The sequence below is a fragment of the Neovison vison genome, chromosome 6 (assembly GCF_020171115.1).
Source record: "Neovison vison isolate M4711 chromosome 6, ASM_NN_V1, whole genome shotgun sequence".
NCBI classification, from domain to species: domain Eukaryota; kingdom Metazoa; phylum Chordata; class Mammalia; order Carnivora; family Mustelidae; genus Neogale; species Neogale vison.
In genome coordinates this window covers 212,627,529-212,689,820 of record NC_058096.1, presented here as the reverse complement: position 1 = coordinate 212,689,820, position 62,292 = coordinate 212,627,529, and the positions used below count along the sequence as shown (strand labels likewise).

General features: G+C 51.2%; 2 protein-coding genes across 6 annotated transcripts; one reads left to right on the top strand and one right to left on the bottom strand.

Annotated features, from left to right (window-relative positions):
- Window positions 1-5,005: 5,005 nt before the first annotated feature.
- On the bottom strand, window positions 5,006-17,607 carry LSM4 (LSM4 homolog, U6 small nuclear RNA and mRNA degradation associated). 2 transcript variants are annotated; one of them, XM_044253901.1, is made up of 5 exons: window positions 17,485-17,607; window positions 12,933-12,974; window positions 10,621-10,719; window positions 7,495-7,678; window positions 5,006-5,664 (listed from the first exon to the last, which is right to left on the bottom strand). In XM_044253901.1, the coding sequence occupies exons 1-5, from the start codon at window positions 17,485-17,487 to the stop codon at window positions 5,573-5,575; spliced, it is 420 nt and encodes a 139-aa protein (XP_044109836.1). In that variant the 5' UTR covers window positions 17,488-17,607; the 3' UTR covers window positions 5,006-5,572. The 2 variants fall into 2 exon arrangements, with proteins under 2 accessions (XP_044109836.1, XP_044109837.1); XM_044253902.1 differs by lacking the exon at window positions 17,485-17,607 and adding an exon at window positions 17,161-17,181.
- An 11,022-nt stretch (window positions 17,608-28,629) lies between these two features.
- On the top strand, window positions 28,630-59,383 carry PGPEP1 (pyroglutamyl-peptidase I). 4 transcript variants are annotated; one of them, XR_006385165.1, is made up of 6 exons: window positions 28,630-28,909; window positions 32,003-32,055; window positions 47,161-47,277; window positions 50,945-51,177; window positions 54,797-56,610; window positions 57,166-59,383. XR_006385165.1 is itself a non-coding variant. In XM_044253897.1 (5 exons), the coding sequence occupies exons 1-5, from the start codon at window positions 28,858-28,860 to the stop codon at window positions 54,987-54,989; spliced, it is 648 nt and encodes a 215-aa protein (XP_044109832.1). In that variant the 5' UTR covers window positions 28,630-28,857; the 3' UTR covers window positions 54,990-59,383. The 4 variants fall into 4 exon arrangements, 3 of the variants coding, with proteins under 3 accessions (XP_044109832.1, XP_044109833.1, XP_044109835.1); XM_044253897.1 differs by having other exon boundaries at window positions 54,797-59,383; XM_044253898.1 differs by lacking the exon at window positions 28,630-28,909 and adding an exon at window positions 29,713-29,767 and having other exon boundaries at window positions 54,797-59,383.
- Window positions 59,384-62,292: the final 2,909 nt, after the last annotated feature.

Below are 62,292 nucleotides of genomic sequence, written 5' to 3'. Positions count from 1 at the left end.
TCAAGCCCCATGTTGGGCTCCCTACTCAGTGGGAAGCCTGCTTCTCTCTCTCTCACTCCTCCTGCTTGTGTTACCTCTCTTGCTGTCTCTCTCTCTGTGTCAAATAAATAAAATCTTTTAAAAATAAAAATAAATAAAATGGTGAATTTTGTGTCAGTGGATCTTACCACAATAATAATTTTATAAAAAGCACGTTGCAGGGGCGCCTGGTTGGCTCAGTGGGTTAAGCCTCTGCCTTCAGCTCAGGTCATGTTCTCGGGGTCCTGGGATCAAGCCCCACATCAGACTCTCTGCTCAGCAGGGAGCCTGCTTCACACCCCCCCGCCCCTGCCTGCCTCTCTGCCTGCTTGTGATCCCTCTCGCTATCAAATAAATAAATAAAATCTTAAAAAAAAAATAAAGCACAGTGGGTACAACCTGAGGACAATCTGAATAAAATGTGCTCTTTAGTCAAAAACGATCAGCTTACTGCGTCTTCAAGAAGCTAGCATGCACCTGCCCCTGGGCATTTGCACCTGCTGCTCCATCGAGCTGAGGCTTCAGGTAACTGAAAAGCTGGATCAGACCCTGGGTGGGCTGAGCTGAAGTCTGATTCCATTTGCTCACCCCACTCCGCCCCCTCCAATTGCAGGAAAGGTCAAGGTGTTTGGTGCTTAGAGATGATGTTGAGGACATTTGAGTGCCTTGGAGGGTCAGTCTGCACTCCCTCAGGGAGGGAAAAAGCCCTACAAGATAGTGGGGTTTGGCAGCAAGTGGGCAGGAGAGGCAATGGATTCTGTCCAGCTGGGGGCCATGTTCTGTTTCCAGCTGCCTCATGAACACAAACAGCAAGAAGGATTTTTTAAAAAAATTTTAAGGAAAATTGCTGAGTAATGAAGATCTCGCTGGACAGCATCACTGTGCCCCAGGAACTGAGTCTTCTGGGGTTTTTTGGAAAAGACAGCCTCTCCAGAAGGTTCTGGGGGAAATTGTATCTGAGTCTCTCCATGGTGACAGGGAGGGTGCGGAGGGAGGAGGGAGGCCACCTCACCATTCATCCACACGCACTTGGGCATTTGGGGACAGCCCCGAGCCCTGCTTGCCAGGGACACTGAACAGGCTAGAGGAACACAGGGTGGAAGGCCCTAGGGGTGCTTACAGGGACAGTTTTCAAAGGAACAGAGAAGGGAATGAGGGAGGGGAAGACGCAGGAGGACGCGCCGAGTATTTTTAGGCGCTGAATGCAGCCCTAAAATATTTCCACGGCCACTCCCGAGGGTGAGCAGGGTGACTATTTCGGTGCCTGGTTCCAGTGGAGGCGCGGCAGGCAAGGGTGAGTCACTGCTGGGTGGCTGGACCCAGACTGGCAGGGGGCTCTTAGGGCAGCACCAGGGGCCTTCAAGGGGACCACTCACCAGCTGGGGCAAGGCATCCAGGGCTGGCCTCTGGGGCATGGAGGATAGTGGCCCAGCCACTGACCACAGGGCAGGCCATGCCTGTGGCACCGTCGCCCAGAGCCTCCCAGACAATGAGCCAGTGGCTCGGGCTGAGCTCAAGAGGGATAGAGATTGGAGAGATTCCCCGGAGAGTTTTCGGCCCCTCTACAGGTGATCAACGAAGAATGAAGCAGTGCTCTTAAGGGTGTGCAAGTATGTATGAAGCACTTGCTGTATACCCAGCCTCCCCCACCCCAAGTAATCCTCCCAACAACTCCTGTGAAGTGGAGGCTGCTACTGCCCCCTCTGAGCAGCAAGAAAACTGAGGCACAATGGGGTAAAACTTGCCAGGCACTTTGTGTGTCTAGAACCTTGTCCCTCAACAGGGGAATAAACTTTCAAACCAGTGACGACCTCACCTGCCCCCACCCCACATGACTCCTGACTCCTGATTCTACACCTGACACAACTGAACCCAGAGAAGGTAAATGGATCCTCCAAGTTCAACGAGGCAACAGAGGAAGGAGCTCTGAGGAGGCCTCTGAAGCTGTGTGACCCTGGGCAGGTGGCTCACCCACTCTGTGCCCGAGTGTAGGAGCTGCCAGGCACACATGAGGCTGTTGTTTGGATCATGTTGGGTCTGATGACTCCTGACCTCATCTCTGCCTGACCTGAGCAGGCCACAGAAGCTCGGGGGCTTTTCACTTGCTGTTCCCTCCACCTGTTTCCTGCTCTCTTCCCACCGACCATGACTTCTTGACCTTGGGAGTTGGTCTGAACATGCCCCGCTCGGCAAGGCCTCCCCTTCCACTCTGGAAAGCTCCCATCCGTAGCATCCTGGGCTTCCTGCCTAGGCCCTCAAGGCACCCCTGCCTCTTCTTTCACCACCTCTTTGACCTCTACCCTGGGCTGAGCCCCCAGCCCCACCTCCTCCTGATCTTGCAGCTTAATCTGTTCCAGAACCTTCTGTGCTTCCCATCTTGCTCAGGGCCTGCACCTGCCCCATTTCCTACCCGCCTCCCAACCTTTGTTCCTGTCACCACTCTGTGTAGGGCCTTGGCACTTGCACAGGCTGTTCCCTTCAACTGAAATGCTCTTCTCCTAGATGGCTGCTTCCCTTGCCTTCCTCAAGCCCTTTCCTCAAATGTCAGTCACCCTCTGGCCTGCCCTGACCCCCCTCTTTCTCCCACCCTTGCTTTCTTTTTCTCCACATTGATGCACTGGGCTTGTTTGTTGCTAGCTCACCTTGTGGAAGGTAAGGGCCACTGGGCTGGGGCTCTTTGCCTAATTCATGCTGAGTCTCCAGTCCCTGGAATTGGGTTGCAGCCCCGGGGCCTCCGCCTCGAGGCCAGCCCTCTGCTCCACTGAGGTGCGGGGCTTCTCCCATAGAGGTGGTCTGAGTGAACATCAAGCCATCTCCTATACCCCTCCCTGGCCAAGTGGCCCTTTGTCCTGAGGGACAGCAGAGGACACCAGGTCATGCACTGAGCCACTGAAGATACCCATGTTGCTGATACCGGGAGAGGCTGGGCCCGGAGGTCCAGATGGATGGGTGGGGAGGACACCTGCCATCATGCCCACGTGGACGCAGTGGGTACAGGGCTTCCCGGCAGAGCTGCTCCGGGAGCAGCAGGTGAGGCCCAGCAGAGGAGGAATCCGAGGACATGTGTGCAGGAAGGGATGACGCAGGATGGCAAGCCAGATGCCCTCCCACTGCCACCAAGTGGGGCTGCTGCTCTTGCTTGCCAGCTGCATCCGGGTCTCCAAAAAGGGCTCTCGGTCTCAGGTCAGGCAAGAGTGGGCCGGGGCTGTCCGGGCTGGCCCCACAGAGCTTGGGCCCCAGGCTAAGTCACATCTCTGCTCAGAAGGGAACTGGAGCAAACTCCGGTGGTAGGAGGTCTCTGGTTGCTGGTTCCAGGGAACCACCTACGTTTAAGCGGTCCTGCAGCCCCGAGTCATGCACCAGTCAGCTGATGAGGGCTCAGACCCCAGTCCACAACCATCAGAAGGGTGGAAAGATCGAGGCCCAGTGTCTAGGAATTAGACGGGTGATTTTGGTTTCTTTTCTTCTGAGGGGGCTGGGGCTCGTTTCTCGAAACCAACCAGGAAGAAGACTGAAAAACGGGGTTGTCCCGACAGCTGGCTCAGAGGGACAGAACCTTCCGGAAGCCCACTGCACCTGGGAGCCAGGAGCCAGCGAGGTGGTTCACGTCACCGGCGGACGAGGGGGCTGGGCCGCCAGCCCGGGCTGCCTGGCTGAAAGGTCAGGGCCGGCTGGCGTGTCTGGCGACACACGCGGAAAGCCGCGATTACGCATACAGGCTCACGCAGGCTCCGGGGACCGGAGCTGAGCCCCAGCGCAGAGTGGTGGCGAGGGAGGGATGGAGGGCGCCGCGGGGGCCCAAGGCCCCGCCCGCGAAAGGCGGGAGGACGCGGGGCGATCTCCCAGCACAGCGGAGCCGGGAGGAAAACCCGAACCGCCCGAAGCAGGAAGGGGCGGGGCCTCCCCAGGGCTGGCCGTTCGCCGCCGCCGGGCTGGACACCTGACCCTGGCTTTTATCAGAGCCTCGTCAGACCAGGGCCCCAGAGGCTTTTACCCGCCGTTGAGTCCAGGGCCTTGGGGGAGGGGCGCTGAGGACCCGGGTAGCCCCCTCCCCGCCACCGCCACCGCCGCCGCCGGTCCCTTCCTTCTAGCTCCCGCCCCTCCTGTCGCCCCCAGGTCCTCAACCCATACCCGCCCGCAGCCCGCATCTCTGAGAGGGGATTTCTCCAGGCCTGGGGCTTCTCAGACGCTCCCAGGTCCCAGGGGCAGAGCGCATTCTTGAGGCGGGCTGAGTCTTAACTGTGGGTATCTGTAAGACCGCCCGGCTAGCGCTTGGCAGCTCCAACAATGGAGTTCTTGGGCAACACCTTTTATTCTGATCACCCCTCAGAACAGGTCTCAACACAGTGACAATTAGAATCCGCTCCCATGGGAACCAGCTGGCACCCCATCTCACCTCCCCACACCCGGCCATCCTGCAGTGCCCCTCACTTATAATAAAAGAGGAAAGGCAGCCTGTGGACAATGTCACAGAAACATTTTGCAAAAGTGCTGGCTCAACATCCCTCGCAAATCATCACGGTGTGGACAGGCGGTGACCCAACTCCGAGAGGAGGCGGCAAGAGCCTTCCCAGCACATTCCTTGAGGCAGCTGCTTGTCACAGCTTCTCAGTGAACTCTGGTGTGAATGCTGCTTACAAAGCAGGGATGGCAGGCAGGACATTGGTCACAAGGAGGGGCTGCATGGGTATTGCACTGGCTCCTGCCTGGGCCTTCTCTCCCCCGCCCCCCAACCACTCTCTCTACAAAGGGGCAGGGATTACAGGCAAACCTAGTGCAGGAGGGCCACTCCCACTGTCCAGACAAAAGCCTCATAGTTCTTAAAAGGACATCAAGGGACACGGAACCAGTGTCCTGTTGAAATACTTCCCCTTGGCGAGACAGACAGCAACCCTCGAAAGGAAACTTCCCTTACTGGGCTGTGATTTCCTGAGGATACCACACTTTAGATGTGCCTAGTGACTCAAAAGGAATTAGGAATTTGCAGTTTGTAGTTGTATGTGTTTTTATTTTTGTAACACAAACAGGGAGAGAGGAGGCAAAGGGGCAGGGCCCAGCAATGTCCCCAGAACAGCTTCTGTGGCATACGTTCATATGTGTTTGTTTTCAAAATGCAATCCTGAGGTCCGTGTTTCAGGGAACTCCCAAGGCTGTCAATCTCAGTGCAAAGAGCTTAAAATAAAAACCTCCGGTCTGCTCACCACAGGAGGATCCAACTCAAAATGCAAAACAAGCCTGCTTGGAAAGTGCCCGCCCTTAAAACAAGAGCGAGGGTTTTAAAGACACATTAAACATGGAATCTTCCAGGAATCAAGTCAGCTGCGGCTTCAGAAAAACCAAACACACCAAACATATCCAACTGCAGAACTGCTGGCTTAAAAAAAAAAGGTGGGGGATACTCTACGTAAAAAGGATCACAGAAGGACAGGCGGAGAGGGGGGCTCTTCCCCAACACCTGCTTCTTTTTGTTCTGAACACACTTGTGAACCAAAGAGTAGAAACACAGCCTTGGCGAGCAGTGTGGCAGCTCAGTCTCTGGGGAACGGAGGGCGGTTCACTGTTTGCCCGCCTGTCTGCCCGGCTTCTTTTCCGGCTGACCTCTGCCTGTGCCTGGTATCCCACCGCGGCCCCGGCCGCCAAACACACCTGTGAGACAGAGGAGGGGGTTGCAGCAGAGCTGGGTTTGGAAGCCCAGCTGAAAACGTGGGGGTGGTCCTCCAGAAAGTTCTCAGTGTCAACAAGGGACAAGACCAGCTCCGAAGGGCTATGAGGGACGCCAGGGAGGAGAGAGGTCAGCTCTAAGTCACACTAGGGCTTGGGGCAGGCTTCCTGGGACAGGGAGTGGGGCCAGTGTAGGGGACAGTCATCAGAAGGACAAAGCCAGATGGTTTCCCAGAAGAGGAGAGCACGAGGCAGAATAGGGGCAGGACTGAGCCCAGGGGGCCAGCCACAGGCCCCCAGCTCTAAGGACCCAGGTTTCCCTCTTTCTCCAGCACTGTCCACATCCACAGAGAAACAACTGGGAGATTGTGTGTGTCCAGCCGAGGAGTGGGGACAGGGGAGCTCCCTGCCTTCTAACCTCGGCCAGCCAGTGATGGAGCTGTGCTTCTAAGATACGTGGAGCCCAAGGTAGGAGCTGTGTGGGAGGCTGAGTAATCAGGGACAGAACACACCCCAGCCCAGGAGGTCCTAGGAGGACCAGGGTGGCATGGGGACACAGAAGGGCACACACAGTCGTCCTTCCACCACAAACATGATGTGGGTCCCATGAGAAGGGAGGCCCATCCCTGCCTGCCCTCGCCATCCCCGGGGCAAGCCCAGCTTTGCCAAGGGCAGCTCTGCCACACAGGGTGAGATGTCCACCTGCTGCCAAGGGCCCCATGGCCTCTCTTCAGAGTGGCCCAAGCCATCACTCCTCCCTCCCTCCCTCCCTGCTCCTCTGGGCAGCTCACTCAACAGTGGTGGCCCCCAGCATGAAGAGCCTGGCCCTTAGATATGGAAAGGGCCCTGCTCACCCCTAGTTCTTGGCAACCTCCCCACCTGCAGTGCCCTCCTGACCCCTCCCTCTGTCTCACTCCTGTCACGTGAGCCTCAGCTCAGGGCCGGCTCTTGTATCCTTCCTGGCCCTGCCTGTGAGCCCCCAGGGGGGAGCCTGGGCCTGGCACATGGAAGGCCCCTCCAGATGGAAGAGACAAAGCCGGGGCCCTCCAAGAGGAGGGGGGATGAGGGGGGAGGGAGGGTCTGCAGATGGCCTCTAGGCTCAATCCCCAGCTGACTGCACAATAAACTCAAGTTTATGCCAGATTTATAGTCTCAGTGGCACGGGGCGGGTAGGGTGAGGGGAGTTTATCAAAAAGGCATGAACTTGGCCTTGTGAAAAGGAGTGATAGCAGGGAAGGGGCTCGTGCCAGGCCCTGAGCCAGGATCCCCGCCAGCAGTCTTGGTGAGGCAGGGACCACCGGACTCTCCCTGCAGAGGGGCAACGAGCCGGGGAGGTGGCATGCCATTCTCCGAGCACCTGCCAGGAGACACAGGCAGCCATCAGGTGAGGGCTCAAGCCCCAAGTCTGCATGGGCACAGTGTCTGTCTGCTGGGCCAGAGCCAGGCCTCAGGAGCATGGAGGGCTGCTGCTGGGCACCAGGGCCCGGGGAGTGGGGGAGTCAGCACTGCCCGCCGGGACTACACGAGGCTTCCAGGGCTGGGGCTGCGGGGCCCGGGGAAGGCAGCGAGCAGCAGCATGGCTGCCCCGCACCAGAGGAGGCCTGTGAGTCATAACCCCCAGCTCTGTGGAGGGGGCTCAGAGCCAGGCCTGTGGCACCATGACGGCACCACCCAGGAATGTCAACACTGGGACGGGATGGCTGCCACGTGCTGCAGTCACCCTTCAGCGGCAAGGCCTGGGCAGGCTCTTTGGCCTAGCCTGCTGGGCAGGGGGTGGGGTAGGGGGGAGGGGGAGGAGGGGAGAGAAGGACCTACCTCGCCCAGCGCCCCCCATGCCTCGGCCCTTCTGCTGCTTCTGCTGCTGCAGGCCACCGCGGCCACGGCCCTTGGCCACCACCTCCTCCTTGACCATGTCAATGATCTCGTCGGGGATGCGCAGGTACTTGATGGTGCTGCCGCGGATATAGCACTCTGGCATCCGCCAAAACTTGTCCCCGTCCTGTGTGAGAGGGGGGGAGTCTCGGATCGGGGGTAGGGGGAGGTCCCTGCAGAGTGGGTGCCAAGAACCAGGGCGCATCTGTCCCCTCGTGCCCCCATTCCCACCTGGGTCATTGTCCTAGCCTGCCTGCGCCTGGCATCCCCCCTGCACAGTTCTCAGTCCCGGACTTGACGTGGGCATGGGGGAGGTGTCTTCCAGGGGACTCTCTTCAGACTCATGGTCCCCTGTTACCCAGGAAGGGGCAAAGAATCCCATCAGCTAGCTTCCTCATCCTCAGCCTGTCCTCCAGTGTGGGATGAGGTTTGTTACCTATAGCCCAAAGCCGAGAAAAGGCTGGGGACCTTCGCACCAGGCACTACCACAGCCCAGCCACAGCCCAGCTCCTCCACCCTCCTGCCCCCGGCCTTTGGAACCTACCTTCTGGAACCCTCTCTATGTGTCCTGACTCATTCATTCATCCAGTTATCTCCTGATGGACTCTGAGGTGGGTGTGGGACACAGGTAAGTGGGACAGAGACTATGTGTGACCAGTGAAGAGGGCGGGAGGTGGGAGGGGAGGTGAGCCCATGGCTGGCCAGGGGCAGTGACCACTGATGCCAGTTTTCAGGGGAGCTAATTAAGGCCAGAGAGATTAGGAGGCTTGCAAAGTCACAGATTCTGGAGCAATGCCAACCCTGAAGGTCCAAGGACGTCAATCACCTCCCCGCCAACCCCCACCGCCATGTACCCTGTGACCAGCACAAGGCCTTCCTCCACAGCCCCTCCTGCTGCCCTTGGGCAGGAGCCCAGGGCTTCTTCGTTCTCCAGCCCCACCCCTGGTGCCCTGAGCCAGAAGTCTTGGCAGCCCTCTCTGCTCCCCACATCCCTAGAAATCAGACCAAGACATTTCCCTGCTTAGGACCCAATCAGGGCCCCCTTGGCCCAAGGACAAAGTCCAAACTCCTCAGTGTGGCTCCCGAGGGCCCAAGATCCAGCCCCACCCTGGCTGCTCTCGCTCAGCTCTCCATGACTTGCTTTCCAGATGGAAATTTCTGGAACACATACAATGGGCGTCTTGCCCCCAGCACTTTGCACATGCTGTTCCCACTTTTCTGTGTGTGGCTAACTCTGACCCCCAATAGGTCTTGTTCCTAGCCACCCTGAAAGCCTCAGAGTCCTCAAGCATGACAGTCGTTGGCGGTGCCTGGCTCAGGCTGGTCTGGCACAGCGGAGACACTCAATAGGACAAAGGGAAAGCTCAAAGGCCAACTCTTCCCAGGAATGTGCATAAGCCCCCAACCTACACTGGAACCCCATGAGGTCTTGAGCACTCCTTTCCCAGGAAGGGCAGGCAAGGGCCCAAGTCCTCAGTGATGCAAACTTACAGCCTGACAGATACATAATGATTCCAGGCAAGCTCAGGGCTTGGCACTCCCTTAGCCGAGGACGAGCTGGGCCCAGCATACTCCCTGCAGGAACCAGAGCTTACTCTGTGTTCCATGGCAAGAGCCAAGCAACTTGAGCTAACCACTCTCCAACCAATCCTGGCTCTCCAGGGCTTTCTCAGTCCTGCATGTCTGCATCCTGCCCAGGCTGCTGCCCCGGGGACAGGCTGCTACCCCGTTTATGGGGGAGGATGCCAGACAGCCCAAGTGACACTGAACCTCACACCAGCCTCTCCTTGCAACCAGCAGGTCAGAGGGTGGACTACGCAGGAGGAGCCACATGTCCAGTCTCCACTGGCTATGGAGGTCGGCTGACCTTGCTCTGCGAACCCGTGGTTGCTTCCAGGTCCCAGAGAGGGACAAAGACCTACTGGCCCCTCGCTCAGCTACGTACTGCAGCAATGGTTGCTATAGTCACACTGGAGCTGCCCAGACCCCTGCCGCCACAAGTGCAGTAGCCAAACCAGGAGGAAGGTTCTAGTGGGAGACCTTGCATAATATACATCTCAAGATGCAGGGCACAGAGCCTCACAGGTGAGGGGAGATGGTCACACTCACCAGTCTGCCTGCTGGATATGGGCCATCCAGGAGGACAGACCAGGGGCAAGATGGGCTGCCTAGGGCTCTGCTATACTCTGGTATGGCAAGCCTCAGGGGCACCTGCCCAGGAGCTCAAGACAGCCCCATCATGGCTGGGCCCGCGTGCACTTTCCTCCCTTGTAATCTAGGGGGCTGTCCCCAAGGCAGATGGAGACTGGAATCAAGGAAGGAGGCAAGCCCCAGCCCACTCCAGCACAGGTTCACAGGGGGGCGCCCTGCCTTCGCCACGGTCGTCGTCCTCATTGCTCTGAGGGTTTGACCCTAGAGAACTGTTCCCCAGCCCTGGCCCACCAGGTGGTGTTCCTGGCCCTACACTTCCTGGTTTCAGTCTCCGGAGGTAAACAAGGCTCCTGGTTCACAGGGCCACAGGGCTGCCCTCGCCCCCTGGTGGCCTGGATATCCTACGGCCACACCACCCTGGCCAGTTGGCTGGCGATGTCCACAGCCAGGACCAAAGGCAGCACGGGCTGACAAGGAAGGTCAAGCCTATCTTGGAGGCCACCCCTACCTGTACACTAGGGATTTGTAGCCAGAAGTGCCCCCCAGGCCTAAGTCCTTCTTGTTTAGGACTGGCAGCAGCAGTGGGGCATGGGGCAGCATCCCCGTAGGTACAAAGTCCAGGGCACTAGAGGGACTTGGAACCCTGCCCTTCTGCTGGCTGCACCCCCCACCCAGTCCCTCAGGCCCTGCCCCTCCTAAGCCCCACCCATTCCATCAAGCCTCACTGTGGTAGGAAGACCTGGCTGAGCTATGCCCCTCCCCACTCCTCCCGCAAGGGCAGGGAGGGGCCTTCACTACGGAGGATGCTGAGACTGGGTTGCACTTGGCCGCCACACCACCCGCAGTCCCTATGCCAGCCTGGCCCTGCCTGACCTAGTGGGACAGAGGGGCCTCAGGCGGTGGGCACAGGGCACTTACCCTGGATGTGCAGATCACCTCTCGAAGGTTAATGTTCATCCAGTTATCACAGCTCACCAGGTGCCCATTGTATGTCTCCCCATTTTTTAGTTCCACCAACTGCAAGAGAAATGAACCCCAAGTCAGCCATGGGTCCCAAGGAAGGGCAGCCCTACCCCTAAGTCCTGGGTGACTACCACCTGGGGTTCATCCAGACACAGGACCTCGGGGGACTGTGTGGCCACAGCACATGGTGCCTAGTACTGTCCCCTCCTCCTCTACTGCCCCTTGTGGGCCATCTTATGGGCGACATGTTTGGCATCCTCTGTACATTTTGCTGGGCACTGTGGTCTTCTATGATGAAACCAGATTTTTTTGTGCAAACAAAAAAGCAAAAAAACCCACAAAAAAAAAACCTCTATAAAACTTTAAAGGAAAGAGCGAGTTTAGAGGAACAGTGGCCACTGACTCAGAACAGCCAGGGCGACATGTCTTAGTCGGTCCAGACAGGGGCCTGGGGGCAGCTGTTCTCTGACAGCACGTGTACAAGCCTTGGTGGTCTGGAAACACCTTTTCAGTCCAAGAGATACTCATCTATTCTAATGTGTTCTGGGAAAATACAAAGGTAGCCCATCATCTGAAGCTCCGCTGAGACTTAAGAAAGAATCAACTCAGGCCCCAAGAGAAATAAAGGCAAACATCCGTGCAAAAATGTGTGCACAAAGGGCGCCTGGGGGGCTCAGTTGGTTAAGCATCTGCCTTGAGCTCAGGTCATGATCCCGGGGTCCAGGGATTGAGCCCCAGGTTGGGCTCCTGGCTTAGCAGGGAGTCTGCTTCTCCCTCTGCCCCTTCTCCCACTTGTGTGCTCTTTTTCTCTCTCAAATAAACGAAAAATAAAATTAAAAAAAAAAAAATGTGTGCACAAATGTTCATGGCGACCAAAATATTTACAGACAGGAAGTAAAAACCACCCAAATGTCCATCACCAGCAGACAAGTGGAGACACAAAATGTAATATGTCCACACAGTATGTTACCACATGGCCAAGGCCATCAGGTAGGAAGCCCTGACACATGGTACAATGTAGCTGAATCTCGAAAAACATGCGGAGTTGAAGAAGCCACATAAAAAAGGCCACACACTATATGATCCCATTTACAGGCAATGTTTAGGACAAGCAAATCCATGGACAAAAAGCAGATTAGTGGTTGCCAGGGACTGGGGAAAGGGGATGGGGACTGCTACTGGGGATGGGGTTTCCTTCTGGGGTGATGGAATGTTCTGGAACTACACAGAGGTGGTGGTTTATGATGCTGTGAATGTACTAAATACCCCTGAGTTGTTTATGTTAAGAGGCTGAACTGTAAAGGCGCCTGGGTGGCTCAGTGGGTTAAAGCCTCTGCCTTCGGCTCAGGTCGTGGTCCCAGGGTCCTGGGATTGAGCCCTGGGCTCTCTGCTCCATGGGGAGCCTGCTTCCTCCTCTCTCTCTGCCTCTCTGCCTACTTGTGATCTCTGTCTGTTAAATAAATAAATAAAATATTAAAAAAAGAAAAAAAGAACTTCAGAAGAAAAAAACTGTTATCGTTAATGGCAAAAGTCATTTAGGGAATAACGTGTGTTTCGTGATCCCATTTGTGTTTTTAAAAAAGTCACAATTCGTGTCTCTTTATTTTTTTAAATTTTATTTATTTTTTAAAGAGTTTATTTATTCGACAAAGAGAGAAAGAGCGAGAGAGGAAACACAAGCAGGGGCAGAGGCAGAGGGAGAAGCAGGCTCCCTGCTGAGCAGGGAGCCTGACGCGGGGTTCGATCCCAGGACCCTGGGACCATGACCTGAGCCGAAGGCAGACGCTTAACAACAGAGGCAGCCAGGCGCCCTCTCAGATTCCTGTTTCTACACGTATGTTAAGCCTGGACGTGCAAGGCACCTGGCTGGCTCAGCTGGTGAAGCGTGCAACTCTTGATCTTGGCTCTGTGAGTTCAAGCCCCATGTTGGGCACGGAGCTACTTTAAAAAGAAAAAAAGAAAAAAAAAAAAAGCTGGAACGAGCATATATCAAAGATGGTTAATTTGCTGGCAAGAGTAATGACGAGCTTCTAGTTTCTACGCACCTCCAATGTTTGACATTTTTAATAAGTACGTATTACTTTTATAAGCAGAACTAAAAACAGGTCCTGACCCGCGTAGGAGGGAGAAGAGGACAAGCGGCTGTTTTGTGGGCAGGCAGGATGCAGGTATGGCTGGAGGCCCTTCACCCTTGGCCCAGTGTCCCAGTCCCTGCGCTGAGGCTGGTCCCCACTGAAACTCGCTGCCCTTGACAGGCATGTACTCACCATGGGATGATTCTGAGCCGTCTTCAGCAGCGACAAGGGAAGCTGTAAGGGAAAGAGGCTCGTAACTTGTCTGATCAGCACTGAGGGACGCCGGCCCCCCATGTGGGGCTGGGACTCCAATCTCGCCAATCTGTCACCTTATCGCTATGCGGGGATATACAGGGGCACATGGCCCTAACCCCCTGACAGAAAATGCATGCTCCTAACTCTGCCCAGCCCCAGGACACATACCTGCCTCCCAGTTTAGGACGTAAAGCCTGGAACACTCCCCCATGCCCAATCTCAGAGGTAGCAGTCATCTGGTCTTGGTGCTGCCCATTCTGGGCGTTTCCTTATAACTAGTGTTACCTACCTATATCCACACCCTTGACAGGAGAGGGCCTAGCCTTCCATGCTGGTCATTAGTGCCACAGCACACGGGTCCTTCTCCTGCCTGCCTTTTTTGTTCGACTGATGTCCCTGAGATGCAACCACATTAAACATGTAGCTTTTTTGGAACGCCTGGGTGGCTCAGTCGGATAAGCATCTGACTCCAGCTCAGGTGGTGATCTTGGGGTACTGGGATTGAGCCCCGTGTCAGGCTCTGTGCACAATGGGCAGTCTGCATACCCCTTGCCCCCCCCCCCTCCGCCCCAATGCACAGGCCCTCTCTCATATAAATAAATCTTTTTTTTTTTTTTTTTTTAAGATGCAGCTTTCATTTTCATCCTCATATACGGTTACTATCACACCTACTTTACAGATGGGGATACCGAGGCTGAAGAGACTGAGGAACTTGCCCAGCACTACAGAGTCAGTAAAGAGAACCCCACTGGCTGGAAGTCAGCTCATTCCAAGTCCACGCCCCAAAGGGCAGCCCCGACTGGACCAAGAGTGATTCTGCCAGGCAGTGGAGTATCAACCTTGATCCATGGTGGCTACATCTATGCTGGGTTTTCAGAGAGAATTCTTCAGAAAAGGAGAAAAAACATCCCAGGGGGGGGAAAATCTGTCATTACTACAAATGTGATGGCTTATAAAAGATGCAATTTTTAAAAATTCACCCACATAAAGTCAGCTTCCAAGATACTAAAAAATCTTCTCTTTTCATTTTGGGAACACAAATCACAGTCCATACGACACTGGGGCCTGCGTCTCGGCCTCCAGGAAGATGACTCCGGTGGCAGTGCTTAGGTCCAGGATCCAATGACAGCCCATCCAGCAAGGTCAAATGAAGGTTCTGGTCTGAGGGTCCCACAGATGAGACACTCACTGCCTGGGAGAGGATGGGAGCTTCACCACGCCTTGCCCCAGCTTTGGAATTCTCAGTCAGCCATCCCCCCCAGAAGCTCGCCATAGGTCAGTCTCAGCCTGCCCTCACACTCCCAACGCAGGGCGGCTGCTTCTCTACGTGGGGGGAACTGAAGGCCAGAAATGGCCCTCAACCCCCACAGGACAGCTGCCAAGGAAAGGCTCGAGGGGGATTCCCACATCCCACCGCCTTTCCTGAGAAGAGCTGCCTAGGGGAGGTCCAGTGGCTGCAGGAAGCCAGGCCCATGCCCACTTCCTGCACTGGCTTCCTGGTAAAAAGGAAGAAGGGAAACACGGAGAAGGGGTGGCTGCTCAAAGGACCACCAGCAAGCAGGCTGGGGCCTCCAGCCTAACCAACCTGAGGCTCTAGCCCTCTCATTTGGAATTCATCTGTGCGATGGTACCTGGGTGCCTGCGAGCAGAGAGCCATGGAAAACCAGGAGGCTTCCACTCACGCACTGGGACCATGAGCCTCAGTCACCTTTTACTGTGGCGAAGCCTCAGGCTTTCCTGAGCAAGCCTGTTTTCTTGGGTCCAAGACAGGAATGTGGACCAGGGCAATGACACACACAGGTCGTCCTTCCAGATCACCTGAGAGGGGACAGGACAAGGCCTGGAACGCGAGAATGAGGACGGGTTCAGCAGTGAGCCGCAGAGAAGTATAGCCAAGGGACCAATGGCCAAGTGGGAGGGACCTTCCCAGGGACACCACAGCAAGATCGTGAGAAAGCCCATGAAATTAAGCTGAAGCCTGTCAGCAGGGGCCCCACAGGGGTCCTCTTATGGTGTGTGCAGCTCCTGCACCTGTGCTGGCCTCTCCCTGCCCTGGAGAACCCATGGCTTCCCTGATTGTCACTGGCAGCGCCCTATTCACAAAACAGCTGAAAGGTAAGACACAGAAGTGACCAACACCTGCTCCCAACACTCCCCCCAACAGAATCACAAGGCCAAGCCAGCTCCGGGAAGTAGCCCCTTTTGTTTCTCACTAGCCACGCCCAATCCTGCCTTCTGACCTTTGTTCCTGCAGTCCCCTCGGCCTGGGGAAGGGCTGTCCTGCCCCAGGCCAGTGGCTGCTCACGTGTCACCTCTTAACTCGCTTGGCCAGGCCCTCATAATAACCTCATCTAGGGGTTGAGATTTCCACCTGGGCCACCCCCTGCTGCTTCCATTATAGGACACTGTCAGTCTCTAATTATCTTGTTTATTATGTCTCCCCGCCAGACTGGAAAACTCAAGAGGGTGTGGACTCTGTCCAGTGCCGAGCTCGGGGGCCAGGCACTCGAGAGGGACTCACTAAATATTTGCTGAACAAATACACAAGAAAATGCACACAACATCCAGGGAGGCACATGGCATGGGTGGGAAACCTGCCCCAACCCACAGATAAGAAAAGGAGAGGCTCAGGGGTGCCTAGATGGCTCAGTCAGTTGAGCATCTGCCTTCAGCCCATGATCCCAGGGCCTTGGGATTGAGCCCCAAGTGTGTGGGGCCGGTGGGGGGGGGGTCCTTGCTCAGCAGGGATCCTGCTTCTCCCTCTGCCTTTGCCTGCCTCTCCATCCTTGTGCTGGCTATCAAATCAAATTGAATCAAAAAGGAGAGGCTCAGATGGGGAGAGGTGGTTTTGGGAGGGACAGTCCTCCAAGGCTGCAACAGTCTGGAGCAACATTCACATCTTGCCATTTTCCAGATCATCACCCCCAAACTGTTGGAGACAAAGGAGAGAGGAAGGGGAAGATCCCCAAGAACTTAAAAAAACTTGGTGGGGAAGTTCTTGAAGGTGCTGAGATGGGACTGGCTAGAACACTGTTCAGAAGACAGGGCCATCTGGAGTCGGGAAAATCAAAAGCTTCAGGAAAGAGCAGCCTTTTCTCTGGGCTTTTTCAGAATGTCTGGGGTCTGGTTGTTATATCTAGACCAATCTAAGACTAGACCATGTGGCTTCCTGAGGCTCCCAATTCAAGAAGATGTTAGGGAGACCCATCTCCTCTCCATATACACCCTCAGACCCCTATTTCCGACACCATCATGACCTTGGGGAACTGGGAATGTACCATGCCTTGTCCCTTCCTGGCTATTCTTCAGGCTGACAGAGTCTGTTCTTTGCACAAGCACTGTTCTAGACTCCAGAAATGTATCAGAGATAAAATAACAGGTCCAGTCTCCAAGGAGCTTAAGGAGGAAGGAACCTTCCAGTTCCACCCATCCCCTCAGGCCAACTCCCCTCCAGCACAGAGGACCCACTCCCTCTCTCATTTCCTGCACCAGCCAGCAGAGCAGTATTTAAGACGAATCTCCACTAAGCTTCAGCTCTGAAAAACATGTTAGTGACCTTCAGAGTGACTCTGGAGCTGATGGGCCAGGCACTCTCCTGCATCTCTCCTAGGAGGCCTAGCTCTGAATTTGGGTAGTCCTGTTTCCCTTCCATACTTTTTTTTTTTTTTTCCCTTAAGTAAGCTCCAGGCCCAACGTGGGGCTTGAACTCACTACGTTGACGTCAAGAGTTCCAGGCTCTACCGACTGAGTCAGCCAGACGCAACTCCCTGTCTAAACGCTGAAGGCAGAGGCACTCTCTGACCTAAACCTAGAACTTTCAAGATTGAAGAGCAGCATGGTCCTGGAAAGGGCTCCAGTCAGGGCCTCAATTTCTCCTTCACTGAACTGGAAGGATGCAGTTAGTCCACTCCTGGCTCAAAATGCTGCCCCTTCTCCTGAAACTACATCCAGTGTGATCCAGGGAGAAGCCAAACCCCCTCTCTAGGTCTGCTTTTTCAGCCTCAGAATGAGAGGCAGAGAAGATTGTGCTAACATTCTAAAGTGCCTTGCAAGGCTTGAAATTCTCAACCTGGTTTAATTTGAGAACTCAAATCGGCCTCTTTTCAATAATATGAAGTTAGACCGCTACGGATACACTCGGAGCCACTCCCCTGTCCGAACTCACTCTGCGGCTTTCACCGGACCCTTTGGCAGGTCCCCACTCTCAAGCCTCGGTTCCCCATCTGCAAAGTGGAAAGACAGCAGCTAGGCTAACACATGATTACATGTTCGTCCAATTCTAAGTCCTCCGGAACTGACAGGCTTGATGCTCTGGGCGACCTCCATGCCCTCTCCGGCCTCAATATGCCCGTCTCATGCCGGGGGGCAGAACCGAGGCCCTGACTGCATGCTAGCTCCGCGTCGCCCCTGCCTCAGCGCCCGCCGCGAGGGTCCCCGGCGGCCACGTTCCCCGCCACCCGGAGAGACTTCGCCGCCTCCCTGCCCTCACCATGTTGTCGGCGGGGAGCGGGCTCACCGACCACTTCCGCCGCCGCCGCTCACGCGTCCGCCGGTAGCCGCCCTGCCGCGCGCCACTTAGGCTGAAATGAAGTGGCAGCGACACGAGCCAGTCAGAGCAGGGCTCGGGGGAAGAGTAACCAATCCACGCGGAGTAGGGAGGGATCAACTAGACACGACGGGCAGGGTTGGCTGTGTTCTCGCTGGAGGGATAAGAGAAAGGGCCGTAAAGTGTCGACGTGAATGCTGAAAAGCGGGGGCGGATCCAGTGGGCCTGCCCTAGAGGGCTTGTGGGTAAAGACGCATGCGCAGGTGAAAAATCTCGCAGATCTCCTGGGCTCCACGCTGTGGGCAGAGCCGGATATTGCTACAATTTGCAAAGGAAGGAATTGAGGCTCCGTGGTTATTGCGTTGTGTTTAATGCCTCCCTTAGGGCTCCTGCACTTCTGATTTTCATTATTGTAGTTGGTCCTTATCCAGGGCATGCCTTTTGGTGGGTTGAAATCCTGACTGTGCCCCTTTGAGCCTCGGTTTGCCCCTCTTTAAAATTGGTTTAATGATAGTGTCTGTCCTAGGATGTAGTGAGGATGAAATGAGTTAAGCCAGGTAAAATCATTTAGAATAGCGTCTAGCACAAACGGAGCACTTAGAACCCAGGCGTGCAATAGTTACTGAGGACCTGGTATGTGCCTGTTCCTGGAAACTGAGTAAACCAGACAAAACGGGCCCTCCTGGGACTTAGGAGCCCAGTAGGGAGATAGACGGTAAGCAAACTAAATAGGCAAATGTATTCGTTTCCCTGGGCTGCCGTAACAAATTACCACAAATTGGATGGCTTGGAACAATATAACTTGATTCATGAGTCTGAAATCAAGGTATCACCAGGGTTGGTTCCTTCTGAGGGTTCTGAGGGACAATGTGTCCCCTACATCTCTCCTAGCTTCTGGTGGCTGTCAGCAGTCCTCACAGTTCGTCGGCTCCCAGAAACATAAATCTCCGCCACTGTCTTCCCATGGTTTTGTGTGTCTCCCTATCTCAAGTCTTTGTTTCACTTTGTTATAAGGACAGTATCTCATTATGTCCATCCTAAATCCAGGATAGAATCATCTTGAGATCCTTAATTACATTTGCAAAGATTTTATTTCAAAAAAGGTCCTATTCACAGATATGGGGGTTAGAGCTTACCTATGTTATGTTAGAACATATCTTTTTAGGGGACACTACTCAACCCATTACATCAAGTAATTAACAACTGGATGACCATCAAGGGTTCCTTCTTTTGCCTTGACCTTCCAGCCCCTAAATAAGCAATGGGTGCCCTCCACCAGTGGCTATCCTCCGGGTCTCCCAAGTGTCAGCATTGGCTTGAGAGCCTTTCTTTCTTTCCCTCCCTCTTTCTTCCTCCTTCTTTTCTTTTTTTTAATATTTTATTTATTTAAGAGAGAAAAAGCAAGAGAGAGAGAGAGAGAGCGCGTGTGCACAAGCAGGGAAGGCAGAGAAGAAGACCCTCCACTGCTTAGAGAGCCTGTTGTGAGGCTCTATTCCAGGATCCTGGGATCATGACCTGAGCCAACAGCAGACGGTTAACTGACTGAGCCACCCAGGCACTCAGAGAGCCTTCCTTACCAAGACCAGGGCCAAGTTCTTCCAGCTGAAAAAAACCTGTGCTTCTTGGAGCCGGCTTGGGGAGGCCCTCATGCTCACCTTCTCAATAAAATATTCCCCTGCATCAGGCCTCAGAGACCTGAGCAGAAGAAGATGGGAACCCACAGGCCACAGCTGCCTCCCACCAGAAAGGTTTTAGGCACTGATATTTCCCCTCCAGGATCTAGTGAAGAGAGAGCGGTCTGGATGCCCAGCTCTGCTATAAATGAGCTGAGTGACTCAGGCATGTTTCTCCCTTTCCTCCTCCCTAAAAACAGGAAGAATCGTCTCTACCAACCAGGGTTACTGTGTGAATTGATCAAATGTGGAACTCACATTAAAAAAAAAAAAAGTGGAACCCACATAAAGTGCCAACCACCCAGTAGGCCTGAACAGGCCATTGTCCTTCATATCTTAGTTTGGGGTCTTTCTGCCCCCAGAAACCAACCCTGAAATGAAGACTCAAGAGTACAGAGTATTTAGACGGTGACCTCAAGAAGCCCCCACTGGAGATGGGGAAGGGGACAATCTAGATCTCCACCTGAGAAAGGGAGGGAAGAATTCCTGCAGGAAGAACCAATGAGTAGGCAACACAGTAGGCAACTGGAGACCTCATGGAGACAACATAAAAGCTGGTCAGGGCAGCTGGGGTATTTATTCAAGTTCCATCTATCATTGGCTTCGGGTTGCTCTTAGGGGTGCTGGTGAGATCTGGGATGTGTGCAGGACCCTGGTAGATGGCTAAATAGTGATGCCAGCTGGGTTAGAAGGATTGGAAGGACCAGCAAAGCTTAATTTATAAACAACAGAAATTGGGGTACAGCGAACTGTCTCAGAATCCACATGGTGGTGGAAGTAGGAAGAACATCATGTGCTGGTACACACCTTTCTGACTTTTCTTGACTTTTCTAGGTGCCTTCTTTCTCCTTTCGCTGAGCTAGCAAACTCCTATTCATCTTTGAAAACTCTGCTTGGGTGACCCCATGTGGCAGACTTCGGTCACTGCAGTTTTTGTCAGTTCTTTCAACGTAGGGCTGGCCAATCAGAGTTCTCCATCCCCCTGGCCATAGTGATTGGTTAAAGGGGGAGCCTGTGACTAACCAAGGGCAATTAGGTCTCCCTTGGGAGGGATACTGAGGTGGTAGAAGAGGGTTCTGAGGAGGTTGTTAGAACTGAGGCAGTGAAAGCCTCCGACTGATTTTCTGGATGAAGCTTTCTGTGGGGTGAGTCCAGCGTACATTACAGCTGCTTTGTGGAAAGGAGGCATGGTGTGAGCCCCCGGATCCAGCTATACCTGAAGCTGTAGGCGTGCCTTTCCATTTACATGAGCCCAGGAAGTTGTCCTTTATTATTTTGGAGTCTGGACTTTGTCCCTGGCAATTGGCATAATGTGCTCTAATGCGTAGGTGCTCTGACAACACTTCAATGACTGCCCCCAAAATCCAATAATTCCTTCTCTTATCCATCAAACCTCAGTAGCTTGCACTGATTTTCATCACTACCTGGTTTGTGCCACATTGTCATTGATTGCTTGCGCGTTTAAGCCTGCTCAAATCTGACTTGTAGAAACAGTGCTACAAGTATGAGAGTTTGCATGGGCCAGTTTGTGGCTGTCAGCCTAGTTCCTTCCCCCTCTCATTATGGACACACGACCCAGACTCAACCAGTCAGAGAGGTTCCCTGGGCCGGTTCTGAAACTGCTGGAGTAATGTGAGTCAGATACAGATACTGTCTCTTCAGAATCTTGGCCCTATTTAATCCTGTATCCAGCCGTACCTGATGTTTCATAAATCCACATCTTACCTTATCCCTTGAATAGTGCAATTTTAAAAATCCACTTTAAAATGTATTTCTGGGGGCGCCTGGGTGGCTCAATGGATTAAGCCGCTGCCTTCGGCTCAGGTCATGATCTTAGTGTCCTGGAATCGAGCCCTGCATCGGGTTCTCTGTTCAGCAGGGAGCCTGCTTCCCCTTCTCTCTCTGCCTGACTCTTTGCCTACTTGTGATCTCTCTCTCTCTCTGTGAGAGAGAGATATAAATAAATAAATAAATTTATGTGTTTATTTATGTAATCATTATTAATTGTAATTATAATTATAAATTATTAATTAATCATAAATTATTATATAACAAATACAATAAAACATATAATCATAAATATAATTATTAATTATAATGATAAATAATTAATAAATCTAATAAAATAAATTTATGAATAAATAAATAAAATCTTTTAAAAATACAATAAAATGTATTTCTGACAGCAGAAACCTCAAGAGTGAAGGTCAATGTACCTATCAAATTAACAAAAACACCCTACCCTCCACTAAAAAGGGTATGTGTGTGTGTGTAAGACCCAACATTGTCAAACTTGTGGTGAAACTGGTAGACGTATATATCTCTTTTTAAGTGGGAGAAAATATTGGCATGATCTGCCAATTACGTCTCAAAGTCCATAAAAGTGTCATGCCCTTCAACTCAATAAGCCATTTCTGAAATTTTATACTAAGGAGGTCTTGGGAATGAAGGGAAACATTCTATGCCAAGGCCTTGCAGCAATGTTGCCAATTGTAAAAGAGCAGAAAGAACAGCAGTGGACTTGTTGAGTAAGCTATGGTTTACCCACTAGACAGAATATTTTCCATTCATTAAAAATTATATGTAACCTCACCACCATCACCAAGGGTGGGCTGGGCTCAGTGACTCACTTTCAAAGAATAGGGTAGAGAAAGGGGTTAAATAGTGACTTGATAGTGGAGACTTGTGATAGTTACCACACGCACTGGGCTGAGGGGCGGGTCCCTAAAGACATGCCCACGTCCTAGCTCCAGAACCTGTGAATGGGACCTTATTTGGAGAAAGAGTCTTTTAAGATTTAAGTTAAGGATCCTGCGATGAGGTTGTCTGGGGTTTAGGCTGAAAATAAAACTAAATGACTGATGTCCTTCTAAGAGAAACACAGAGGGAGATTTGAGACACAGAGAAAACAGAGGCAAGGGGTTGCAGCCATGCAAACATAAGCTAAGGAACCTGCAGAACCTGGAAGATATAAAGAAGGTTCCTCCCTGGAGCCTCCAGAGGGAATATGGCCCTGATGACACATTGATGTTGTACTCCTGGCCTCCTGAACTCTGAGAGAATGAATTTGTGTTGTTTTAAGCCAAGTCTGTGGTCATTTGTTACAGAAGCCACAGGAAACTCATACATCACCTGCACCAAGGGATCCAGGTTACGCCACTATGATAAATTGAGAGGATGTCAGGAACCCCTCATATGGTGAGATAAAAGGGGCATCTCACCTCTGTGGTCTTCCCCAAGCACCCGCAGCCCCATTCCAATCACAACAAGAACATCAAACAGACCCAGATCGGGGGCATCCCGCAGGACACCTGGCCAAACTTCCTCAAGACTGCTAAAGTCATGGGGTTCCTAGGTAGCTCACTCAGTTAAGCAGCTGACTCTTGATCTCAGCTCAGGCTTGATCTTGGGCTTTTGAGTTCAAGCCTCCAAGCCCAGCATGGAGTCTAGTTTAAAAAAAGCAGGGGACACCTGGGTGGCTCAGTCAGTTAAGCATCTGCTTTCGGCTTAGGTCATGATCTCAGGGTCCTGGGTTTGAGCCCTGTGTTGGGCTCCCTGCTCTATTGGGAGTCTCCTCCCCCAAAAACAAAAAACAAAAAACAAAAAAAACAACTGCTAAGGTTATGAACAGCAAGGAAAGATACAAATTTCATTTTATTAAAAAAAAAAAAAAGATGCTCTATTCTGTAGGACCACATTGCTATCCATGCTAATATTCCTATTTTAGATTTTACCTTCCCTCCCAGTACTCTCTAGGTACTCCCCCGCCGCCGCCGCAATCTGTAATCCCCATTTTACAGAAGAGGAAACTGAGGCTTGGAATGGGAAAGTAGCTCATCTGAGGGCATGCATTTGAACTCAAGCCAACTGGCTCTAACCACCACACTTGCTGTCTCCCATTCTCTCCCTAAGAAAATCGCATAAACGTTTTATTTATTTATTTTTAAAAGAATTTGTTTATTTATTTATTTTAAAGATTTTATTTACTTATTTGTCAGAGAGAGAGAGAGAGAGCACAGCAGGGGGAGTGGCAGGCAGAGAGAGAAGCAGGTTCCCTGCTGAGCAAGGAGCTCAATGTGGGATGCGATCTCAGGAGCCTAGAATCATGACCTGAGCTGAAGGCAGTCCCTTAACCAACTGAGCCACTCAGGCGTCCCTTATTTATTTATTTGACAGAGAGAGAGAGACATCAAGAGAGGTAATATAAACAGGGGAATGGGACAGGGAGAAGCAGGCTCCCTGCCAAGCAGGGAGCCCAGTGCGGGGCTTGATCCCAGAGCCAAAGGCAGGTGGTTATGGACTGAGCCACTCAGGCGCCCCTTCTATTTATTTTTTAAAATATTTTATTTATTTATTCAAGAGAGAGCAAGAGAGGGCATTAGTGATGGGAGGGGGAGAGGGAGAAGCAGGTTCCCTGCTAAGCAGGGAGCCTGATATGGGGCTCAACCCCAGTACCCTGTCATTACCACCTGAGCTAAAGGCCATGTTTAACTAATTGACAGAGCCACCCAGGCACCCCTTGCATAGAATTTTTTTTTAGTTTTTTTTTTTAAAGATTTAATTTATTTATTTGACCGAGAGATTACAAGTAGGCAGAGAGAGAGGGGGAAGCAGGCTCCCTGCTGAGCAGAGAGCCCGATGAGGGCTCGATCCCAGGACCCTGAGACCATGACCTGAGCCAAAGGCAGAGGCTTAAACCACTGAGCCACCCAGGCACCCCCTTGCATAAACATTTTAAAAGAAACAATTATTTACAAATGAAATTGTTTTTATCTTCCAGCAACTCTGGGAAATTAGGTGTGGTTCCTGAGCCAATTACATTGTACCAATGTCAATTTCTTGTTTGACAAAAGTTTAGTAAGATAGACCAGTTCACTGGGGGAAGCTGAGTTAAAGGTTCATGGAAATGCTATTTTTCCATCTTTGTATTAGTCTTATTAAGCTATTTCATAATAAGAAGTTATAAAAGCTAGGTGACCAAAAGAATTGAAAGCAGGGTCTTGAAGAGATATTTGTACACCCATGTTCTTAGAAGCTCTATTCATGATGGCCAAAAGGGGGAAGCTACCCAAGTGTCCAAGAGTGGATGAGTGGGTAAGCTAAATGTGGTATATTCATGCAAGGGTTTATTATCAGCCTTAAACAGGAAGGAAATTCTGACCCATGCGAAAACGTGGATGAACCTTAACACATCCTTAAGCTGCTAACTGAAATAAGCCAGTCACAAAAAGACAAAGACTGCATGATTCTACTTACATGAGGTCCCTAAGGTAGTCAGGTAGAATGGTGGGTGCCTGGGCTGGGGGAGAGGGAATGGGGAATTACTGTTTAACGGGGACAGAGTTTTCATTTTACGAGATGAAAAGAGTTCTGAAGTTGCATGACAACGTGAATGGACTTTTCACACTACTGAATGGTACACTTAAAAATGACAAATTTTAGGGGCGCCTGGGTGGCTCAGTGGGTTAAGCCGCTGCCTTCAGCTCAGGTCATGATCTCAGGGTCCTGGGATCGAGTCCCGCGTCGGGCTCTCTGCTCGGCAGGGAGCCTGCTTCCCTCTCTCTCTCTCTGCCTGCCTCTCCATCTACTTGTGATTTCTCTCTGTCAAATAAATAAATAAAATCTTTAAAAAAAATGACAAATTTTATGTGTATTTTACCACAATTAAAGAAAAAACACCGGGGCACCTGGGTGTCTCAATCAGTTAGACATCTGACTTGATTTTTGGCTCAGGTCATGATCTCAGGGTTGTGAGATCGAGCCTGACATCAGGGTCTGTGCTGGGCATGGAATATGCTTAAGTTTCTCTTTCTCCCTTTACCCCTAAAAATAACAATATCACCAAAAGTCTATTGGCATTTTTTTTAAAAAAGATTTTATTTATTTGACAGAGAGAGCGAGAGAGCACAACCAAGGGAAGCAGCGGAAGGAGAGGGAGAAGCAGGCTCTCCATGGAGCAGGGAGCTTGACGCAGGGCTCGATCCCAGGACCCTGGGATCATGACCTGAGCTGAAGGCAGAGACTTAACCTACTGAGCCACCCAGGCTTCCCTAGTGGCATTTTTTAAAAGCAAAAGTTTCTGAATTATATTTATTTATGAGCACAGGTATACCCAAGTTTTTGAAAGTTCACGTTATGCCAGTTGCTTTTACAAAATACCTACACATTAGTATCTGTTTTCCCTAACTGGAAAACATTGGAAGGGACTTTGGCTCTAAGGAAAAGGGTGAAGGGCAGAGATAGCCTTCAGAGCTCATTCTTCAGCAAGTCCTGATAGAGCTAGCCTAGGTCCTTCTCTGAGAATTGCACTCAGCATCCCAGCATCAAGCCACCAGAACACTGAACTGTGGCTGTGAGCGTCTGCGTTTTAACTGATTTTGTGTATCTGTTAACAGGATGTGTCCTCAGGTACCAGAAAAGCCCGAGAAAGGTTATTTTGGCGGGAGGTGTCTGGGAATGTTCAAAATGTTTCCCGTATAAATGAGTGGCGATTGCTTCCTCACCATCTCTGCTTACTATAAGGGGTCACAGAAATGCTCTACTTTCAGACAGCAGCGGACACCTGTAGTGGGTGTATGTACCCCGTGCAAGAAGCGTTGGCAGGGTTCCTCTGCTGCCCCCACTCTCACACCTCCCCCATCCCGCTTCTCTCCGGGAAAGTCTTATCAAATTTCTTGCTTTTCCTTCCTGAGATATTTTCTGTCTTCCCAAACACATTTGTGTGTGTCTTTCTAACTTTACATTTGCTTTTCATTCCGTAAATGCTTCCACGCTGGCTTTCCTTTTTCTTTTTAAATATTTTGTTTGTTTGTTTGTTTGTTTGTTTGTTTTTAAAGTAAAACTAGGGACGCCTGGGTGGCTCAGTTGGTTAAGCAGCTGCCTTCGGCTCAGGTCATGATCCCGGCGTCCTGGGATCGAGTCCCACATCGGGCTCCTTGCTCGGCAGGGAGCCTGCTTCTCCCTCTGCCTCTGCCTGCCTCTCTGTCTGCCTGTGCTCGCTCTCTCCCCCTCTGTCTCTGACAAATAAATAAATAAAATCTTTAAAAAAAAAAAAAGAATTATAAAAAAAAAAAAAAAAGTAAAACTACACCAAACTTGGGGCTTGAGCTTAGGACCCCAAGATCAAGAGTTCCACACTCTACCCACTGAGCCAGCCAGGAGCCTCTCCTTCCCTTTCCTTCTGTTTCCTTTCCTTTCCTCTCCTCCCCTTTCCTTTTTCTTTTCCTTTCCTTTCTTTCTCTGTCTCTCTCTCTCTCTTTCGCTTTCTTTCCTTCCTTCCTTTCCTCTTTCTTTCTATAAAATTCACATAACATAAAACTTAACACTTAACTAATTTTCTTTTCTCTTTTTTAAAGATTTTATTTATTTATTTGACAAGGAGAGAGATCACAAGTAGGCAGAGAGAGGAGGAAGCAGACTCCCTGCCAAGCAGAGAGCCCAATGCGTGGCTTGATCCAGGACCTTGAGATCATGACGGGAGCCAAAGGCAGAGACTTACCCACTGAGCCACCCAGACGCCCCACACTGAAACCATTTTAAAGTATACAATTCATTGGCATTAAATACATCCACCGTGTTGTGCAACCGTCACCTCTATCTAGTTCTGGAACATTTTCATCACCTAAAAGCAAACACCATCCCCGTGAATGGTCACTCCCTGCCCTCCTCCCCGCCCCTGGCGACCATTAACCTCCCTTCTGTGTCTACGGACTTCCCTGTTCTGGAGGATTCATGTAAGTGGAATCTTATACCCTGTGGCCTTTTGTAACTGGCTTCCTTCACTAGGCATGATGTTTTCAAGGTTCATCCATGCGTGTATCAAAAAAACTCCCTTTGTATAACTGAGTAATATTCCATTCCTGGATAGACCAATTTTTTCCCCATTCACCTGTTGATGGACGTTTGTTTGTTTGTACTGACCTTTTTTTTTTTTTAAGATTTTATTTATTTATTTATTTATTGGACAGAGAGAGAGAGATCACAAGTAGGCAGAGAGGCAGGCAGAGAGAGAGGGAGAAGCAGGCTCCCTGCTGTGCAAAGAGCCCGATGTGGGGCTCGATCCCAGGACTCTGGGATCATGGCCTGAGCCGAAGGCAAAGGCTTAACCCACTGAGTCACCCAGGCGCCCTGGTACTGACCTTTTAACAATTAAGTATTGTCATGACCACTCACGTACAAGTATTTGTTTGAAAACCTCTTTGCAATTATTTGGGGTTTATGCCTGGGAGTGGAATTGCTGGTCATCCAGTAAGTATGTTGAACTTGAGGAACTGCCAAGCTTTTCCATGTAGCAGAAGCCCTTTATTGCACTTGTCTTTCCAATATAACCATCTTGGTTTTTTCAAGACTTATTTATTTGAGAAAGACAGAGAGTGCACATGAGTGGGGGGCTGGGCAAAGAAAGAGGAAGAGAGAGAATCCTCAAACAGATTTCCCGCTGAACACGGAGTTCTAAGTGGGGCTCGATCCCGGGCCCATGAGATCATGACCTGAACGGGCACCACTGAGCCACCCAGGCGCCCCCCTACCCCCACCTTGCTTTTTAAAAAAATTTTAAGGTGCGCTCTATCTCTTCCTGTCTCTTCATCTATCCCGCCACTGTTGCAAAGCAGATCCTGGAGTGCAGACCTCGGAAGCACCAGCCAGGATATTTTGGGGGCTGCTTGTCCTCCCTAAGGACAGGCCTATTTACTCCTGCTCCAAATCCCTGTCCCTCCCACCTGTGATCCTGGGACAAATGACTGAGCTGCTCTGGGCCTCAGTTTCCATACTTGAAAAATGGGGTCAGAACAGTCCTCCCTTGAAGGGGTTTGTGAGATTAAGAAAGAAAACCCAAGTGATGTGCTCAGACAGGGTCCGAGTGTGGTGTGGGCTGCCCGTGTATCTGAGCCTTTCTCCTATCCAGCTCAGCGGTAGTGTACGACTCAGTTTCTCCCCATCAGCACTCACTCTGGATGTTATATAGGTTTCCTCCCTTTTGTATGGTGGGATGAGGGAAAATGATGTGGCTTCCCTCCCTCCACAACCCTGGCTTCAGGAACATGTGCAGACACTTATTACATGTTGGAGTTATGAAACCTGATCCTTGCTGAGATTTTTGTTCTGTTCTCTTCTCCCACTTGGCTTGGGTCTTGCTCCCACAGCTGGTTCAGGCCGGCTCTCAGATTTTCTGAATTCTACCTGAAGCTGCCAGAGACCAAAATAGCCACTGAGTATGTGACCTCTGTTCTGTGCTCGCAGAGCAGGGCTCCAGGCCAGCCCAGTGAACTCTGCCCTGGGTATTCTGAGACCAGGGCCAGAGGCAGATGGCTCTTGAGTTGGCATCCTAGCTAATCCGGGGCCAAGGCTGCTTGGAATGAGATGTCAGTGACCCAAGTCCAGGGTCTAGTCCTGTTTTCTGATGATGTGGCCAGAACCTCAGCCTTATTTTTCTGGCCGTTTTGGAGAAATCTGATCAACGTTAGTGGGTGACTTACTGTATGCCAGGCACATATTGGGTGCACTGACATGGCTGTAATGGAGACACATCCTTGCTCTGGAAGTCCTAATCTCTATGTCAGAAGAAATGGGAAACAAACCAGAAAAGCAGTGTCTATAATGGAGTGTGATCACTGCGACAAACAGGATGAAATAAGGAAAGGAGATGATCTATTCACAGAGGATGAGAAGATGGTGGGAGATCTCAGCCAGGTCGGGTAAGTAGAACCCCTAGGAAGAGGTGAAGTTCTGCTGAACTTTGAAGGAAGAGAAGCAGCTAGATAACCTGCAGGGCATGCTCCGGGCATAAGCAACAGGAAGTGCAAAGGCCCTGGGGTGGGACCCCGCTAGGCCCTTGAAGTACTGTTGGGGCTAGAAGTGAATTGAGTGTTGGGGAGATGGAGAGAGGGGAGGCCGAGGTCTGTGGCGCCACATCAGCCTCCTTCTTTGCAACATGGGAGCCTGCAGAGGACCTCTGGCAACATCTTACTGGTGTTGGGTTTTCACTTTATTCCGTTCCCCTCTAAACCTCCGGGTCTTCATGCATGCCACTTCTCTGACTCCAGGAGGTTCTAGTCGAGCAGCCCTTAGAACCGTGCTTCAGGTTCTTCCTCTGCAAAACGAAGTGAATAACCGAGTCTTACGGGAGGTGGCAGGGGAGGGAGCCAGATAATCCCCAGGGGTGGGCGGACAGCGGCGCTCAGTGAACACGCGGAATGAAATGACGCGCTCGTCGCAGCGCCTGACTCAAGTGAGTTCAAGCGGCCACATCGTACGAAACCAACTGTCCCCGTCTTACAAGGGGGAAACAGAACTTGGGGAAGGTGCGGGTCCGGAGCCCCTGTGGCGCGTGTCAGTGTCGGGGCGCGCACGCCGCGCCTCGGGCTGCGGGGCGCGCACGCCGAGCGGCCCGGCCGGGGGCGGGGCCAGGGCCGGGGCTGGGGGCGGGCCCGGGGGCGGGGCGGCGCGGGGTCCCGGCGGCTGCGGCGGCGGACTTGCCAGTCCCGACAAGAGCGGGTCAGAGGCGGCGCCCGAGCCCGCCATGGAGCAGCCCAGGAAGGCGGTGGTGGTGACGGGTACGCTGATGGCGGCCGCGGCGACAGCGACCGCGGGCAGGGGCGGGTTGGGCGGCTCCAGAGCCGGCGGGGTTGGTAGGGCGCGGTGGCCCGGGAGGGGCAGGTGCTAGAAGTCGTCCCAGGTTTGGAAGATGTCATCGCCCAGCTCGTTCCGCGCAACACGTAGAAAGTGGAGAAGGGGCGCCCCTCTGGCCCCACTGTCAGGGGTCGGGGCAAGCAGGGGGTGTGAGGGTCCAGCCAAGTGCCCCGCGCAGAACAGGCCCCTCGGGCGTCCTTCCTTCCCCGGGTGAGGACAGTGGTTCTCTGGGCACCTGTCTGTTCCGTCTGACCAGCCCGTGGGCAGGACTGGACTTCACCCTGCCCCTCCCGAGGTCGGTTCTGTCCCCACCCACAGCCCCAGGGGACAAAGGCCGATTTGCGGGCAGGAAGTGCCCCAGTGACAAATGAACCTCCTGCCAGCCACTGCTCCCCCAGCCCTGTGCTAATGGGGGGGGGGGGCTGTTCTCCCGAGGCAAGAACAGGTGGAGGTCGGGGAACCTCGGGTGGCCAACTGCTGTCCCTGTTGTCCCCAGGACCGTGTGGGTCAAAAATCTCCACACATCCCCACCCCGCCCCGAGCTGTTTATGGGTGAGCCCGTGCCTGCTGTCACTAACTCCCCGAAACTAACTGTTCCTCCTGGGGAAGACTCCGCCTCAGGGCCACGTGAACGTCAACTTCCGTGGGCCTCTGGTGGGGGGGGTCATTTTGACCTGCTGTCTAAAGGGGTCAGAGTGGGAGATCCAGCTAAGCTTCCCACAAGTGTTTTCTGGCCTGGGGAGGGTGAGGCTGATCCTGGAATTCCCAGGAAGGTGGAAGAAGGCACTCACTTAACAGGTGTGTGTAATTGCAGGGAGATTTGCTGCCGCCACCCCCGCCCCCCAGCCCTCCTGTATCTGGTAATGTGTTCCTCTAGTGCTGGGCTCTGTAGGTAGCCACCGGACTGGGCATTTTCCTTGCATGAATTCATTACATCTGTACCATCTCCATTTTGCACAGAGGAAACCGAGGCTCACAGAGGTCACCCTGTTTGTAGGTGGTGGAGCTGGGACTCAAACTTAGTCTATACAGGAGAAGATAAGGGGTGGAGAGGTCCTGCCCCACTGTGGGGGAGGCTCTGCTGTTCCAAGGTACAGCTTCCCTCCCAAGGCCACGACACCACCTGGGACCCTCAGTACAGCTGGAGTGACCCCCAGTTCCAGGGCATCCTCTCTTGGAGATATTCCTTTCTAGGCAGGGGGACAGGGTGATTAGAAGAGAAGAGTTGGGAACTCTCGTGGGCCTGGTTTCAAATCCCAGCTCTTCTGCCTTCTCGGTCTGTGACCCTGGGCAGTGGTTTTCACCTAACTGTGCCTTAGTCCTGCTCCTGTAAAAGGGGTGCAGGAAACAGCCTTGCCTGAAAAGCACTCAGGGAGGCTGAAGGCCACAGTGCAGGCAGAACCCTTAATGCCGCCTCTGGCCACTGCCTCAGTTTGTAAGTGGGACTTGGAGTTGGAGCAAGCAGGGAAGAGGGTGGCAGGAGGTTGTCTGGACAGCCTGGCCTCGGAGACACCCGCATGTATCCCTTAAGGGCCATTCCTCACTTGGTGGTGATTCACGGAGCACAGAGGCCCTGCACAAAGACGGTGGTAAAATAATTATAGATGGGGATCAGGGATAGTGGAAAAAATCGAAAGGGGGAAAAAGGCCAGCCCTTTTGGGGGCAACAGGAGGCCACTGGCCCCTTGGACGGCACAAGGGTTGGGCAAAGGGGAAGGTAAGAAAGGACAGTTAAAAGCAGTTAAGAGGGGTGCCTGGGTGGCTCAGTGGGTTAAGCCTCTGCCTTTGGCTCAGGTCATGATCTCAGAGTCCTGAGATCAAGTCCCGCATTGGGCTCTCTGCTTGGCAGGGAGCCCACTTTTCCCTCTCTCTGCCTGCTCCTCTGCCTACTTGTGATCTCCCCCTCTCTGTCAAATAAATAAATAAAATCTTTAAAAAATAATAATAAAAGCAGTTAAGAGTGAGAAATGGGGGGGCTCTCTGAAGGGCCCTGGGTGTGCCCCAGATAGCAGGACCAGGCCTCTGACATTGGCCCTGGTGGCAGCTGCTGCCCAAGTTTCCCGTTCCTTTCCGCCTGGTGGAGGCAGCAACACAACCCTGGGCAGGCTACAAGAGGTCACTGGGTGGTGATATGTGACTTCTCCTGTTTTCTCTTCCAGGATTTGGCCCTTTCGGAGAACACACCGTGAACGCCAGCTGGATTGCAGTCCAGGTAACTTGGATCTGGAGGGTAGGAATCAGACTCAGGGCTGGGCTCCCCGTGGACATATATGGCACCAAAGAGAGGAAGGAGCCTATGAAAGAGAACGGGTCCCTTGAAGCTTCCTGCAAAACATTTAAGTCTGATATCCACACCTTTCCAGATGGTGACCAGTATAACCACATTTGTTGGCTTGCTGTGTATGAAGCACTCTGAATTTCCCTCACAACCTTTGCGTGGTTGGGTGTACTCATTCTTGTACCCATGTTCCTGATGCGGGAACCGGGGGCCCCCGGAGAGTTATCTGAGGTCATACAGTCAGGAAACTGGAGTGGCAGTGACTCAAAAGTGTCCTCTGCCCCAGCCAGGTTTTGGGGGAACCAGGCAGGGATGTTGGGGGGTTGTATTAGCCTTTTAGAGAAGGTATAGTGACCCTCACTGTTGCCTCCCAGCAGTTGTGGGAGGAGAAGGCTGTTGATTGGGGGGTAGGGGGTATCTTTCCCACTGTCCTGAGCAGGTTGTCAGCCTGTAAGCCTTCCACTTTCTTTGTCAGATGGGGCATTTGGAGAGACAGACGGGAACAATGGGGAGAGAGAAAGAGAGAACCGTTTTCTTCTTATATAAATCAGGTCTGCAGAGACCGGAGCCAAACTCATGTTAATCCTAGCCCATTAGCTGCTTGATTTAAAGCATCCCCTGCTTTTCATGCCAGAGCCCTGAATTTGGAGAAAAATCCAAGTTGAAACCTCCATGTGTCCACCCCTAGTTTTGCGCCCCCCCCCACTTTTTAATATCACCCCAAGTAGAGACCTCAAAATCTTGGCTGCTTTTCTTTTTCTATTAAAAAACATTTCACCCCACTTTGTGAGCAGGACAGAGGGACAGGGTCCCCAGGACCCTGCAGATGGGAGCGTGTCCCAGGCTCTGCTCGTTGTACCCTCTCCCTGGAGCCCCAGACAAAAAGGAAACAGCGTGTTTCTGAAGACGTTGTGTGTCTGGCTTTGTGCGAGTTTCAGACAGGAGCCTTCACGGGGCTGAGTGGACACAAAGCCGTGTGTCTGAATTCCTGGGCCCCAGACACTATGATCTGCATCTAAATAGAAGAAAAATCAATTAAACAATCTTTGGAAATCCCTCTGAGCTTTGGGATGCGGATGGTGGAGGATGGCAGCTTTTTCATTCTGCTGCTGGAGGGGAAATGCCCCTGATATTTTGGTTGCCCATCTTGCCAGACCTTGCCTCTGGAAGACTTTCCATTTTCTACCTCAAGCCTGTGAAACAATAAGAGAGGATTCTCTACCATTCCATGGATTTAAAAAAAAAAAAAAAAAAAAAAAAGACACCAACTTTCCCAAGATGTGATTGTTCCCCTTAAAACCAAAACCAAAAGCTAGAGTTGCACATATATACGCTGAGTGATTGCCTCATATAACTCCATGAAATTTCATGCATGTGCACCTCCGTGCTACCCACATCTGGATCAAGATCTAGAACATTCCTAGCCCCTTTCTCATCACAGAAGCACCCTGTGGCCCTTCTTAGCTATTTCCCCCCAGGGGTAAAAATCTCTGCTGACTTTCTCTCTTTTTTTTTTCTGCCATGTGGGTGTCACCTGTTCTAGAACTTGGCGTCAGCGGAGTTGTGCTTGGGTCTGCCGCCTTCCGCAAAGCACAGTGTGTGCAGGATCTGTCTGTGGGGTTGCTGGGAGCTGCCCTTGGTGTGTTTTAGTTGACCTGGATGAAACAGACTTGCGCATGAAAAGGCATCCAGTTGGATGGGTCCAATCTGTCCCTCAGGAAAATATGGCTTGGAGTGTTCTTGGTGGGATCCAGATGTGAGATCAGGTGGCAGTTCACGGTGATCACCTCAAGCTGAAGTTGGGAGTTTTGTTTCCCAGAGTGAGCAGCAGTTAACTTCCTGTCCCCATGGATTTTTCAGAAGCCCAAGCTGTCCCCTGTAAAAGGAATGCCTCCTCTCTCAGGGACCCACTAATTTCTCTTTTTTCTCCCCTTCCCTATCTGTCTTTTTTCTGTCTCTGTCTCTCTGAGCCTCCCTCTGGTCTCTCCCTCTCTCCCCTTATGTCTCTTAGCACTCTCCATCTCTGTCTCTCTCCCCTCGTGTCCCCCTCTTTCAGTTTCGTTTGGTCTTTCTGTGGGCTCTGTTTCTCTCTTTTCGTGTCTCTCTCCCCTTATGTCTTCATCTCTCTCCTTCCATCTCTCTGTGTCTCTGTCTGTCACTGTCTTCTCTCTCCCCTGGCCCTCCCGCCTCCTTGGTCCCTCTCTCATCTCACCTTCCTTCTTCACGTCTTGCGTGAACTTGTGCTCTAGTGCAGAATGAACTGTCTCCCACCAGCTACCTTGGGGAGGTGGGAGTGTGGAGACAGAGGGCACCCCCTTTTCCTCATTCCCCAGCATGGCACTGCCCCTAAGCACCTCGCACAGGACGGACTTCGTTTTTGGAGCGTCCTGTCTTCTTCTAGGTCTAGGCTGGTGGATGTGGGACGCTGGCCGCAGGTCTCTCTCTTCCTAGGAGGCTCAGGTGGGTGTCAAGGGCCGGGACCCCCTTGTTTGGCCGTCCGGAGTGTTCCCTGCCCAAGCACAGCGAGGAGGAGCTGGGTCACAGGTCCTGGTGGCATCACGGGACAATTACTGCCACAGTGAGTCTAGACAGACCTGCTAAGGATATTAACCAGGGAACAAAGGGGGTCTTTGTTGTGGGGTCAAGGGAATCGGTCAGATGCGGCCTTGCGGCGGGGTCTTGTCAGGTAGACTGGGGTGTAGACAATGCGCCGTCTGGGGGCGTGTGAGCCCTGTTCCTTTCACGGTGTGTGTGCGGGGCGGCTGTGCTTGCTGCGGTGTCGTGGGACTTGGGGGATGCTGCCACCCGCCTCCTCCCGCAGGAGAACCGCCCAGCTTTCTTGGATCAGAAAGTGTCCAGAGGCAAGAGTTCAGCTAGATTACAGACCACCCGTTTCTGATAACTCCCCCTGAACTTTGATAGCTTGCTCCTTCCCCTCCGTTGCCTGGTTTAAAATTGGGAAGCAATTTGCATAAAGTGATACTGACAGGTCTCCGAACCCCTGTCACTGCGGGGAAGAGTATTTCTATCCGTGGGACGATTCCATCAACCTGGAATGTTCCCTCCCACCCCCGCTTCCCCAGCATTCCCCACCCTGCCTGGGAGGCAGCTGCTCTCCTGACCTCGGTCATCTCAGAGGAGTTTGACTGGTCTCAAGCTGTCAGTGGACAGGCGGGCATGGAGTCTGTGTCCCCCCCAGGTGCCGGCTGCTACTTGCTTAGCCTGAATTGGGGTGGGAGGGGCCGCAGGCTCTTTTCCCTACTGACCCCCTACTCCCACTCCCATTGGCACTTGGTCGGCGGGGCGGGGGGCGGGGGGGGCGGCTTCCATAATGAACAGAGATGCTCCTCTCCGGGTGTTTGATGAACAGGTGGTTTGCCTCACTGTGGGGATGCTGTGGGCGGGAGGTAGCATGGGGAGGGTGGTGCTGGTGTATATTTTTGGAGGCTGTTTCATTTTGTTTTTTTCTAATTTATTTATTTGAGAGAGAGAGAGCGAGTAACAGAGAAAGCGAGAAAGAAAGGGGGAAACATGCTCCCCGCTGAGCAGGGAGCCCCTGAGATCATGACCTGAGTGGAAGGTGGGTGGTTCCACCCCTATGGTGGCAGTTTTCTTTTTCTTTTTTTTTTTTTAAAGATTTTATTTATTTATCAGAGAGAGAGAGGGGTAGAGAGCGAGCATACGTAGACAGAATGGCAGGCAGAGGCAGAGGGAGAAGCAGGCTCCCCGCCGAGCAAGGAGCCCGATGTGGGACTCGATCCCAGGACGCTGGGATCATGACCTGAGCCGAAGGCAGCTGCTTAACCAACTGAGCCACCCAGGCGTCCCGGCAGTTTTCTTAGTTTAGATTTTTTTCCCGCTGGTGAGGCGAGCATAGCTGAGGGCCCAGAGGACGTGAGGAGCAAAGTTTAGGATGAGAAGGTGACTCACAGGGCACCTGGCTGGCTTTGTCAGTAGGAGACGTGACTCTTGATCTCAGAGTCGGGAATTCAAGCCCCAAGTGAGGCGTGGAGCCTATGTTAAAAAAAAAAAAAAAAAAAAAAAAAAGGTTGGAAAAAGAAGGTGACTCAGTCTGTGATCTCCTGGTGATGTCAACTCATTTCCTACTACTGAGAACTGATGTGGGCGTGTGGCCATCCCACTAATGCTCAAAGAAATATCACCCAGTGGGGACAGCCGTTAAGTCACTCCGGGCAAGGGAGGTGGCTCAGCGCCATTGGACTGCCCATTCTGCCAGGCAGAGAGGATCCGTGGGAGGGTTTGCTGTTCCAAACCAGGCATCCAGCCTTGGCATATCACATGTCTTTTTTTTTTTTTTAAGATTTTATTTATTTATTGACAGAGAGAGAGAGTGAGCACAAGCAGGGGGAGCTGCAGACAGAGGGAGAAGCAGGCTCCCCGCTGAGCAGAGAGCCCAATGTGGGGCTCGATCCCAGGACCCTGGGATCATGACCTGAGCCGAAGGCAGACGCTTAATGACTGAGCACCCAGGGACCCCAGCACATCACGTGTCATAGTGACCTGGAGTGGGGGCATGTGTGGTTACCGTGCCCCAGAGGTGTCTTGGGTTGGTCACTGATCGAGTTGGCATCCTGAGTCCCCCTGTGCACGGAGGTGGTTTCACGAAGTACAGTGCCTGGGCTTGTGGGGGGCCTGGTCCGTGGACAGCAGGCTTAACTGGGGACAGCTCCCCAGCTGGACCCAAACAGTGTAAAGTCCTCAGTGTAAGTCCAGGAGATGGATTCTTTTTATTCCTGGCTTTTTAACATATTTTCACTTGCCAGAAAGGTCTGCCAAAGCCACAGTAAAATAAAAGGGTAGGGGGGAGAGCAGGTCAAGATACACAGATTATCGACCTCATACCAAGATAAAAGTCTTTGCTGGAGGCTCTCCCAGCCCTGGGGGCAGAAGAAGCAACCATCCTTCTTCTCATTCCACTGAAAGAACAATTTTGACCAGTTATAAGAAGAGGGTGGAGAGGTAGTCCTTCCGTAACCAGATTTCCTCAAACGTTAGCATCGTATTACATTTGCAATTTCTTTAAGGATAAATGAGATAGATAAGTATAATGTAAAAAAATTTTTTTTTTTTACCTCCAAGTCATCTTATTTTATTGTGGTAAAATATATATAACATAACATTTACCATCTTAATTATCTTTAAGTGTACAGTTCAGCAGCATTAAACATATTCACACTGGTGTGCCACGGTCACCACGATCCCTCTCCAGAACTTTCGCATTTTCCCACACTGAAGCTCGGTCCCCATTAAACACTGACTTCCCCGTTGCCCTCCCTCAGCCCCAGCCCCTCCCTTCTGTGTCCTGTGTTGGTAATGAATTTGGCTCCTATCAGTGGAACCGTACAGTGTTTGTCCTCTTGCGACTGGCTGATTTCAGGCAGCATAATGTCCTCAAGGTTCATCCACGAAGTAACCTCAGTCAGAATTTATTTCCTTTTTTAAGACTGAATAATATGCCACCGCGTGGCTATACCACCTTTTGCTTATCCCCGTGCATCCACTGATAGACACCTGCGTGGCTTCCATATCTTAGCTATAATGACGAGCCCTGCTGTGAACATGGGCATACAAATCTTTAAGAGACTGCTTTCTTTTTTTTTTTTTGAAGATTTTATTTATTTATTTGACAGACAGAGATCACGAGTAGGCAGTAGGCAGAGAGGCAGGCAGAGAGAGAGGAGGAAGCAGGCTCCCTGCTGAGCAGAGAGCCCCATTCAATATGGGGCTCGATCCCAGGACCTTGAGATCATGACCTGAGTCGAAGGCAGAGGCTTTAACCCCCTGAGCCACCCAGGCGCCCCAAGAGGCTGCTTTCAATATACACCCAGAAATGGAATTGCTGGATCATATTATAATAATGTTTAATTGTTTGAGGAATTGCCCTGTTCTGAGTCATTCATTCATTCATTCATTCATTCATCTATCTATTTAGGTTTATTTATTTATGCAGTCTCTACACCCAGTGTGGGGCTCGAACTCATGACCCTAAGATCAAGACCCACGTGCTGCACCCACCAAGCCAGTCAGGCATCCCTGTTCTGAGTCATTTATTTCTTTTTTCTTTTTTTTTTTTTAATTTTATATATTTGACAGAGAGAGAAAGAGAGAGCACAAGCAAGGGGAGCTGCAGGCAGAGAGTGAGGAAGAAGCAGGCTTCCTGCTGAGCAAAGAGCCAGATGTGGGGCTCGATTCTAGAACCCTGAGATCATGACCTGAGCTGAAGGCAGAGGCTTAACCATCTGAGCCAGCCAGGTGCCCCTGTTCTGAATCACTTAAAGGTCAATTGCAGACATGATACCCCCCCTTTTTTTTAATTAAATATTTTATTTATTTATTTATTTATTTATTTGACAGAGATACAGTGAGAGAGGGAACACAAGCAAGGGCAGAGGGAGAGGGAGAAGCAGGCTCCCCACTGAGCAGGCAGTCCAACATGGGGCTTAGTCCCGGGATGCTGGGATCAGGACCTGAGTCGAAGGCAGATGCCCAACGACTGAGCCAACCAGACGCCCCACAGACACGATACCCCTTGTCTCCCTAAATAATTCATTGTGTTTTTCCTAAAACAAAGGCTCAGCACAGTGATTAAAATCAGACTCATTGGGGCGCCTGGGTGGCTCAGTGGGTTAAGCCGCTGCCTTCGGCTCAGGTCATGATCTCAGGGTCCTAGGATCGAGTCCCGCATCGGGCTCTCTGCTCAGCAGGGAACCTGCTTCCTCCTCTCTCTCTGCCTGCCTCTCTGCCTACTTGTGATCTCTCTCTGTCAAATAAATAAATAAATAAATCTTTAAAAAAAAAAAAATCAGACTCATTTAACATAGATACAATTCTAGAATCTACAGGTCTTCTTCAGATTTTACCAACACCTATTTAATATTTATTACTAAATCATTAATACTTAATTATTAATAAATGATTAACTACGAATGCATCATTTGATCACTAATTTATTAATGATAAAGAAAATTCTATCATATGTTGTATTCAGTTGTTTATCTCTTTAATCCACTGTAATCTGGAAGTTTCCTCTGTCTTTGTGTCAAACATGACGAGGTTTGCTGGGAACTGCTCACTCTTTGGTGGTGTCTTTCAGGATGGATGGTTTGCTATTTCCTCGTGATTGCACTGAGGCTGTTGGTTTTGGCAGGAATCCCACAGAAGTGTTGTGTCTTTCTTGGTGCATTGTATCAGGAGGCATCAGAGTTTGAAGTATTGCTGTGTTGTTGCCCTTGATCACTTGCTACAAAAGATGAGATCTGGTAGTTTTCTCTTCTAGTGCTTTGTAATTGAAAAGTATCCTGTCGTATGATACTTTGTACCATACAAATACTTCTTTAGACTTCCCCACACTCCTTTTAGCATCTCTTGCTGAGTCTTGCCTGAATCTGTTATATTTTATTTTTTTTTAAGATTTTATTTATTTATTTGACAGACCTGAGATCACAAGTAGGCAGAGAAGTGGGCAGAGAGAGAGGAGGAAGCAGGCTCCCTGCTGAGCAGAGAGCCCGATGTGGGGCTCGATTCTAAGACCCTAAGATCATGACCTGAGCCAAAGGCAGAGGCTTTAACCCACTGAGCCACCTAGGCACCCCTGAATCTGTTATATTTTAGTTGATGATTACCAAATGGTGGTTTTCTAATCCCATCTTTCTTTCTTTTTTTTTTCCTTTTTTTTTTTTTTTTTTTTTTTTTTTTTTAAGATGCGGGGCTCCATCCCAGGACCCTGAGATCATGACCTAGCCAAAGGAAGAGGCTTTAACCCACTGAGCCACCCAGGCGCCTCTAATTCCATCTTTCCTTTGACACTTTTTATGGCTTTTGCTGTAGGAGTCTATTTGTATCCGTGTAGACTCATGGATACTTACTGTCCTCAATATGTGACAATTGCTTACTGTCCTTATTTTGATATTCAAATTGTCCCAGACTTGGCTCATGGCGGCCCCTTCCAGCTGGCTCCCGTGTCCTTTTGCTGTGTTCCTATCTTTTTCTGTGCACATCTTTCTTTCTTTGGTCCTAGGCTCACTTTTTGTAAATCAGCTTTATTTCAGAATAATTTTAGAGATGAATTTAGGAGTTTAGAAAGATTACAAAGAGAATACAAAGAGTTCTTGTCTGTGCCTCACTTGATCTCCCCTGGTGTTAACATCTCTTGTAACTACTACATTTTGCAAAATGAAGAACCCTGCTGCTCCATTACTAAAACTAAAGTCTAGACTTTATTCAGGTTTCATGGATTTTTCCCACCAATGTCCTTCTTCTGTTCCATGATCCCATCCAGTCTCTTCACTGCATTTATCAGGCATCCCTTTCTTTTTTCCTTTCTGGTTTCTACCTAAGTGTTGTATATCGGGTGCTTCATGTCATTTAAAAAACAAAAACAAAAACAAGATAGAGGGGGTGCCTGGGTGGCTCAGTGGATTAAGCCATTGACCGTTGGTTACGGCTCAGGGTGTGACCTCAAGGTTGTGAAACCAGGCTCCCTGCTCAGCGCAGAGTCTGCTTGAGAATCTTTCTGGCTTATCTTCTCTCTTGAATGAATAAAATCTTTAAAAAATTAAAATAAAAAATTAAATAAAAACCAAACTATAATCTAATTGAAATATAATCACATACCATAAAATTCACCCTTTTGAAATAAATACTTTTGTGGGGTTTTTTTAAGTATATTCACAGAATTGTATAACCATCATCACTAATCTAATTCCAGAACATTTTCATTGCTCCAGAAAGAAACCCCATGCCATTAACTGTCACTCCCCATTCCTCCTTTCCACCCCGTGCCTGGTAATGACTAATTTACTTTCTTTCTGTATGGATTTGCCAGTTCTGGACATTTTCTGTGGAATCATACGACATGCAGCCTTTAATGTCTGGCTTCTTTCACTCAGTGTTATGTTTTCAAGCCTTGTCCACGCTGTAGTGTGTATATGTCCAAGCTTCATTCCTTTTTATGGCCAAGTAATATTCCATTGTATGGACGTACCGCATTTTGACTAGTCATTCATTCCCTGATGGATATTTGGGCTCTTTCCACCTTCTGGTTGTTGTGAAGGGTGATGCTGTGGACATTCGCATACACGTTTTTGTATGGACATAGGCTTTCATTTCTCTTGGGTATACATATGTGTTGGAAGGGAACGGATGGGTCCTATGGGAACTCCAGGTTCACCCATGTTCTTTCCCAGCTGCGGCCTTGGAATTAGCAATTTTGACATAAAGCCTTCATTTTTGTCTTCGGTAATAACATTTAAAAACCAGGAGCTGGGGGCTGGGTGTGCTCACTGCTACTGGGGTGTCATTACCTCTTGAGCTCTGTCAGGGGGCAGAGGTGGAAAACACTCACACCCACTCACACTCACACACACACTCACACATACAGACACACACACACACACACCCTTACCTGTACCCATTTCTGTGTCAAAACCCTGGAGTTTACACAGATAACCTCCAATTTTTTTTTTAACCCCAAAGATTTTTTATTTATTCAAGAGAGACACAGAGAGAGAGAGAGGGAGAGGGGCAGAAGCAGAGGGAGAAGCAGGCCCCACAGAGCAGGGAGCCTGACATGGGACTCGATCCCAGGATCCTGGGATCATGATGCGAGCCAAAGGCAGACGCTGAACTGACTGAGCCACCCAGGCATCCCCAGGCCACTTCTTATTAGCATTGATGCCTCACCCACAGATGAAGAAATGTACACAGGATGTTCGAGGTGGCATGGCCTGTAATTGTGGAAACTTGGAAGCCACTTAAATATTCCAGTGTAGCAAAATATGTAAATCCACAGCAGCTCATGTCTGAGATGGAGTACTGGGCTCCAGAGAAAAGGGAAGGAAAGAGATCTACATGTAACAATCTAGCTGGATCTCTTCAACAATGACTGAGTAGAGAAAACAAGCTGAAGGATACAGTTGATGTACAAAGAATACTGTGTTTTCTCAGGTCTGCACGGGTGTGTGCTGTTTACAGTGCTTACCGGTGAAGTCTGGGGGTGAGATCTAGAAGGGCGTTCTTCAGACTTGATCTGTATGGATTTTTAAAATATGCTGCATTTTTTAAAAGATTTTATTTATTTATTTGATAGAGATCACAAGTAGGCAGAGAGGTAGGCAGAGAGGGGGCAGGGGAAGCAGGCTCCCTGCTGAGCAGAGAGCCCATTATGGGGCTCAATCCCAGGACCCTGGGATCATGACCTGACCTGAAGGCAGAGGCTTTAACCCACTGAGCCACCCAGGCGCCCCTGCTTTAATGTCTTTAAATATTAATTAATTCTAGCATCTCTGTTGTTTCTGGGCATGTTTCTAGTAATTGATTTTTCTCCTCATTATGGGTCTTAATTTTCTGCTTCTTTGCTTGTCTGGTGAGTTTTGGTTTAATGCCAGACCTAGTGGATTTTACCTTGTGGCCCGCCGGATACTTTTTAATTTCCTCTGCGTGTTCTTGAGCTTTGTTCTGGGATACAATTAAGTTGCTGGAAATAGTTTGATCCTTTCCAGCCTTGCTGTTAAGTTTTGCGAGGAAAGACCAGAATAGTCCTTTATTCTGGGGCTAATTTTCCCCCCCTTCCTTAGGAAGTTTTTCCACTCTGGCTGGGAGGAACACGAAGTATTTACACCCTGTGTGAACTCTGAGAGTTTTGCCCTCTGCTGCTTTCAAGTGGCTCTGTCCCTGGTCTCGCACCTATATATGCCCATTAGTTCTCAGACCCTCAACAGATTTCCGCATTACTGAGCTCTTCCCTCCCCTTGCCCTCAACTGTCTTCTTTCCAGAACTCCACTCTGCAAACTGTAGCCTTTTTACCCTTTCTAGAACCCCAGCTTTAACTCCTCAAGGTCAGAAAAGTGTTATTTGACACACTTTGTCTATTTTTTTTTTCCCAGTTGTTCCAGATTGGGGGCGAGGAGCATGAAAATCTGATTCCTGAGGTTCCATTTAGCCTAGAAGAAGTTTCTTTTTTTTTTTTTTTTAAGATATTTTATTTATTTATTTGACAGAGAGAGAGATCACGAGTAGGCAGAGAGGCAGGCAGAGAGAGAGGAGGATGCAGGCTCCCCGCTGAGCAGAGAGCCCGATGCGGGGCTCGATCCCAGGACCCCGGGATCATGACCTGAGCCGAAGGCAGAGGCTTAACCCACTGAGCCACCCAGGTGCCCCTTAAATTTATTTTAAAAGGTTGTTCAAGTAATATTTACACCCAGCGTGGGGCTCAAACTCATGACCTTGAGGTCGAGAGTCACATGCCCTCTGACTGAGCCAGCCTGGCAATCCAGGAACTACTTTTGAATGTAAGAATGGATGAAAAGAAAAGAGAGGGTTCAAGGTAGCAGCTAGTCCAAACCCACATTTATAGTTGAGGAAAGTGGGCACTTAGGTCTACATTTTGCCTGGTCTACGCTTGAGCTGGTCAATTGTTCAGCCAATATTCACGAGCACCTGCTCTGTGTATGTCCTGTCCTGGGGCAAGGACACCATCTTATGGGGCTAGAAGTGCTTCTCAGGAGGCTGAGACATGAAGGCTAAGGAGAGAATCCACTGACCGGAAAGTGAGGGGAAGAGTGTTCCACACAGTGAGAACAACCAGTGCAAAGGTCCTGAGGCAGGTGTGAGTCTGGTGTGCGGGAGGCTATGTGGGGAGGCTGGAGGAAGTAAACCAGGGAGGGGGGATGAAGGGAGAGGAGGGCAAGGAAGTCGGCAATGTCCTGCTCCCACAGGGCCTCATGGATCATGGTGGGGAGTTAGGATTTTTATTCTGAATGTGGCAGGAGGCAAAAACAGAGTGGGAGCTGAGTAAGGGTAGGATGTGATTTTTGATTCTGCCTTGGGAGGCAAGAGGTTGGGGCAGTGTGGGGTGGGAGACCATGGGGCTTGGTTCTCCAAATCAATTTGCCAAACAAAACTTAGGGTACCCCAAACCCTCCTACACTGTTGGTGGGAATGCAAGCTGGTGTAGCCACTCTGGAAAATAGTATGGAGGTTCCTCAAAAAGTTGAAAATAGAGCTACCCTACAACCCAGCAATCGCACTACTGGGTATTTACCCTAAAGATACAAACTTAGTGATCCGAAGGGGCTCGTGCACCCGAATGTTTATAGCAGCAATGTCCACAATAGCCAAACTATGGAAAGAACCTAGATGTCCATCAACAGATGAATGGATAAAGAAGATTGGATATATAAAAAAATACATATACATACATACAGTGGAATACTATGCAGCCATCAAAACCAAAATCTTGCCATTTGCAACAACGTGGATGGAGCTAGAGAGTATTATGCTGAGCAAAATAAGTCAATCAGAGAAAGACAATTATCATATGATCTCTCTGATATGACGAATTTGAGAGGCAGAGCGGGGGACTGTGGGGCGTAGGGAAGGACAAACTGAAACAAGATGGGATCAGGAGGGAGACAAACCATAAGAGATTCTTAATCTCACGAAACAAACTCAGGGTTGCTGGGGGGTCATGGGGGGAGGGACAGGGTGGCTGGCTGATGGACATTGGGGAGGGTATGTGCTATGGTGAGTACTGTGAAATGTGTAAGCCTGATGATTCACAGACCTGTACCCCTGGGGCAAATAATACATTATATGTTCATTAAAAAAAACTGGGGCAGGGGGCGCCTGGGTGGCTCAGTGGGTTAAAGCCTCTGCCTTCAGCTCAGGTCATGATCCCAGTGTCCTGGGATCGAGCCCCGCGTCGGGCTCTCTGCTTAGCAGGGAGCCTGCTTCCCTTCCTCTCTCTCTGCCTGCCTTTCTCCCTAATTGTGATCTCTGTCTGTCAAATAAATAAATAAAATCTTTTAAAAAAAAACTTGGGGTACCCCATAAATCCTACCGGTGGATCTCTCTGATATCCACTGGGGTAGCATTTTCAAATCACTGAGTGAGATCTGGGAGTTCTATGAAACAGCCCTATTGATAATTATTACTCGGAGTATTCACTTTACTATGAAGAATGCTCGAGGAGAAGAGGGTGTGTTCATGCTTGTGTGGTCATTTGAAACCATCACTCCAGGCCCACGGCACGCAGCAAGCCAGTGAGTGTTTATGAATCGGTGGAAATGGAAACAGGGATCCCAGATGTAAAGCCTTCTCGGGGATTCCACTGGCAAGCCCCCTTGCCTGCTTCATCTCCAGGTGCCCACACCCTTTAAAGAATGTCCACCCTGATCCCACTGCACAGTCCAGGAAGGTGAGGCTTAGATGAGAGGGGAACATGAAGAGTAAAAATACTGTGACAGAAATCATTGTAAGAGAAATGAAACCATTTACAAAGTTTCTCTTAATGTATGTTTTAAATGTCTTGAAATTGACTTCACAGACAATGTCACCCCCCCTCGCCGCCCAGCCACATGCCTCAGCAGCGGCACCGGGGCACCAGTGTTGGGGGGGTGCAGGTCTGCCTCCTGCCCTCATCTGTCTGGCCATAAGATTTCCTGGGGGGCTGGGCTCTTTCTGATCATGCACATCATTGGCCTTTGTGACAGGAATGGGGTCCCTGTTCCCTGTGTTGGCGTTTGAGACTCCCCCGACACATACACCTCATCCCACCTACCCTCCAGGTGTCCTTGTCTCCAAGTGACCTTGATGCACTTTCTTGAGGAAGTAATTTGGAATGATCTGCCCATAAGGAGGTGCCTGCCTTGCCAAGTGTTGGCTACTCTCCAGCCACTGCGGTCAAATGAGCATGACGTTGGGACAGCGTGGGTAGCAAGGTCAAGGCAACCAGATAAAGAAATCCTGAAGCCACTTAAGGAGATGCGGGAACTCACCTGCAGTGAATTAATTCAGTGAGGCCAAGTGCGTGCAAAAAAGCCTTTGCCTGGGACCCATCCATAGAACCTTCCCGTGACATCCACCAGCGGTAGCATTTTCAAGCCAGTACATGAGACTGGAGAATGAAAGGAGACAATCCTGCCAATAATCGTTATTCAGAGTATTAATTTTACTGTGAAAACTACTCAGCATTTCATGTTGAGCCAAAACCTTCATCGCCCAAAACCTGCATCTCCCTGCCCCTGGATCACTGTTCCTACTGTGCCTTGGGCCGTCTGGGGAAAGAGACCTGGTCCTAGGCTCTACCCACAGGGAATTAAGAAGTGGACACTTGCTAGACCACATGGAGAGTCCAAGGAAAGAAAGCATCAATATTTCCCCCAGAAAGGGGCACAGGTAGCCCAGTTTTGTGCACAATTTGTGATGTTTCTAAGCCACCTCATGCTCAAGGTCCTTAGGGGGTCCCTAAGGAGGTAGATCCCTCTGTAAACACATACTGTGAGACCCTGCTATGTAGCAAGCACCAAATCTATAAATAATTCTTTTTTAAAAAAGATTTTTATTTATTTATTTGTCAGAGATCACAAGTAGGCAGAGAGAGAGGAGGAAGCAGGCTCCCGCTGAACAGAGAGCCCAATGCAGGGCTCAATCCCAGGACCCTGGGATCATGACCTGAGCTGAAGGCAAAGGATTTAACCCACTGAGCCACCCAGGCGCCCCTATAAATAATTCTTAACAGGTGTAACGAAGAGGAAAGTGTAATGACAACAGCAAAAACAAATGTGGTAATGGTAGCCAATATTAGTTGAGCACTTGCTATGTGCCGGACATGGCTTAGAATTCTTCGTATGAACTTGGTCATTTGATTCTTACAGCTACCTTGTGAATTAAGTACTTTTTTGTCCTGATTTTATGGATAAGGAAGCTGAGGCTCAGAGAGGTTAAGTAACTTGCCCAAGGTCACACAGCATTCAAACTGGGCTGCTTAGCTCTGAAGACTGCAGAGTTATGCTGCTGCCCGTGGAGATGTGGAGAGAGTTTGAGATTGGGGGGAGGGGAAGTGGGGGGAGGAGCTTTGGGGCAGACCAGTCCCAAAGGGCACCTTCCCTTCTACTCTGCACACTGAGTCAGGAGCCCCCACCTGGTTTCTGAGGATGGGTCAGTGTATCCCCTGGGAGCTTATTCACCTTGCAGCCCTTGCCTAATGCCACAACACTCTTATCTCCTCTCCCTTCCAGGAGCTGGAGAAGCTCGGGCTTGGTGACAGTGTGGACCTGCACGTGTATGAGATTCCCGTCGAGTACCAGACAGTCCAGAGGCTCATCCCTGCCCTGTGGGAGAAGCACAGCCCACAGGTGAGTGGGGCGAAGGCAGGTGCTCCCTCATCAGGACCCGCAGGTGGGCACCCCACACATGGATGATTTGTTAGTGGCTTTGTTCCTGCTTCATTCGTGTGCCTGATGACATGGCCTTGTCCCCCAAAAGGGCCATACTTTCCTGGGTTACCCGTGGGTGTCAGGGAAGAGAGCAAACATTTGGGACCTCCCAGAGCCTGGCTCTGTCCCACTGGACAGTCAGTTTCAGTCATGACATGTTTGGTTATATGTGACAGTCAGAACACACCTTAGCTCAGCTTAAACGCCAGCGTTTGTATGCTTCAGGTATAGCTTGATCCAGGCACTCTCCCAGTGTTATCAGCATTCCCTCCTGACCATTCAGCTTTGCTTTGCTCTTCATTTTTGCTTTGGCAAAGACAGATGGCTGCTGGGTGATACCCTCCCAACTGAGCCCCTCAGCCGAAGGAGAACAACCTTCCTCTTGATAATTTCCCAGAGTCCATGGTTGATTCTCACTGGTGCACCTGGGTCCCACACCAGTCCCTGAGCCAAGCACTATGGCTGGGGGGTTGGAGGAAGGAAGAAATGCTCTCATTTATGAGGCCTGGTCACATGCCTACTTCGGTGGCCAGGAAGTGGCATCACCTCCCTCCAAACCTAGTTGAAGGAAAAGGGGGACTTGGGAGTTCCACAAAGGGAGCATGAGAATGGCAGGGAACTGGCTATTGCCAGATACCGTGGAATGGAAACAAGACAGGAGCTACATCCTCCCACCACAGATACATGTGGCCCCGCCCAGACAATGGACTTGGAGAGCCCCAGGGGGTCAGGAGTGAAAGTTGCCTGGGAAGTTGGGGGGGGCGCTGGCCTCTCTGATGGGTGAGGTACTGGTGGCCTGTGGGGGCCGCACCCAGCTTCCCAGCTAGCCTGCCCTTGTGGATTTTCCAGGGTCAACCCCTAGAAACCTCCTTCCTCAGGAGCTCTTCTGTCGGGTCTCAAATGGAATCCGTCCCTTTGTAGAGGGCGACCTGGAGGCTTAGTGAGATGTCCCTGAAGCCTCTGTGAGAGGGCATTTTCCTCTCTGTCTGTGCCCTCTGGCCTCTTTCTAGTTAAACAAAATTACCCTAAAGGATGAACCTGTTGTTTCTTTTTAAAGATTTTGTTTATTTATTTGACAGACAGAGATCACAGGTGGGCAGAGAGGCAGGCAGAGGAGAGGGGGGAAGCAGGCTCCCCATGGAGCAGAGAGCCCGATGCGGGGGCCAGATCCCAGGAGCCCAGGACCATGACCTGAGCCAAAGGCAGAGACTTTAACCCACTGAACACCCAGGCGCCTCTGAACATGTTTTTGTTTGTTTGTTCGTTCGTTTGTTTGTTTTTTGGTTTTTTGTTTGTTTGTTTGTTTGTTTGTTTTTAATTTCCATGCCCCGAGAGTCAGCCCTGGTGAGTCACCAGGCACCACGGTTACGGCTGTCACTCACATGCGCGGGTGCCCATACGCACGCACGGTTGAAAGCAGTCCGCGTGGACGCAGTTCCTGGGTCTGTTGTAGCAGACGCTGTAGACACTTAGAACAGCAGAAATGGGTTCTCCCATTCCTGGAGGCCGGAAGTCCACGATCCGGGCCTCAGCAGCCGCACCCCTGCCCGCCTGGTTTCCTCCAGCTTCTGGGGGCTCCACGTTCCTTGGCTTGTAGCGGGGTCTCTCGCGTGTCTGTGTCTGCAGTGACACGGACTTCCCACGTGTCTCTGCCTTTGCTTCCTGCGTCTCTGAAGGACACGTGTCAGTGGATTTGGGACCCACCCACACAATGCAGGGGGGTCTCCTCCCGTGATCCTTTACTTTTTTGCGTCTGTGAAAAACCCTTTTTCCAAATAAGGTCTCGGTCACGGTTTCCTGGCAGTGGAACAGGGACAGTTTTTTTGGGGGGGTGGGGTGGTATGAGGGGAGTATCACCATTCAGCTCATTATACTACAGCTGCTGCTTTGTTTTCACATTCCCTGATTCTGTTTATGGAGCACCAGGTGTGGGCCGTCCAGTCAGTGAATGAACTTTGTAACTCCAGAGAGTTCCATTCTGCACCCGCGTGGCCCCCTAGACGTTATCACACCATTCCCTAGGACCCTTTAAATGTCCCACTAGGAACCTTTTTAAAATGTCAGAATAAATGGGTGAAATAAATTTTAATAATATTTTCAGTCGGGGCGCCTGGGTGGCTCAGTTGTTAAGGGACTGCCTTCAGCTCTGGTCATGATCTCAGGGTCCTAAGATCGAGCCCGGCATCGGGCTCTCTGCTCAGTGGGGAGCCTGCTTCCCCCTCTCTCTCTGCCTACTTGTGTCTCTGTCTGTCAAATAAATAAATAAAATCTTTTTTAAAAATATAAATAAAAAAATTATCTCGACCATAATCAACTTTAAAAGAGTTATTATGGAGATATCTTACGTTCCTTTGTGTATGTAGGTACCCAGCCTCCAAAATGTGGTGTGTGTTCCACACTGATGTCACATCTCAGTTCATACCAGCCACATTTTCAGTGCCCACTAGCCATGTGCCCCCCCAACCACGGCCACCTAGAATGCTCCTCAGCCCCTACTTTAAATGTCTACATATATAAATGTTTACGTTTGTATTGCCCTTTCTGTATGTAAGCATATACACAATTAATAGTTGAAATTCAACTGTATTCTTTGAGGTCTTCTGCCTTTTATAAATATTTTATCATGAGCATCTTAATTACCTGGTCATGAAAAAGTCTCCCTTACGTTATTTCTTTTTGTTTTTTTGCTTTTTTTTTTCCAAATTAAATTCAATTAGCCAATGTACAGTACTTCATTAGTTTCAGATGTAGTGCTCCATAACTTATCTCCCCGATGTCATTGTAACAGCTGGGCAATTTTTAGTAATGAATATAACTGTTTTTCCATTATTGAGCCTGTGTTTTCGGGGTTTTTTTTTTTCTCATTTTTAGAAAAAATACTGAAGTGACAACTGACAGATTATTACCTCTTTGCAGTCAAATGCTCTGCCACTTAGCTATATCCCCAGATTATGACCTCTTGGAACATAGGTTAGATTCCTTGAGGTTACACCTTGTCTCTGGTATTTGGCAATATGTCTTGAAGATCCTTCCTTACAGAACTGCCTGTGGGGGGCACCTGGGAGGCTCAGTCAGTTAAGCATCTGTCTTCAGCTCAGCTCATAATCTCAGGGTCTTGGGTTCGAGCCCCACATTGGGCTCCCTGCTCAGTGGGGAGCCTGCCTCTCCTTCTCCCCCTCCTATCACTCATGCTCTCTCTCTCTCTCTCCCTCTGTCTCAAATAAATAAATAAAATCTTAAAAAGAAAAAAAAAAAGAACTGCTTTTGGCACGTTAACAGCTACCTGGTAGCTCCTAATTTATTAGCCAGCCCCCTGGTAGTGGCCAGTGAGGTGGTTTCTGGTGTTTGCTCGGGGTAACACAGCTGCAATGAACATCCTGGCATGTCGCACACCCGGGCATGTTTTCTGGGCAGACCTTTCAGTGGGCTGACCGTATGGTCTCTTCCTGCAGCCGGGGGCCAGAAACAATGTGACCCTGGGCAGAGCCCCGGGGAGGATGCTGTCATTGTCTTGGTCCGGGGTAGGGGGGATGGGACCCACAGTCTCATGGCCAAACCCAGTTAAGCCCTGCCCGTCTGTCTGCAGCTCGTGGTGCATGTGGGGGTGTCGGGCATGGCGACCACAGTCACACTGGAGAAGTGCGGGCATAACAAGGGCTACAAGGGGCTGGACAACTGTCGCTTCTGCCCCGGCTCCCAGTGCTGCGTGGAGGACGGCCCGGAAAGCATTGATTCCATCATCGACATGGACGCTGTCTGTAAGAGGGTCACGACGCTGGGCCTGGATGTGTCTGTGACCATCTCACAGGATGCCGGCAGGTAGGGATCCTGGGGGTGAGTGTGAGTGGTGGTTTTCCTCATCTACTGGCCCAGGCTAGCAACGGGCAAGCCAAGTGTGTTGACTTTGGCCTCTGTGGGCTGAGCACTCACCAGTCATGAGCCTCAGAGTAAGTATATGCTCCCAGGGGTCCCACTCATTCTGCTTCCAAGACTCATGATGTGTGGGTCTGCCCACGTGTCCTCACCCAAGCCCTGGCGTCTGCTGCGTGGGCACTGCCCCAGCCACCTCTCTGGTGGTCCTCCTGCCCCTCTGCCCGGGCCTAGACAGTCCTCCCACTCTAAGCATTTGGTTTTTGTGGTAGTTTTCTGTAGCTGTCATGACAAAGCCCATCAACTTGGTTGCTTAGGACAACCAAGATTCATGCTCTTCTAGTTCTGGAGGCTAGAAGTCCAAAGCCAAGTCCAAAGTCCAGATCCTTCTGTTGGCAGCATTCACTCCTTCTGGAGGCTCTGAAGGAGACTGTTCCCAGCTTTTTGGTGGCTGCTGGTAACACTGGGTGTTCCTTGGCTTGGGGCTGTGTCACCCCAATCTCTGCCTCCATCTCCCCATGGCCTTCTTCCCTGCGTGCATGTGTTCACGTGGCCTGCTTCCGAGGACCCCCGTTGCTGGATTTAGGACCCACCCAAGTCCGGCAGGATGTCATCTTAACTAATTATATCTGCAAGACCCCTGTATCCAAATAAGGTCGCATCTTAAGGTTCAGGGTAAACATTAGTTTGAGGAAGAAATAGCCTCTTACAAGTCTTTTACACATTTAAATCAGATGGTATCCTAGATTAAAATCCCATCCTATGTCCAACATCCACAGGGCATGTGTGGTTTGGCCCTTGCCACCTCTCCCCCCTCATCTACCTTCGCTCTCCCTGCCCCTACTGCACACCAGTCCCACCAACCAACCTCCACTGGCACGCTCATTCGAGCCTCAGGGCCTTTGCTCATGCTGTGGCCGCTGCTCAGAACTCATCTCCCTTTGATAAGGCATCTTTCAGGCGTTAGCTCCAACAGGTGGCCTTCTTGGTGGGGGGGGGTCTCCTCAACCCCCTAGACCAAGTTGAGTCCTCTCTGTTCTGTGTCCTGTCAGCACCAGTGTCTCCGTTTCTCAGCACTTTGTATACTTCTCCAGCCCAAAGGCGGCAGGTGGCAGATTCAGTAGACTGAATGGAGTAACCGAATTCACCACCATTCTATTTTTAAAACTAATTCTAAATTGCACAGATAATTCTAGAATATTTTCTCATATGTTCCCATCGTGAAAAATTCTCTCGCCTTCTCTCCTTCTCCCGAGCAATCCCTCTATTAGATCTGAGACTTAATTGTAAAACCTCCTACACCTTTCCATAGACAACTAACCTTTGGACAATGTGGGGGGGAGGGGTGCTAACCATCCCCCTGTGTAAATGAAAATTGTGTAACATTTGACTCCCCATCCCCCCAATTTAGCTACTAATAGCCCTGCTGCTGACCTGAAACTTACCGGTCACATAAACAGTGGATTAATACTGTTGGTTGTATGTGTTCTGTACTGTATTCTTTGTCAGCCTGAGAATAGAAAATGTTACTAAGAAAATCATGAGGAGAGGCACTTGGCTGGCTCAGTCCGTAGAGTGTGCAACTCTTGATCTCTGTGAGTTTGAGCCCAGTGCTGGGCATAGTGCTTACGTTAAAAAAAAAAAAAATCATAAGGAGATGAAAGCAGCCCACGTATGCATTGGCTGATGAATGGATAAGATGTGAGATATATCTGTATAGAGATACAAATACAGACACACACACATGGGAATATTACTCAGCAACCAAAAAGAATGAAATCCAGCCGTTTGCAGCAACACGGACAGAGCTAGAGACTATTATGCTAAGTGAAATAAACCAGAGAAAGATAAAGACCATGTGGTTTGGTCATGCGTGGAATTTAAGAAACAGAACAAACAAGCCGAGGAGAAAAGAGAGAGAGAAACCAAAAAACATTTTCTTTCTTTATTCGACACACAGAGGGCAAGGGAGAAGACGACTCCCCGCGGAGCAGGGATTCCCCACGCAGGGCTCTATCCCGGGACCCTGGGAGCATGACCTGAGCGCATCAAGAAATAGATTGTTAGCTGTAGAGAACAAGCTGCAGTTTACCAGCGGGGAGTGAGGGAGATAGGTGGTGGCCATGAAGGAGGGGGACTTCTCATGCTGAGAGGCCGGTGGTGGATGGACGTGTTGAATCACTATATCGCACGCTGAAACTAATAGAACACTGTAGGGGCGCCTGGGCGGCTCAGTGGGTTAAGTGTCTGCCTTCGGTTCAGGTCATGATCCCGGGGTCCTGGGATCGAGTCCCACATCAGACTCCCAGCTCAGCGGGGAGTTTGCTTCTCCCTCTCCCCCCTGCTCATGCTCTCGCTCTCAAATAAATAAATAAAATCTTTTAAAAAATAATAGAACACTATACAGAACACCATATATGAACTGGAATTAAAATAAAAACTTAAAGGAGAAAATCATGAGAAGATACATTTACAGTACTGTCTTCTGTTTCTAGAAAACAGTCCTTGAAGACGTGGGTCCTTGCAGTTTGAACCCATGTTCAAGGGTCAGCTGCCTAGGGAACGCTTGGAGTGCTGCTTTAGGATTCTGTCCTAGTTTGCTCTGCTTTTCTGTGGATAAAGTGACAGGAGGTGCCTTTTCCTGAGAGCCCCCTTCCTCGGTTTCACTCATGGGCACCCAACACGGGTCTTGGAGGAATCTCCGCTCCCCTCGGGGGCCTACTGCATGCTTTGCAAACGGCTACATGGTACTCATTCCTCTGTGTGGCTATGTGTGAAGCCACACCTCTCTCTGTAGACAAGTCATGTTGTGCCCCAGCCCCTTCGTTATGCTCTAAGAAAACACCGCCGACCAGGCAGCTTATAAGCACCCAAGAGTGATGGCTTACAGTTTTGGAGGCTGGGAAGTTCAAGATCATGGCGCCAGCCTGGTCACGTTCTGCTGAAGGCCTCTTTCCAGGTTGCAGACTGCTGACCTCTTGCTGCATCCGCACATGGCAGGAGGAGCAGGCAGCCCTCTGGGGTGTCCTTTATAAGGGCACTCGTGCATTCGTGAGGGCTCTCGCTTCCCAAGGGCCTTGCCTCTTAATTCCATCCCATGGGGAGCTGGGATTTCAACACCGAATTTGAGGAGGGACATGCAGACCCCAGCAGGTTGCTTCTTATTCTGCCTTTATACTTAGCCGTGCAGCGAACACCTTCTTCATCTGTCTTGTGCCCTCCTGCAGACGGCTTCTGAAGGTAGATTCTCCAAAACCAGCAAGAACCTGTCATCCAACCCAGGCCTTTGCCATGTTCCTAGCCTGCCCAATCCTCCCCCTGGGGCAACTAGCTGTATCCCACTCCCTCCTTCGTCTCATACACCCCAGCCCTCCGAGTTACCAGATTTGTTCATTTTTGCCAACCTGGAGAGCCAGGGTGGGGAGGGTAGGGGGGACAAGCATATTCCATCTTGCAGATTTCTGGCGAGGTTGGGGGTCTTACAGCCGATCTGGATGGAGGCTGTCCCATTACTGACTCTCTGACCCCGTTTTGGTCTTCCTCCTGCCCCCAACGCCCTGAAACTTAGGTACCTCTGTGACTTCACCTACTACACCTCGCTGTACCAGAGTCATGGCCGCTCAGCCTTTGTTCATGTGCCTCCCCTGGGCAAGCCCTACAATGCAGACCAGCTGGGCAGGGCGCTGCGGGCCATCATCGAGGAGATGCTGGATGTCCTGGAGCAGTCAGAAGGCAAAATCAGCTGTCGCCACAAACACTGAGAGCCTCTTGGGCCTCCCAAGATCTCGTCCTACTAGAGACCCCGGGAGGGATGTCCACCCTCCTGGCCAAGGAGGATCAACGCATCAGCTGGGGATCTGATTTGGATCAATATTCCGACTTACACACTTCCTCTCCCTTATTCTCCACGAAAGGGCTGGTCGCCTGGAAGGAGATGGCTGAAAATTTTTTTCTCTATTTCCCTTTGCATCTGGGGACACAGCCCCAGTGGCTGGGAAGCTGGTGGCTTCTGATCTCTGCAGGGAATCCCGGTCAGGTGGGTCTTTGCTCTTGAGCCCTCAGCTGGGGCCACCTGCTCACCTGCTTTTCTAAGTCCCTGATGAAGGGATTCTGGAGTTCCCTCTGTCCATGACTGGTTTTTCCCAAACTTAAAACCTCCTTGAAGAGTCTTTGCCCTGAACCACATCCCAACAGTCAGGATGGCCCCAGAAAGGGCTGCCTTGGGATATGGCTGGGGCTTTTTTTTCTTCTCTTTCTTCCTCTTTTTTAAAAACAATAGTGCTAGTTTGGGCACAGAGGAATTTATATTCCCTTTGGCTAAAAGGTGGGATTTCGTGGACAGCAACGTGTCTTTTCTTTTTCCTGGGATGCAGCCCTGTTTTGCCTCTTTCTCTGAAAACAGGACCCACGTCTTTGTATTGGAGCTGACATCGAGTTCCCTTTCCTCAGGGCCAGCCAGGCCTTTAGCCAGGCCATGGGAGGGAGGTGGGGGAGAGGGGGCTGGAAGCTGCTGCCCCAGGTGGTTAAAAAGGTGAGCTGACCCTTTTGACGCCAGAGCCAGAGCCGTGAGCTGTACCCTTGGGGACTCTGGAGCAGGGGTGGGAAAACAGCCCTTGTCATTTTGACCTTGCACATGACTTTTTTTTTTTTTTTTTTAATATGTAAAAATCTGTAGCAGCTGCAAACCCACCCCACATGTGACCCAGAGTTTTGCAGGCTCGGTGCTGGCGACCAGCTCTTGTTCTCCTTAAGAGGGGGTGGGGGTGTGGGGAGACACAGAATGGGGCCCAGGGGCTGGAGTTTGCTGGTCTCCATGTGTGCTGGCGTGTTTGAGCAGGAGGGTGATGGAGTAGCCAGTGGGCTTCTGTATAGATGGTTCTGGAGACGGGCCCAGGACTCAGGAGTAAATTTTGATCTCACTCCCTGGCATCTTTGAACTTAGCAACCAGGGATGAGAGGAACGTCCCCCGGGAGGCCACTGAACTCAGCGGGACCTTGATATCTGTCAGAGGAAAAGAATCACAACAGCAGCTGTGAGGCCAACTGAGGAAAACACACATTTTGGAAGTGTTCTCCTATTTGGGGGGTGGGGTGGGGGGAAGACGGGTTTTTATAATTTCCCGAAGTGCGAGGTGTGCTGGAGTCTGATGCGGGTTGGATCTTGTCAATGTTACCCAGCATGCAGTTCTTCCTAAAACAGATGAGATGCTTGTTTTGTTTCGTTTTCTTAGACACTCACCTTCTTGGCCTCTTGTTCTCATGGCCAGGGGAGTTCCTGCCTCGGCTGAGCGGCTGTGCCGCTTGGGAACCAGGTGGACGGGTTTCTGAGTTAAATGCATTTTCTGGATCCTGGATTTTCTCTGGAGGGGAAAGTGGCTCCAGGTGGGTGACTCAGGGCCTGCACTTGGCAATGAGAGTGGCCTATGGCTGGCAGGTCGAACTGATTGGGACTCTGCCCTTCCCTCCAGACGTCTGCCAGCCCACCGTCTGCCAGAAATGCCCTGTTCACACCCCCGTCTGAGATTGTCATCTCCTGAGAAATCTGCTGTGTAGGGTTCTGTGAGCAGAAATTGTGGCCGTTCTGGATGTGGGGAGCTCGGGAGGATACCCCCAGAGGTCTCATTGAGAACATTAGGCTTCATCTAGCTCTGTTCCCCAGAGGTCTGATCTGCAGGGGTGTGAAGGAGGATACGAATTCGGGCAAGATGAGGAGGGAAAAGAGGGGGAAACTGGAGATGAGCCAGGCCTCAGCTTAGCTGGGTACCCACTAGAACCCGCACACACCATCCCCAAACTCCACATTTTCGTCTTTCCTTTGTCTTCATTTTGCCTCTCTGTTTAAAGCACCATGTGATTCAGAAATTTAGAAGTATAACTTATTGTCTGATCATTGTTGAGTGTATGTGTGTCATTTTTGTGTTTCTGCAATGGTTTTAGGTTTTCTCATCAAGTCAAGCTGGAATCCTGTCCTCGTCCACGACGCAGAGCATTTCGCTCATTCTCATTTAATCACACAGCCATTAAACACTTCACTCACTTACTGCCAGCTTTTTTTTTTTTTAACTGTGATTTTCCACTTTAAAAATTGGAAAAATGTTTCTTCTTTTGGGCAAACTCATCTGTTCTCTCCATGGTGTGTCTGTCTGCATTCACTGGGTCTTGGACTGAAATGTCTCCCCGTGAGAAGGGAGAACATAGGCCCATTCTTGCTCCCTTGTTCTTTGCAGAGTCTTAGGCGGAGGTGGGCACACAGAATGGGGCGGAGGGATGGGTCTGTGAAGTGGGTGTGGCTTGGCAGGGTGTGGAGGGGAGAGATGTGAATGGGCGGCAGGTATTCCAGGTAGAAGGATGGGCAGAGGGATGTGGTGGGAAGGCTGCTGGGGGAATTTCTTGTAAGAAAGCGGAGTGGGGGCCTCTCCCTGGCCCCCCGAGGGGGTAGCCGAGGCTGGGGGAGAGGGGCAGCAATGGTTATCTGGGTGTCTGGTTGTAACGTCTCCTTTATGATGTCAGACCCTCTACATCTGATACCTTTCTTCCTCTCTCGGCCCCTTCGGCTCCCCCTTGCTCACTGAAAAGAAGGCCAGTGGTATGGATGTGATCTCGTAGCTTGAAAAAGAAGTAAAGAGACGTTAGTAAGAAGGAAAGAAAGGTGGGAAGAAGCAGGAATTGGAGTTGGTGGACTGAGTTTGTGCCACCTGGGCCATATGGTCCAATCAAGGAACAGCCAAGGTCCCTTGGCCATGGAGAGAGACAAGAGCAGGTGGGGGACAGAAATCATGGCTTCCCAAGAGGCTCCAGGCCTTTGCGGAATCGTCTGATTGCAGTGGTTTTGGCAAGGAAAGTCGTTTTCAGCCGCCTTGCACTTGGCTGGCATGGTGACTTCTAGAACAAAAAGGGCCTGACCAGGGGGATGGCTGGAAAAGGAGATTCAGGATGCCTTTTTTTGTCTTAGAAGTTTCTGCCAGGAAGCCAGGCCAGCTGGGGTGTGTGTGTGTGTGTGTCTGCTCCCATGCCTGTGTGCCCTAGGGTGGGGGGGGGGTGACTGGGCCAGGGAGGGGAGCTGCTCCTGGAAATCCGCCCACTGCCCTGGCCTCTTTTCTGCTGCCACTGTCTAGACTGTTGACCTTTGACCTCTCCTCCCCTTGGAGTGTTTAAACCCAGAAGTCCCCTTTGCGGGGACAAAGCCCCATTCTTCTCCTCGGGCTCCAGCCTCCAAGGCAGCCTGCAGTCGGTGTGGGGCGCTGGTAGTCCCTGTGGGCAGAGCCTGGACACTCATTCCGAGGTGGCTCCCCAAGGCCACAAATCCCACCGTATCCAGCAGACCGAAGAGGGCTTTTGGTTTTATATCCCAGATGAAATTTTCCTTCCCAGGCACAAGTGCCTCATAAGGGCCTCGGGCTGCTGGCCAGGAGGGAGAGCATCTCTATTTTTGCAGCAGGGAAGTGAGGTCCAGCCCTGAGCTCCCCTGGCCATTTTTCTCCCTTCCCACTCCCCTGCCCCACCTCAGGCCTTATTTTCAGCTGCCCTGAGACCCACAGAAGTGCCTGCCTCTCCAGTAAGCATGGGGCACAGAGAAAGGGGATGAGCTGGGAAAGAGAGAAGCAACCCCAGGCGGGGCGGGGGGTGTCCTGGCTCCCCCAGGGCCCAGCCCAGGGTCACCAGAGCCATTTATAGAGCTGGGGGTCTTGGATGAGTGACTTCTGAGGCTGGCAAAGTTTGTCTCTAGCGAATCCCAGAGAAAGCCAGTTTGAAATTGGGCTCTCTGCTCCCAAGGCCTGAGGCGTCCCCAGGGACCAGGGAAGCCACATCTGGGTCTTGGGAAGCAGAGCTGGCTTTCTGCCCACCCTGGGGGGACCTGGCACGCTTCTGGGGCTCCCTTAACATCTCAGGTTTCTAGCTCATCCTAAATGTCTCTTTAGGAAAAGCCTTTCCTACCTAAGGTAACTGGGTTTTCTGTCCCCCCAGGTGGGCCTGTCCCCTGAGCCCCAGGGTGGCCTCTCCCTGACCCCCAGAGTTCCCTATGAGTGCCTTGTCTGAAACTGTCCTGTCTGGGAGCCCAGGCTGGAGAAGGGTCTGCCATGACTTTGCTGGGGGCTGGGCTCTGGAAGGTCCCAAACTTGACACCCCAGGAAGCAAATAAAACAGTTGAAATATGTGATTTCTTGTGTGTCTTTGTGAGAGGTTAGTGTCCACTGGGGTCCCCCTCCACCCGACAGCCTGAATGGGCGGAATGGGGGCCCTGATTCCCTGGGATTTCTGTCGCTGGTATATGACCTGGGGCTCAGTCTGTGGCCGATGTTATGATTGCACTGAGTTAAGAATGATAAGATTTCTGTATGAATGAGGAGAGGATTTCTGTACTGAACAGTCTCCCTTCCACAACCCAGAGCCTTTGTTCTGATGCACAGAGAGGCTGAGTAACTTGCCTGCAGTCACACAGCAAGCTGGTGGGGTGCTAGGATTTAAATCACAATTATTTAGACCTCCAGCTTGTGCCAAGTTCCCACTCACATCCCTGGGGTGGCGGGGGCAGGTTCCGTTACCCCCTTTTACAGACAGGGAAACTGAGGCTCTGCCAGGTGAAGAATCTTGTCCCACGTGTCATGGCCAGGTTGTGCAGAGGCAGGGAACCCGCCAGCTTCTCTGGAGCTAAGTAATTTGAACCAGAAACATGATTTGGTCATTCCCCTATGTATGTCCTCAGGATGAAGACATTTTAAGCATCAGTGGCTTTCAAAGAATAGATCTCTGAAACCAAAAGGACTTGTCTGGGAGAACGTGGGTTCCAAGGGAGGGGAGACACAGGGTCTTTGCACCCTCAGAGCAAGTGTCCTTTGCACCCGGCACAGCCCCAGATATGTAACTGGTGTGTAATAAACCATGGGAGGACATAGAAAAAGGAGTGAGTGTCCGGTGTTCCGTCTTGAGGCCAGCAGGGGGCGCAGAGAGGCGGTGGAGCCTCCCGAGGCGGAAGACCTGCCCCAGAAGGCCAGCTTCCTTCTCCCGTCGACCTGCCTGCGCTGTGTTTTCCTTGCCTTATCCTGTGGCTGCCTTGGCCACTTATGAAGTGCCTACTGGGCATTGGTTCCTGGGGCTGGGGACACATCAAGGATCCAGCAGTTTCCAGGCTGGGAGTACAGCTCAGGGGACCCAGTAATAATGAGAGTCACACAGGCAGCTGAACAGTCCAAGGCGGATAGGGGCAGGTTCATTGGAGGGTAAAACTTAGAAAGGCCTTGCTTGGCCCCATTTTAGAGAGGCCTCGCTTGGCCCCATTCACCAGTTTCCTTCAGCTCTTGGGACACCAGTCTCACCTATTGGTCCACCCCATCCTGGGGATCTAATGGGGGTCCCTCCCCACCTCTCATACCCTCCATGGCTCCCTTTCGCTTCCAGGAGAAAGCTAAACTCCTGGGCATTTGAACCTCCATTTTCTTCTTACCGCTGACCCCAATCAGGCCCCTCTGCCTGGAAGACCCCCTGCCCCCATTTATACCTGGAGAACTCCTATGCATACCTCAAAACCCAGCATTTTGGAACACATTGAGTGTGAAGTCCTGGGTAGGTATTGGGGGGGGAGTACTGAACCGGAAATCCCAAAGTCCTTCCCCCACACCCTCTTTCACTATCCCCTCCTTTCCGCACTGGCAATTTGCCACCAGGCATTGGGCAGTTTCTACAAGGAGTGTCTCAGACCTGCCTGGACACGTCCAAGTCCCCTGGAAAGGGTGAGGGGCAGGCTCAGGTGGCACTTCTCCCCCCACACACACACACACTGTGTGGTGCTGATGGGAGAGGAGGGGAGGCTAAGACAAAGAGACTATGAGAGACTGAAAAGCAGAAATGCTGAGAGAGCAAGGGAGAGACTGAAATAGGAGCAGAGAGACAATGTGGAAACTCCCTAGGTATTTTCTCTTCCCAAGTCCCGTGTTTAGAGTGAGAACAGTGAGGGGCAGAGAGGGCCCTAGCCAGCCAAGGAAAAGGATTTGAGACGTTGGGTGAGACGGGGGGTGGGGGGTGCCCTGACGCGGGCCTCAGTTCTCCCGCAAGAAGGCGATGACACCCACCTCCACCCCCACCCCCCCACCCCCACCCCCACTCCCACCCCCACTCCGGGCAGGCTTGTACGTCCCCACTCCTCCCCACCCGCGTCCTTTCTGCACCCTCCCCACCCCCCATCCTCCCCACCCCCCACTGTGCAAAACAGGTGCTTCATAAGCGTACACTGCAGTTGGCAGGGCCAATAGAGGAGCGCACGTGTGCAAACCTCACGCGTGCAAACCGGGGTGCTGGAGCCCGGCGGGGGAGGGAGCGCAGGCTCTCGGGGTTACCCCTGCCTAACATTCCGGTCAGAGAACACGTGGGGTCCAGAAGCCTGCTGCCTCAGCTGACCCACTTCCTGCCCGGCTCACTCTGCCCATAGCCCCCCTCGACCGGGAACCCACACAGCCGGTCCCAGGGGCTGAGCCAACCACTTCCGCTCCAGGCAGTTTGGCCCCGGGTGACTCACACTCCGCTCTCCGCAACCCTCCCCCACGGAGCTTCTGTTGGGGGCAAGCGGGGGTAGGGGGAGCTGGCGGTCGCCCAAGCCCGGAATGTGGAGAGGTCAGGCTGGAAGCATCAGGGAGGAGAGCCATGCTCCAGTCTTACTGGCACGTGAAAACCCACCCTTGCCAAGGTGGGGGGGGGATAATAATAATTGGGCCTTTTGGGATACCCTAAACAGATGTCCTACTTTTGGACACCAAAAAAACCCAAAAAAAACAAAAACCCATAAAAGAAATTGAGAGGACAAGCCAGGGACTGAGAGATGTCTGCCCTGCATTTAACTGATCGAGGAGTAGTTTCCAGAACATATGAAGACACCCTAGACCAGAGAAAAAACCCCCACCAGATATTAAGATGGGCGGATGACATTGTTTCGTGGGGCGGCCATAAGAGTTACCCGGAACTGGTGGCTTAAAGGAGCAGAAATGTATTCTCTTATGGTGTGGAGGCCACAAGTCCCAGATCTGAGTGTGGTCAGGGCTGGAGGCTGAGACGGAGAATTGGTCCCAGCCCCCT

What these genes read in the sequence shown, in the direction of transcription:
- PGPEP1 (XM_044253897.1), top strand. Translation starts at nt 28,858, where the DNA reads ATGATCTATTCACAGAGGATGAGAAGATGGTGGGAGATCTCAGCCAGG. An exon ending in GGAGATCTCAGCCAGGTCGG is followed by an intron (nt 28,910 to 32,002) that starts GTAAGTAGAACC and finishes TTTCTCTTCCAG; the next exon opens with GATTTGGCCCTTTCGGAGAA. An exon ending in GGGAGAAGCACAGCCCACAG is followed by an intron (nt 47,278 to 50,944) that starts GTGAGTGGGGCG and finishes GTCTGTCTGCAG; the next exon opens with CTCGTGGTGCATGTGGGGGT.
- LSM4 (XM_044253901.1), bottom strand. An exon ending in CGGCTCAGAATCATCCCATG is followed by an intron (nt 10,720 to 12,932) that starts GTGAGTACATGC and finishes TTTCTCTTGCAG; the next exon opens with TTGGTGGAACTAAAAAATGG. An exon ending in CATGGGGGGCGCTGGGCGAG is followed by an intron (nt 5,665 to 7,494) that starts GTAGGTCCTTCT and finishes TCTGTCTCACAG; the next exon opens with GTGTGTTTGGCGGCCGGGGC.